General features: G+C 37.8%; 4 protein-coding genes, 1 long non-coding RNA gene and 1 pseudogene across 5 annotated transcripts; 1 reads left to right on the top strand and 5 right to left on the bottom strand.

Moving 5' to 3' along the window:
• Nucleotides 1-17,455: 17,455 nt before the first annotated feature.
• LOC127073655 (uncharacterized) lies at nucleotides 17,456-43,972 on the bottom strand. Its single transcript, XR_007785833.1, has 2 exons — nucleotides 43,747-43,972; nucleotides 17,456-17,732 (listed from the first exon to the last, which is right to left on the bottom strand). It is a non-coding gene; the product is annotated as an uncharacterized LOC127073655 (long non-coding RNA).
• On the bottom strand, nucleotides 38,196-39,602 carry LOC127073653 (sugar transporter ERD6-like 7). Its single transcript, XM_051014826.1, has 8 exons — nucleotides 39,516-39,602; nucleotides 39,379-39,443; nucleotides 39,210-39,302; nucleotides 39,010-39,090; nucleotides 38,787-38,871; nucleotides 38,582-38,625; nucleotides 38,424-38,486; nucleotides 38,196-38,327 (listed from the first exon to the last, which is right to left on the bottom strand). Exons 1-8 carry the CDS (start codon nucleotides 39,586-39,588, stop codon nucleotides 38,253-38,255), a joined length of 579 nt encoding a protein of 192 aa, XP_050870783.1. The 5' UTR covers nucleotides 39,589-39,602; the 3' UTR covers nucleotides 38,196-38,252.
• Nucleotides 41,208-42,100, bottom strand: LOC127073654 (uncharacterized; annotated as a pseudogene).
• A 14,142-nt stretch (nucleotides 43,973-58,114) lies between the features above and the next one.
• Nucleotides 58,115-58,787, top strand: LOC127073651 (uncharacterized). The gene is made up of 2 exons (XM_051014825.1): nucleotides 58,115-58,252; nucleotides 58,413-58,787. Exons 1-2 carry the CDS (start codon nucleotides 58,136-58,138, stop codon nucleotides 58,716-58,718), a joined length of 423 nt encoding a protein of 140 aa, XP_050870782.1. The 5' UTR covers nucleotides 58,115-58,135; the 3' UTR covers nucleotides 58,719-58,787.
• Nucleotides 58,788-58,808: 21 nt separating this feature from the next.
• Nucleotides 58,809-60,749, bottom strand: LOC127073650 (argininosuccinate synthase, chloroplastic; the record flags this gene model as incomplete). Its single annotated transcript, XM_051014824.1, has 5 exons — nucleotides 58,809-59,563; nucleotides 59,704-59,792; nucleotides 60,035-60,220; nucleotides 60,298-60,372; nucleotides 60,588-60,749. Coding segments are annotated over 5 exons (1,065 nt in total), but the record flags the coding sequence as incomplete, so codon positions are not given.
• Nucleotides 60,750-64,059: 3,310 nt separating this feature from the next.
• On the bottom strand, nucleotides 64,060-64,947 carry LOC127073649 (uncharacterized). The gene has a single exon (XM_051014823.1). The coding sequence runs from the start codon at nucleotides 64,881-64,883 to the stop codon at nucleotides 64,431-64,433; it is 453 nt and encodes a 150-aa protein (XP_050870780.1). The 5' UTR covers nucleotides 64,884-64,947; the 3' UTR covers nucleotides 64,060-64,430.
• Nucleotides 64,948-72,089: the final 7,142 nt, after the last annotated feature.

Below are 72,089 nucleotides of genomic sequence, written 5' to 3'. Positions count from 1 at the left end.
AGATTGCGTTGGATCATTATGTTCAATGGGTTTTAAGATCAACCTGCATAATGATTTTGGTTAATGAAAACTTTAGAATCTAAACAAGCAAATCATTATGCAGATGAAAAATATTGCTTTTATTCTTGTTTTTATGGGTTTTTTGTGATCACTGATTTCATGCAAAAAGCGAAAAATGAAAACAAAGGAAAAACAAATGTTTAACAATGCATTAGTTGAATGAAAACATCATTGTATATATGCTGCCAACAATGTCATCACTTCTCCTTTTGGCATGGGAGAAGGGTTTTAAACAAAGTGAACAATTACTCTGATCTATGGATGACTGTAGGAACATCTACAGCGACCCAATTGTGGCAGACACCACCAGGTATGATGAAATTGTTCAGATCTTCTGCATCCTCTTCCAAGATAGCAGCATCTTCTTATTCCTCAGATTGATCATCATGGATGAAACCTCCACTTGTGAACAGACCTTGCTCATTAAATGCCCCAGAACAGTAGCCAATGCCAGCCCGGGATCTGTTGTCTTCCAGCTCGATCACCTTCCCTAAACCAACAACTGCACCACATTCAATGGCCAGCTTTGCATCACGGTAGGAAGCAAATGAAGGAGACTTCTTCTCAATCGGTTCATCAATAGATAAAGCTTGGAACGGAGTTCCAACTTCATCCTCTGCGTCAATGTATGAGAAAGAAGACAAGTGGCTAACCAGGAGAGCCTTTTCTCCCCCTACCACAACCAGTTTTTTGTTCTTGACAAATTTTAGCTTCTGGTGTAGGGTGGATGTCACGGCGCCAGCCTCGTGAATCCATGGTCTGCCTAAGAGACAGCTATAAGATGGGTGGATATCCATTACCTGGAAGGTAACTTGGAAATCACTTGGTCCTATTTTGATAGGGAGATCAACTTCCCCAATCACAGTTTTGCGCGACCCATCGAATGCCTTCACAATAACACCACTCTGCCTCATAGGAGGACCCTGATATGACAATCTAGAGAGTGTGGATTTTGGCAATACATTTAATGATGATCCAGTGTCCACCAGCACGTTGGACATAGCATCAGATTTGCAGTTTAGAGATATGTGTAAAGCCATGTTGTGGTCTCTTCCCTCCTCCGGGAGATCAGCGTCACTAAAACTCAAAGTGTTGCAAGCGGTAATGTTTGCAAATATACTGTCAAATTGCTCAATCGTGACGTCGTGATCAACATACGCCAGATCCAATACTTTTTGCAGAGCCTCCCTATGGGGTTCTGAATGCAACAGCAAGGATAGTATGGAGATTTTGGATGGCGTTTGTAGAAGCTGGTCTACAACATTATACTCGCTCTTCTTGATGAGCCTCAGCATCTCATCAGATTCTTCATTCGCAATGCCACTCGGGCCAACTGAAGAAGTGGGAGTCTTTTGTATGGAGGAGGGTCTGGCAACATCAAGTGCCGGATTCGGAATATTAACAGCGGTCCCCACCGGGCGCTCAGCAGATTCAGAAGCAACAGGGGCTTTAGCAGGTGCAGAGAAAACACAACCACTTCGGGTCAACCCGCTCACATCAGCGATGTTGGTTACAGCAGTTGAGGGTAAAGGCACTTCTACCCCATCTCGCACAGCAACAGGGTTATATCTGAACGGCACAGCTCGGTCAGAAGAATAAGGCACGGGACCTGCAGGTTTAATCACCAAGGAGGGAGAAGCCTTCGGCTTACTGCTATCATAGCGAATAACAACAGGCTCGGGTAACTTGAACACGGGGGATATAACATTAACCTCCGGTTCGTCCTCATCGACATTGCGATTCTGCAGAATCTCAATGGTTCCTTCGTCTAATAACTCTTGCAATTCTCTGCGGACCTGGTTGCAACCCAAGCGGTTCACCGAACAGATGCAGCATTTGTCGTGGTCATGCTCCATGTGGCTGTACTGACACAGCAAACGATGTAATTCCACCAACGACTGTCGAATATGACTTACATATTTGACATTATATTTCCCAGGGCATCCCTGGACCATGTTCACAGACTTCCCATGCGAAGGCAATGGGTTCTTAGTGACATTTGGGCCTGAATCTTCGAAGCTCAAAATCCCACATCTCATAAGGTCTTGAACCTTAGTCTTGAGTGGATAAAAGTTTTCAATATTATGGCCCGGAGCACCGGAGTGATACACACAATGCTGATCTGGTTTATACCACCATTGTGGGTTTGCAGGAATAGCAGGAGGATCCCTGGGAGAAACCAATTTCCTTTCCAACAAGGAAGGATATAGCTCTGCGTATGACATCGGAATCGGATCGAAGCTGATCTTCTTCCTATCATAATTCATGTTGGCCTGATTGGTTGTACTTCCACGAGGCTGGTAAGCCTGTTGCTGTGGGCGTTGTTGTTGCTGATATTGAGGCTGTTGATATTGTTGCTGATGTTGAGCCTGTTGATTATCTCTGAATACAGGTGCTATATGAGCCACCTGGTGCTGATGACCGGCACGGCGTGCGGGTTTCCTCTGAACAGGAGGTTTCCTTGATTTGCCATGGGATTGCACATCATGTGCTTCCCCATCCTTCTTCTTAGCAAATGCTCCATACCGCTTGCTAGAAGAGCCTTCATCTTTCGCCAAACGTCCTTCACGGACACCTTCTTCCAACCTCATCCCCATATTCACCATCTCGGTGAAATCATAGGGAGCACTAGCGACCATCCGCTCATAATAAAAAGAACTAAGAGTCTTCAAGAAGATCTTAGTCATCTCTTTCTCTTCCAGCGGAGGAGTAATTTGAGCAGCCAGCTCTCGCCACCTCTGGGCGTACTCCTTGAAAGTTTCCTTTTCCTTCTGCGACATAGAATGTTCCCCAAGGTGTGATGAATGTTGTCTTCTCCATATCTTCGGGTGCCATTTTGATTTGATTATAACCGGAAAATCCGTCCATAAAGGAAAAGACTTTGAATTTAGCTGTATTGTCTACCAACATATCAATGTGTGGTAGAGGAAAATCATCTTTCGGACTAGCCTTATTCAAATCTCTGTAATCAACGCACATACGGACTTTTCCGTCCTTCTTAGGAACAGGCACAATATTGGTCACCCATTGAGGATATGTAGAAGTCACCAGAAACCCCGCATCAATTTGCTTCTGAACTTCCTCTTTGATCTTCACTGCCATATCTGGATGAGTTCTTCTGAGCTTCTGCTTCACAGGCACGCACTCAGGCTTCAAAGGCAGGAAATGTTGCACAATATCTGTATCTAGACCCGGCATGTCTTCATATGACCAAGCGAAGATATCTGAATACTCTCGTAGCAAGCTAATCAAATTCTTCTTGACAGACTCTTCAAGAAGTGCCCCAATTTTCACCAGACGAACACAATCCTCAGACCCCAAGTTGACTGTTTCCAGATCTTCAAGGTGCGGCTGAATGATCTTCTTCTCGTGCTCAAGGAGACGGGTAATCTCATCAGGAATTCCTTCAACATCATCTTCCTCTGCCTCGAATACAGGAAATTCAAAATTGGGAGATTGCGTTGGATCATTATGTTCAATGGGTTTTAAGATCAACCTGCATAATGATTTTGGTTAATGAAAACTTTAGAATCTAAACAAGCAAATCATTATGCAGATGAAAAATATTGCTTTTATTCTTGTTTTTATGGGTTTTTTGTGATCACTGATTTCATGCAAAAAGCGAAAAATGAAAACAAAGGAAAAACAAATGTTTAACAATGCATTAGTTGAATGAAAACATCATTGTATATATGCTGCCAACAATGTCATCACTTCTCCTTTTGGCATGGGAGAAGGGTTTTAAACAAAGTGAACAATTACTCTGATCTATGGATGACTGTAGGAACATCTACAGCGACCCAATTGTGGCAGACACCACCAGGTATGATGAAATTGTTCAGATCTTCTGCATCCTCTTCCAAGATAGCAGCATCTTCTTATTCCTCAGATTGATCATCATGGATGAAACCTCCACTTGTGAACAAACCTTGCTCATTAAATGCCCCAGAACAGTAGCCAATGCCAGCCCGGGATCTGTTGTCTTCCAGCTCGATCACCTTCCCTAAACCAACAACTGCACCACATTCAATGGCCAGCTTTGCATCACGGTAGGAAGCAAATGAAGGAGACTTCTTCTCAATCGGTTCATCAATAGATAAAGCTTGGAACGGAGTTCCAACTTCATCCTCTGCGTCAATGTATGAGAAAGAAGACAAGTGGCTAACCAGGAGAGCCTTTTCTCCCCCTACCACAACCAGTTTTTTGTTCTTGACAAATTTTAGCTTCTGGTGTAGGGTGGATGTCACGGCGCCAGCCTCGTGAATCCATGGTCTGCCTAAGAGACAGCTATAAGATGGGTGGATATCCATTACCTGGAAGGTAACTTGGAAATCACTTGGTCCTATTTTGATAGGGAGATCAACTTCCCCAATCACAGTTTTGCGCGACCCATCGAATGCCTTCACAATAACACCACTCTGCCTCATAGGAGGACCCTGATATGACAATCTAGAGAGTGTGGATTTTGGCAATACATTTAATGATGATCCAGTGTCCACCAGCACGTTGGACATAGCATCAGATTTGCAGTTTAGAGATATGTGTAAAGCCATGTTGTGGTCTCTTCCCTCCTCCGGGAGATCAGCGTCACTAAAACTCAAAGTGTTGCAAGCGGTAATGTTTGCAAATATACTGTCAAATTGCTCAATCGTGACGTCGTGATCAACATACGCCAGATCCAATACTTTTTGCAGAGCCTCCCTATGGGGTTCTGAATGCAACAGCAAGGATAGTATGGAGATTTTGGATGGCGTTTGTAGAAGCTGGTCTACAACATTATACTCGCTCTTCTTGATGAGCCTCAGCATCTCATCAGATTCTTCATTCGCAATGCCACTCGGGCCACCTGAAGAAGTGGGAGTCTTTTGTATGGAGGAGGGTCTGGCAACATCAAGTGCCGGATTCGGAATATTAACAGCGGTCCCCACCGGGCGCTCAGCAGATTCAGAAGCAACAGGGGCTTTAGCAGGTGCAGAGAAAACACAACCACTTCGGGTCAACCCGCTCACATCAGCGATGTTGGTTACAGCAGTTGAGGGCAAAGGCACTTCTACCCCATCTCGCACAGCAACAGGGTTATATCTGAACGGCACAGCTCGGTCAGAAGAATAAGGCACGGGACCTGCAGGTTTAATCACCAAGGAGGGAGAAGCCTTCGGCTTACTGCTATCATAGCGAATAACAACAGGCTCGGGTAACTTGAACACGGGGGATATAACATTAACCTCCGGTTCGTCCTCATCGACATTGCGATTCTGCAGAATCTCAATGGTTCCTTCGTCTAATAACTCTTGCAATTCTCTGCGGACCTGGTTGCAACCCAAGCGGTTCACCGAACAGATGCAGCATTTGTCGTGGTCATGCTCCATGTGGCTGTACTGACACAGCAAACGATGTAATTCCACCAACGACTGTCGAATATGACTTACATATTTGACATTATATTTCCCAGGGCATCCCTGGACCATGTTCACAGACTTCCCATGCGAAGGCAATGGGTTCTTAGTGACATTTGGGCCTGAATCTTCGAAGCTCAAAATCCCACATCTCATAAGGTCTTGAACCTTAGTCTTGAGTGGATAACAGTTTTCAATATTATGGCCCGGAGCACCGGAGTGATACACACAATGCTGATCTGGTTTATACCACCATTGTGGGTTTGCAGGAATAGCAGGAGGATCCCTGGGAGAAACCAATTTCCTTTCCAACAAGGAAGGATATAGCTCTGCGTATGACATCGAAATCGGATCGAAGCTGATCTTCTTCCTATCATAATTCATGTTGGCCTGATTGGTTGTACTTCCACGAGGCTGGTAAGCCTGTTGCTGTGGGCGTTGTTGTTGCTGATATTGAGGCTGTTGATATTGTTGCTGATGTTGAGCCTGTTGATTATCTCTGAATACAGGTGCTATATGAGCCACCTGGTGCTGATGACCGGCACGGCGTGCGGGTTTCCTCTGAACAGGAGGTTTCCTTGATTTGCCATGGGATTGCACAGCATGTGCTTCCCCATCCTTCTTCTTAGCAAATGCTCCATACCGCTTGCTAGAAGAGCCTTCATCTTTCGCCAAACGTCCTTCACGGACACCTTCTTCCAACCTCATCCCCATATTCACCATCTCGGTGAAATCATAGGGAGCACTAGCGACCATCCGCTCATAATAAAAAGAACTAAGAGTCTTCAAGAAGATCTTAGTCATCTCTTTCTCTTCCAGCGGAGGAGTAATTTGAGCAGCCAGCTCTCGCCACCTCTGGGCGTACTCCTTGAAATTTTCCTTTTCCTTCTGCGACATAGACCTGAGTTGATCCCGGTCAGGCGCCATATCGACGTTATATTTGTATTGCTTGACGAAAGCTTCGCCAAGGTCGTTGAAGGAACGAATATTGGCACTATCCAAGCTCATATACCATCTGAGCGCAGCACCCGATAAACTGTCTTGAAAATAATGAATCAACAGCTGATCATTATCGGTCTGGGTTGACATCTTCCTGGCGTACATGACCAGGTGAGCAAGTGGACAGGTGTTCCCCTTGTATTTTTCAAAGTCAGGCATTTTGAATTTGATCGGTATTTTGACACCGGGAACAAGACATAATTCGGCAGCAGACTTGCCGAAAAGATCTTTACCTCTGAGGGTCTTCAATTCCTTCCTCAGCTCAAGGAATTGGTCGTTCATGGCATCCATCTTTTCATTAACGTCCGGGCCCTCAGACGGCTCGGAATGATAGATGGTATCTTCAACCCTCGGCATAGTATGCACGACCGGAGGAGCAGCAATAGGGACCGGGCTAGATGCCGGCATATGAGCAAAGGTTGGAGCAGGGATGTCCGGCATGAAACCTGGAGGCATACCCCAAGGGAACCCGACTGGCATAGTATGAGACCCAAAATGAGCGCTGGCGGCTGGCACAGACGGAGCTACAATTTCAGAGACAACAGTCCTCTGAACAGGAGTGGCAGGCGGTTGAGCATGCTGATTCTGAGCAGCAAGAAGTTGCTCCATCAAAGCGCCAAGTCTGGCGACCTCTTCTTTCAGTTCTCTGTTCTCTTGCTCTAGCTGATCCATAACTCTGGCAGAATTTGCTCTGGTATAGTACCGGTGAGTCAGCTTGTCTTCAAAATAAATGAAGAACACAGAGTCAGCACAAGAAGACCAGAAACAAGGTACCTGCTTATGCAAAATGATGCATGAAATGCTTGTGCAAATGCTTTGTTTTATTTTCAAGGAACCCTTAAGGTATTATTTGCAATTTTTGAATTTTTAAGCATTTATTATCATTATGGAAAACATCTCATTCAATATATTGAGACAAAGAAGTACAACATTTTTGATTCAATTACAAGGAGAAAAGGAAAAATAACATCCTATGGATCCCTATTAGCTCGGGATGCTGGAAGACGAGAAACACACAGCTTCTTGATCTCTCTCTCATAGGCAGCTTCCATATCTGCTTTCTCCTTAGCAAGTCGATCGTACTTCCTCTTCCAGAATTTGGAAGACTGAGGAAGCAGAGAAGTCCAAGTGTCGTTCGGATCGTCGATCACTCGATGCTCGAGAAACTCAATCAGAGCATCCTTCTCCTTAAGCTGCTGAAGCAATTCCTCTCTTTCACGGATCCAAGCACGTGAAAGGTCTTCTTCTCTCAACTCCTCTACACGTTGGGTAGGGAGGGTTGAAGGCCCAGCCACATCCAACGGTGTAGGTCTTGGATGGTCATATGGCATCAAGTACACGGCAGCTCTCTGTCTGACCCAGGAAGTATAGGGCTCCAAAGCAATGCAATTCTTCGGACCCAATTCATTCCTACTCTTCTTGCAGATCTTGCGCCAGGCGCAGACAAATCTGGCTTTCAGGCCTTGGGGATCTTTACCCTCCTGAAAGAATACACCTTCTAACAAAATGTTATGAGGTTTATCCTTTAGGGGGAACCCAAGCTGACGTCGTGTGAGAATGGGATTGTAGCTTATCCCACCACATGTACCGAGAAGAGGCATATTAGGGAATTCACCACAATAGTCAATGATCTGAACGGTATCATACACGCGATCATACCAAGAGATATCATCATTAGTGAGAGACATGAATCTCTGAGACCACCGTAGACATCCCTTGTTCTCCTTAAAAGCAAGAGTCTGCGGCAAGTGCGAAATAAACCACTTGTACAACAGAGGTAGACAGCAGACAATAACTCCTCCACCCTTTGCATTCCTCAGATGCAAAGAGACATAAGCGTCACCCAACAAAGGCGGAACGGGATTAAGAACCGAGAAGATCCTAATGGCGTTCATGTCCACGAATTTGTCGAAGTTGGGGAATAAGACCAACCCATAGATGAGCAACACAAACAAAGCCTCAAAGGCATCCTCACTCATGGCCTTCCCATAGATGGTAGCTTGAGCGACGAGGAACTCGGACGGAAGACCCTGAATTCCACCTTTGGTAGTCAGATTAGCTTTAATCAACGCTTCATCTATATGCAACAAATCCGCAATCTCTCGAGCGGTCGGAATACTCTCTAGGCCACTGAACGACACCTGATCCAGAATAGGAATCCCAATAATATGAGAATACTCCTCCAAGGTAGGCAGCAACTGGAAGTCCGGGAATGAGAAGCAGTGATATAGGGGATCGTAAAACTGAGCTAGAGTACTCATCAACCCTTCGTCAACCTGAGTAGTCAACAGAGGCAGAAGCTTCCCATAGCGAGCTTTGAAACCCAAGGGATCTAATACATAAGATGTCAGATTCCTTAACTCTTTCATGTCAGGCTGTTTAAAGCTGTACTTCTTCGTATGCCTTTTTGGTCTTTCCATGTCTGAAAATTTTGCAAATAAACCCTTTAAGTTCCTTAAAAATTTCCTTTTTCTGATGACATGAGATGCAGATGAATGCATGAATGCATGAATGCAACAATCACACTCAAGGATCAAGCAAAGCACACCAAACAAAGGTCGTGGGAAAGCTCATTGTATCCCTAATATCAATCATCCATTTTGGTGGATTTAGGTTTTCACCTTATCGACACCCAAGTTCCATTGATATTAACGGTACATGAACCGGCTCTAACATCCTTAATATCAATCATCCATTTTGGTAGATTTAGGTTTTACACCTTATCGACGCCCAAGTTCCATTGATATTAAGGATATCTGAACGACTCAACCACGAATCACGGGTTTGCTGAGAGTCACGAGCATGGAGTCTTGGTTAAGAACCACCCAAAGGGAGTGTACTAGGGTTTAAACCTGCCAGACATGTTCTACCAGAGGTTCCCATAATCATCGTCCCATCTCTCGGATATTATCGGAGGAACGAATACTCGTATTCCAAAAATATTCTCGAGAGAGACTCTTATGAGTGTAGTATCGCGTAACAATCGCATCAGAACTTACATCTGAACGACCTCCGCACTACGTCCTAAAAATAGGCCAAGATGGGTTTGGTAAACTAAGGTCCTTGGCTTCTAAGGCACATGATTGAACGAATAATGCCTAACCACAAATGACTTGTGTGACATTATTAATCCAACATGACCTCCACCAAGTGAATGGACTCGCAAGTCAACTGGCTAAGGAATACTCCACACCAGTCAACAAGACTATGCCATTCTCCTATCCTAGAGTGCACTCGAGTTCGGGTATAGAACTCATCTCACAGAGATCACCAAAGCAAACAGTAATTGTATATCAAGCAATTCAAACATTACAATCAATACAGTTATCCCAAATTGTACAAAAATATGTCAAATAACACATAAACAAATATCATACAACAAGGGTGAAAAGTAGGCAATACCACCAGGGAAGGTCTAATTTTGAGTCCCCAGCAGAGTCGCCACTTTTCTGTAGCGGTGTATTCGTCGCTATATGATTTATTGATTAAACCATAAGCAATTCATACAATGAATCGAGTCGCCACCGCACTTTTATCTATCCTAAGGACTGGTTAAAAAGCGAACAAAAACCTAAGAAGTTTTACACGTAGAAAACCAATGAAAAAGATCAGAGAATCTGGGTAAGGGGTAAATTACGCAATGGGAAGGTGTTAGGCACCCATCACGTCCTAGGTACTCCTAGGGAGCCCTTTTCACACTTGTTGTATAAGAAAATGTTTATTTGTTTTGACATATTGTGCAAACACGAATGGGATGATGAGAAAAGAATATACAAGTTAGTTATTTTTGTGTTCGAACGGATGAACCCGTTGCCTACGTACCTTCCATCAAAGGTAAGGATCAAAACGCCGTAGTTCGGCTAAAAGATTTCCAAAAATTAGTGAGTTCATTTTTAAAACACAAGCACTAAGGCTTTTCATTACCAATGGGAGAAAACTCAACCAACATCAACAATCCACCATGCGAGGACGGCTTCAACATACTAGTGAGGGGTTAACCCTATAATAAGTATGGAAGACTTACTATCAACTCACTAAGGATAAGGTAAGGTTTACATCAACCTCTATGGTAATTAAAACCCACGGCTAATGTATGAAAATATATTAACAATGGACAAAGCCAAAACAATTGAGTGGGTGAAGTTAATTGATTACGATTATTCACAAAATATGGTCAAGGTATGATTAAGATTGATTCAAAGAAGTGTCATGAAAAGTGAAGTTTGAAAAATCAAGGACTTAGGGTCCAAGTTTCTAATTTGAAAAGAGGTGAAAATGTTTGCACAACAAGTCAAAGTTTTTGAAAGCAAAGTGTGAAAAGGTTTAGGACAAAGAGGGTATGGATGATGGAATGTAAAACTTCTTAGAGAGGTTCACCTCTTGAAATCATATAGAATATGATTCAAGTGTGTCCTTAGGAATGGGCAACAAAGCAAATAAGCAAAGCAAGGTGATACCGGATGCCATCAATGGTCTTATACCAATCTCACAAAAGCAAAAGCGGATATCGGATACCAGTAAATGGGTTTACACCAATCTCCTAAAACAAAACAATGATACCGGATGCCATCAATGGTCCTATACCAATCTCACAAACAAAAGCGGATGTCGGATACCAATAAATGGGTTTACACCAACCTCCTAAAGTAAAACAAAACTTGGATGTCGGATGCCAATCTATCTGGGCTTATACCAACCTCCAAAGGATGATCATAGGAATACAAGAGCCAACAACATGGTCTTACACTTGCATCCTCACATACAACAAACAATCAATGCACTTAAGCAATGGACATGAGTGACAAAGTGAAATGGTCTTACTCTCTATCCCTTCCACATCATAGGAACAATGGCCAAAGAATATGGTCTTACAATTGTCCTCAATGGGTAAACCAAACATGGATCACAAAGATATGCAATGATGATCATGCAATAATGAACAATCAATGATGATAAGTGCACAAAGGCAAGCATGCAAACATGTACAAATGCAACAAGCAATCAATCAACAAAGTCATTTAGCACCCACTATAACCAAACAATTAGGCTCAATCAAAGGGTTGGACTTAAAAGTCCACTGGAATAGGGTAGATAGCGCTCTTAACCTTGACATTGAGAGCCAAGGTGAAGTAGATGAAAGGATATGAGGGGTGTGCCTCATCACTCTTATCCCTGGTCAGGGAGAGCATTGAATATCAGAAGGTGGGGGAGTTCAGAAAGATGGAACTCTCTCCCCAAAGTTAGACTCGATAGATCTTGGGTTTTACTCAACATGCCTCAAACAAAAGTAGTGTGAGCAATGTGGGTGACTCACAGAATAGTAGGAGATAGGCTACATATCTCTTTTGTCTACCAATTGCCTCACATGAGGTCTTCACCTGCTTGGGGACAAAAATAAACAATCACAAACATTGCCTCTTAAGGAGGACTTCAGACAGTTGCCTGGCTAAATAACAAGCCAGGTCTTCCAGACTACATGGAGACAAGAGAATCTACCTCAATGCTTAAGCAAAGCAAAGCAATAGCAAGTTCTCAAAAGAACTAAAGCGACTATGATACCTGAAATCAATCAAATATAATCAGTATCCCAATCACAAAGTCAAAACAAACAAGGTAATGAACCAACAGATAACACAATTATTCACATGTGCAAAGCACAAAGCTCAAAGCATATGAGCTAAGCATCCTACAAAATAAACCAAGTTAGTCTATAACATCAAATGAAACAACATCAATCAACTTGAATTAAATTCCTTAAAGCATTTGCTTCTTTAACCTGAAAAAACAACTCAAATGTGAGAAGTAAGACCACTAGGACAAGCCTAGGGTCAAAAGGAGGTGAAAAATTCAAAACAGCAAGTGAAAATTGATCACAACCAAGATTAATCAATTAAGAGTAAATTCCAGTTGGTCCCATATCCAAAACATTCACCAATTGCATTTTACACACATAACATGTCAAACTATGCATTTTGGAACCACATTGGAGCTAACAGAATGATCACACTCAAACCAATATCAAAACAGCTCAATAAATTGCACAAAAATTCCAGCTCAAACAGGACATATTGAATGAGTCACATATCAAATTTCATGTTATTTGGACAAGTGGAAGTAGGGGAATTAAAATCAGGAAGTCATGGTATGCAAATACAACTTCAAATAAGACCACAAATCATATGCCAACTTCAAATGAATGCCAAACAGTGAAAACAAATGATAAATGAATGGGACCAAAGCCAAGATGAAGTTAAACATGTTAAGAACCACTCCACCAAATTTCATCCTCATATGATAAGGTATGAGAATTTCACAAGCTATGTAAGTTGATCACTCAAGAAAAGTTCACAAAATGGTAAACAGAAAACAAAAATACCAATCAAATAGGAAATGTATCAACAAATCCTACAAAAAATCATGGTTAAACTAGACATATAGATGTAATCACATGCAAAAATCCAGAGCAAAATACCTAGCATAGGCATGGAAAAATAATTCATGAAGTTGGCATAACATAGTGTGACACACATTGTCACACTCAAAAAGATCACATCATATCTCTCTAACCAGAAACTCAAAAATAGCAAACTATACATCAAAATCACCAGGAAAGAATCAAGAACATGCCTATAAAATTTCATTCATTTTGGATAATGCGTCAAGATTTTATGAATGAAATGGCAAAACATACACACATAGCATACATGTCCAAAGTCTCTAGGCAAAACCAAAAATCAACCGGGCACAACATTGATTATCATGACTAAAAAAAACTAGAGAAAATTTGGAGATCAACACAAAAATCCCCATTCAATTTGGATCAAAAATGGATTAATTATGTATTTTAGAAGATTGATTAAGAAATGAAATAAATATTTAAGTATAAAAATGAATTAATTATAACGAGTGGCAAACTTGTAAATCTCCTATGCCAGGGGAAAAATGCCCCGTTTTACTAAATGAAGTGGCGCGGCGTGATTGGCTGGCCAGGGCGGGAAACAGGTTTTCAAATGCAAACGCAGGAATCACGGATCAAAACGCGGAATTGGACGGAAATTTCGAACACAACTTCGTGTTCTTCACGTTCATCATCATCATCACTTTTTTGCCACGAAAACCAGCAAATGATATACCAATCGAAACGTCATGTCATGTAGATCATTATTCTAACAAGCGATTAACCTAAATCTACTCATGCTTTACGGATCGAGCCAAGAAAGTTTCACACTCAAAGGTTCAAATCAAGATATCTCATGCGATACTTAACGAAAAATCATGATTCGAGTTGCAGCATAACCTATGTCGCAAGATCTATCTAAACCACATGTGGATTTCAAGAATCGAAGCTTTCGAAATTTTACCTTGTGATTGTGCAGCTGTGGAAATCGTGTGAGTTTGGTCCCAATTAGCAAAAACAGATCGTGTATGATGTTGTAGGAGGTGGATGCAAGGTGCAGCTCAGCTCAACAGTGCTTGGATCAATGGAATTTTGCAACTGCCATGGAAGCTCAAGCTTTGCAACAGTGAGTATTTGCACGATTCTACAATCAATCACCAAAAATAGCTCCTCTAAATCACCTGCAAATGATGATCACAGCAAAAAATAGCACACAGAACAATGGATTCTTGATGAATTGGTGAAAAAAAGTGTATGTGAAAATGAAGAAAATTGAGAGAATTTTGAGATTTTGTGAATTTGATCTGAAATGTGATTGTGGATCCTGAGCATTCTGTTATGATTAGGGTTTTATAGTATCACTTAATCCATGCCTTAATCATGCTTAACCAAATTGGAGTGATTAGTGAATTGAGCTTGTTATGGAAATTGGCCAATTTGCCCTTTTGAACTTAGAACCAATGGAACAGTAATTTTTCTTTTGCAGCACATCACAAATCATGTTTAGAAGCAATCCCAATTGGCTTGGTGTAAAAATTCCATGTATTTTTAAAAATGACTATTTTTCCCACCAAAAATTAAATGGTTCACTTCAAAAATGACCTTTTTATGTGAAGGCTTTTGATGAAATGTGATGATGGATTTGGATAGTACACATCAAATGTGGTTTGCTCAAAAAAGAATCAACCAATTTGGCCTAATGGTTTGAAAGATATGCCACTTTGAAATTCCAAAATTCTTGAAAATGATTTGATCATAACTTGCCAACCATAAATGAGAAATGAGTGTTCTTGGACTTTTTGGAAAGGCAAGAACAAGATCTTCAACTTTCATGTTGGACAAATTTTGATTTGAAGCTTGGTTCATGATGTAATTTTGAGGAGAATGACTTTCCATTTTTGGCAGGTGAAAATTACAGGTCATTTCCATTTTGGGAAACTTTTTGTCTGACCTCAAATCCTTCACTGTGGATGTTTGAAATGTCAATTGGAGCTTGTATGGACATGAATGAGACCTTTCCAACCATCTCACACCTTCCAATTCCTGATTAAATGCACAGTTAACCACAGTTGACCTTGCTAGGGTTTTGGTTGACTGAGCCATGATCTGATGAATTCCAAGCCTCTACCACATGAGATCTTGATCCAAAATGATATCACAACTCATATGAATCCTTGATGAATGATCATGGTGCCCAAATTCTTCAAGAATGGTCACCATCCATTGCTCAATGACTTGCCTGACTGATTGACTGATGATTGCTTCAGCTGCAAGTAACATGGTTAGATGACAATATTTTTGTACTTTTGGTTAGTAAACAAATGAAAAGCAATGACATACAAATGCAATACATGCTTGGTGATCAAGAACCACACTCACAAGGTACCCACCCACTAGGAGGCAAGCAAAGGTGCACCAAGATCCTTGAGGCAATGAATGATATGACATGATGCCTTGAGGCCATGAGGGATCTTAGAGAAAAAATTGGGGTCTTACACATCCCTAAATGATCCCCCAGCTGATTTCCCAGACAAAAGTAATGAGAGTGAACTCACTCAAGCTGAACCTGAAGTTGGCAAAACTAATAAATGACCCTCTATCAGAATTCAGAAGGATCATCCTAAAGATCTCACTATAGGAGACCCAAATAAAGGGGTCATAACTAGATCAAGGGAAGTGATATCACATGGTTGTTTTGTGTCCAAGATTGAGCCTAGGAATGTCAAGGAAGCCTTGACTAATGAATTCTAGATTAATGCCATGCAGGAAGAGTTAGGCCAATTCAAGAGAAATGAAGTATGGGAACTGGTTCCAAGACCTGAAGGAATAAATGTCATTGGAACAAAGTGGGTTTAAAAGAATAAATCTGATGAACAAGGGGTGGTGTTGCACCTCGAAAAATGGGGATACGACTTTAAAGCGAAGCGCAATCGCACGCTCGCAATGATGGACTGAATAGAGTCGTCACCGAACTTTATTTATTCCCAAAAATGGGAAAGGGAAAATATCGATAAAACCCCTAAAAGAAAGGATAAGATATGGCCATCGCAACCAATACCAGGGTTCGGGAGTCGATTACGCAAGGGGAAGGTATTAGCACCCCTCACGTCCGTTGTACTCAACGGGAACCATTAGGTTTGTTGTGTACGTTAGTGTTAGTTGAAATGCTAGGCTTTTCGAATTATTAGGTGGGAAAGAAAGAAAGGATGAGAAGAGAATGTTTTCGGATTTTTGACGAAGGACTAAACCTAAGTTTTTTTTATTAGTGGGCCTGACAAGATTTAAAAATCCTGCTCCTACGTATCTCAAAAGAAAAATCAAGGCTTACGTAGTTCTGGGTAGAAGAATGTTTGTTTGTTAGTCGATTTTAGCGGAAGCTATACTGTATTAGTCGACAAAAACATTGTTTTACCCAAAACAGATGAGGAGTGGACGCATACCACACATTGAACGGATTTATAAATCTACATTCGGAAAAGCCTCACTTATCTCGGATCAACAATCATGGTCGGAACATTGTTTTGCATCACCTTAAGACAATATATCTTTCATTTATGAAAAAGGTTTTTTGATTAATCGCACGGCAGCGAGAAAGAGTTTGATTAGTTGGATGTATTTTGAGTGATGGCGAGAACTTGAATGAGCGAGATATCCATCTCGAATCCTAGTCTCAGGAGTGCACGGTATACACCATGTTTCATTTCCATCTTTATTGAAAAAATGTTTGATAAAAATTAAGTGTTTTGAGGTTTGATTGAAAAAGGGGTTTGAAGAAACCGCATTGACAATTTTAGACGATGGCGAGAGCTAAGATGGGCAAGGTATCCACCTTGAATCTCAATCTCAGGAGTGCACGGTATACACCATGTTCCATTTCCATCTTTATTGAAAAAGTATTAAGGTAGGAATTACGTATTTTAAAGTTTGAAAGACGAGTACTTACGACCGGCAAGCTCTTACAGCTTGGGTCTAATACTCGGGACTACGTCTGGACATTCCACCCAGGCAGTCTGTTTCTTTCCAATATTGCTGAGAAAATGATTCGGATATTTACGAATATTTTGGAGGGAAGACGAATATTTATGGCTTGCAAGCTCTTACAGCTTGAGCCTAATATTCGAGATTATAACTGGATATTCCATCCAGGATAATCTTTTTCTTCAAATTTAATTAAGAAAAGACAATTGAATATTACACTTGGTTTAAGAGAGGTCAATTGGTACCTGGTCAAGGTTTAATTCAAATAAATTGAGACAAGATTTAAACTGAAATTGGAATGGTTTAAAATGAATTGAATTTAGACATGATTTAGATTGAGATTGAAATGGTTTTAAAATGAATTGAATTTAGACATGATTTAAATTGAAATTGAAATGGTTTTTAAAATGAATTGAATTTTAAATAAATTAAAATTGAAAAAATGATTTAATTTATGATCAAAATGAAACAATGACCTTAATTACTTATCTTGGCGATTAGTAATTAGTTATATGAATTGAATAACCTAATTGAAACTTTTTATAAATTGAAATTTGGAATGGTTTAAAAGGTTGGATTTTTTTAGAAATTAAAAGAATGATTTGATTCATCAAACTGTGAAAACTCAAGCAAAACTAGATTTCGATTTGAATAATCAAACAGAAACAACATAAAGACTTGACATCCAAACCAAGACACAAAACAGACTTAATAAAATTTAATATATCAAAATAGGACAGATTCAAAAGGCTGCTTTGCCAATTAGCAGCACCCTTAGGGAACCGCAGAGCAATTTCCTTGTTAGCACTTTCAACAGCATCACTTCCATGAATAACATTTCTGCCAATTTCAAAGGCGAAGCCACGATCCAAACGCTCCAATGTGCACGCCGGCGCCGATACCTGTAACACCCCGATAATAATATGATAATTATTTAAATTAAGTTAATAATATATTTATTAATTTAATTAGATAATTGGATTATTATTATTATTATTATTTCGGAATTAGTGAATTATTATTATTTTGGAAATAATAATTATTGGAAAATATATAAGTTGGAATAAGGAAAAGAGTTTTCATTTTTGTAAAAGGGTTTTACGTGAAAACTGAGAAGAGGCAGAGAAGAGGAGAACGGGGCAAAGAGGAAGAACCAGAGAGCAAAGGTTGGAGAAGAGCTTGGAGCTTAGAGATTTTGCCGGATTAACTCAGGTAAGGGGGGTTTATCGTTGGTTAATGGGTATTATAGATTAACATGTAATGGGTAGTGATAAACCGTTGAGTTGACCCTAATTGGGATTTAGGATGCTGAGAAAATTGTGATGAATAAGTTGTAGGAAAACTGAAATTGAATCGATAATTGTATGTGTCGTGATTTTCCGATAATGTAGCTTTTTACGGAGGTTGAATCGGAGGTCCGGAAGTCCTCCAACGGCGGAAAATGCGGAGAACTCTGCATTCTGCCTTGTGTTAGCGCAGGAACTGCTGTTTTGTCTGCGTTAACCGGTTAACCCAGGGCGTTAACCGGTTAACACTGTTATATTTTGTGAAAATATGTATTTTGCCTGCGTTAACCGGTTAACCCAGGGCGTTAACCGGTTAACACTGTTGCGTTTTGCCAGAAAATGTATTTTTGCCTGCGTTAACCGGTTAACCTAGGGCGTTAACCGGTTAACACTATTGGAAATTGAAAAAAATTGATATTTTAATGTTGTAAACATAATTGGTGTTTGGCCTATTATCGTTGATTTCGATGAGTAAAATTGTTGAGTTTATGTTATGAAGTGTTGATACAAATATGTTGATAAGTTGTGTTAAAGTTGTTGAAAATACTAAGTTGCAGGCTTGATGAGCCAAAGTTGATTATAAGTTGATTATGTTGAAAACCTTGTTGTGTTGCTGTTATTATCATGTTGTCGAAGTTTTTAAGTCGTATATGCCATGTACATTCATATGCATTAAGTCGGAGCTTTGCTCACACCACGTTGGCCTGGATTGGCAAATTTTAAGTTGAAAGTTGAAGGCTTATGCCTTGATGCCCACTAAAATGGCAATGATTTTAAGTTGGGAGTTTTACTCCGATTGGTACCACATGCATGACGAGTCGAGTCTCATTTGAGTTGCATTTTATGTTGTTATTGAGTTGCATTTTATGTCGTCATTGAGTTGCATTTTATGTTGTTATTGAGTATGACATTTGAGTTGATGTGCCGTTACTGAATGCATGATATGATTAGGGTGATTAACGTGTAAATTTACTTAACATAACATGATAATTTATAATGTTTGTTATATCGATTGAGGAACTCACCCTTACAACTATTTTTCAGGTAACGAGCAATGAGTTGAGTAGAAGCTAGTGCGTGGAGTCTAGTGTAGTCTACTTAGTGGGTCGTGCTCTGATAGATGTAACATCGGGACGGGATGTTTTTAATTGTTGAATAATTTTTACATGTAATGTATTACTTATGTTTTGGAATGGTTGGTTTGATTTCTATCCGCTGCGAAGAATTTTGCAAACAAAAATGTTTATTTTGATTAAATAAAGAGCATGACAGTTTTTATGGTGTGAAATGTTGTGTGACACCCTTGGTGCATGGTTACTCTGATATATATATTTGTTGTTGTTATTAAATAATTGGGGTATTTTAGAAGGGTGTTACATTAGTGGTATCAGAGCAGGTCGGTCTGTCCGGCCAGTTGTCGTGTCGTTACTGTCTAACAATTGTGTATTGTTACTAATCTAACTTTTAAGTTGTGTTGTATTGATAAGTTGGAATGGCTGGAAGGAATGATGCTGCAATGGCTGCCGCAATGCAAGCAATGGCACAAGCTGTGCAGAACTTGCCAAACGCTGGTGGAGATGCTGGATCACGTAGCTTGGCGACTTTTCAAAGAGAGAATCCGCCGGTGTTTAAAGGGAAGCATGATCCAGATGCAGCCTTGGGATGGTTGAAAGAGATTGAGAGAATCTTCCGTGTTATGGATTGCACTCCAGCTCAGAAGGTTCGGTATGGTACTCACATGCTAGCAGTCGAAGCTGATGACTGGTGGCTAGAGACTCACGAGAGGTTGACCGTGGCAGGTGAAGTCATTACTTGGGATGTATTCCATAGGGAATTCATGAGAAAGTATTATCCGGAAGATGTCCGGGGTAAGAAGGAAATTGAGTTCCTTGAGCTGAAGCAAGGAAACATGTCTGTCACTGATTATGCTGCAAAATTTGTGCATCAAGTGCATCAAGTTTGAAAATGGACTGCGCTCTGAAGCAAGGAAACATGTCTGTCACTCATTACACTGGTGCTGGTGCTGAGTTTTCAAAGTGCATCAAGTTTGAAAATGGACTGCGCTCTGAAATTAAGAAGGCTGTTGGGTATCAGAAGATACGCATTTTTACTGAATTGGTTGATAGCTGCAGGATATTTGAAGAAGACAATAATGCTCATTACAAGGTTGTCAGTGATCGCAGAGGCAAGCAACATCAAAACCGTGGCAAGCCGTATGATGCTCCAGCTGGGAAGCAAAGAGCTGCTCCGGCTCAGAGAGCTAGTGGGGGAGGTGCTCCTGCTGGTATAGTTTGCTTCAAATATGGTCAGGCTGGTCATAAGAGTAATGTATGCACTGCTGAAGTAAAGAGATGTTTTCGTTGTGGTAAGACTGGTCATGCAATAGTTGATTGCAAGCACAAGGAAATGATTTGTTTTAATTGTGGTGAAGAAGGGCATATTGGGAGTCAGTGTCAGAAGCCAAAGAAATCTCAAACGGGGAAGGTGTTCGCATTGACCGGAACTCAAACCTCCAGTGAGGACAGACTTATCCGAGGTACGTGTTATATTAATGGCTTTCCTCTTGTAGCTATTATTGACACAGGTGCGACTCATTCCTTTATATCTTTGGATTGTGCTGTGAAACTTAAGTTAGAGATATCTGAGATGTTTGGTAGTATGGTAATTGATACTCCTGCGAAGGGTTCAGTGACTACTACTTCGGTTTGTTTAAATTGTCCTTTGAGTATTTTTGGTAGAGACTTTGGGATGGACCTAGTGTGTCTTCCACTAGTGCAGATTGATGTTATTCTGGGTATGAACTGGTTGGTGTTTAACCGAGTTTCTATCAATTGTTTTGATAAGACGGTGGTCTTTCCTGAGATTGAGGAGGGAAAGAGTTTGTTTCTATCAGCAAGGCAAGTGAATGAGGAAGTAGCTGATGGGGCAGAGTTGTTTATGCTGTTAGCGACTTTGGAGGCTAAAGATAAACTGGTAATTGGCGATCTAGCCGTGGTGTGTGATTTTCCTGATGTGTTTCCGGAAGAGGTGAATGAATTACCGCCAGAGCGTGAAGTGGAGTTCTCGATTGATTTGGTACCTGGTACTAGGCCGATATCGATGGCTCCGTACCGTATGTCTGCTGTTGAGTTAACTGAATTGAAGAGTCAGTTGGAAGATCTGTTGGATAAGAAATTTATTCGTCCGAGTGTGTCACCGTGGGGTGCACCAGTGCTATTGGTTAAGAAGAAAGAAGGTACTATGAGGTTGTGTGTGGACTACAGGCAACTGAATAAAGTGACGATCAAGAATCGGTATCCTTTGCCGAGGATTGATGATTTGATGGATCAGTTGGTTGGTGCAAGTGTGTTCAGCAAAATAGATTTGAGATCTGGGTATCATCAGATCCGTGTGAAAACCGAGGATATTCAGAAGACTGCTTTCAGAACAAGGTATGGACATTATGAGTATTCTGTAATGCCTTTTGGTGTGACTAATGCGCCTGAAGTATTTATGGAGTATATGAATAGGATTTTCCATCCGTACCTAGACAAGTTTGTTGTGGTGTTTATTGATGATATTTTGGTGTATTCGAAATCGGAAGAAGAGCATGCTGAACATTTGAGAGTGGTTTTGGGAGTTCTCCGAGAAAAGAAGTTATTTGCTAAACTATCCAAGTGTGAATTTTGGTTAGAAGAGGTAAGTTTTCTTGGTCATGTGATTTTAAGAGGTGGTGTTGCTGTTGATCCTTCTAAGATAGAAGCGGTATCTAAGTGGGAAGCTCCGAAGTCTGTTGCTGAAATTCGAAGTTTCCTTGGTTTGGCTGGTTATTATAGGAAGTTCATTGAGGGATTTTCTAAGTTGGCGTTACCGTTGACGATGTTGACTAGAAAGGGGCAAGCATTTGTTTGGGACTCAAAATGTGAAGAAGGTTTCCAAGAGTTAAAGAGAAGGTTAACTACTGCTCCTATTCTGATATTACCGAGTTCGTCGGAATCATTTGAAGTTTACTGTGACGCGTCATTGTTGGGTTTGGGTGGCATGTTGATGCAGAATAAGCAGGTTATAGCTTATGCTTCAAGACAGCTGAGGGTTCATGAGAGGAACTATCCGACGCACGATTTAGAGTTGGCGGCTGTGGTGTTTGTTCTGAAGTTATGGAGGCATTACTTGTACGGGTCAAGATTTGAAGTTTTTAGTGACCATAAAAGTTTAAAGTATTTGTTTGATCAGAAAGAGCTGAATATGAGACAGAGAAGATGGTTAGAGTTTCTGAAGGATTATGACTTTGGTTTGAATTACCATCCGGGTAAAGCAAACGTAGTGGCTGATGCATTGAGTCGGAAATCATTACACATGTCTATGCTAATGGTTAAGGAATTGGATTTAATTGAGCAGTTTAGAGACTTGAGTTTGGTGTGTGAGAGTACTCACAATAGTGTTAAATTGGGAATGTTGAAGTTAACAAGTGGTATTCTGGATGAGATCAGAGAGGGTCAGAAATCCGATGTGCTTTTGGTTGATAAGTTGACTCTAGTGAATCGAGGTCAAGGTGGCGAATTCAGAGTTGATGAGAATGGTGTTTTGAAATTTGGTAGTCGGGTGTGTATTCCGGATGTTACCGAACTTAAGAAGAGTATTCTTGAAGAAGGACATCGTAGTGGGTTGAGTATTCATCCTGGAGCTACGAAGATGTATCATGATTTGAAAAAGTTATTTTGGTGGCCGGGAATGAAAAGAGAAATTGCGAGTTTTGTTTATTCCTGTTTGACTTGTCAGAAGTCAAAGATTGAGCATCAGAAGCCGTCTGGGCTAATGCAACCGTTGGCTATTCCAGAGTGGAAGTGGGATAGTATCAGTATGGATTTTGTTTCTGGTTTACCGAGAACAATTAAGAATTTTGAAGCTATTTGGGTAATTGTTGACAGATTGACAAAGTCGCCTCATTTCATTCCGATTAGAATGGATTATCCGTTAGAGAGATTAGCTGAGTTGTATATTGAGAAGATTGTAAGTTTGCATGGTATTCCGTCGAGTATTGTTTCGGACAGAGATCCTAGATTTACATCGAAATTCTGGGAAGGTTTGCAGAAGGCTTTGGGAACTAAGCTGAGATTGAGTTCTGCATATCACCCGCAGACTGATGGTCAGACTGAGAGGACGATTCAGTCATTAGAAGATCTTTTGAGAGCTTGTGTTTTGGAAAAGGGAGGTGCTTGGGATTGTTATTTACCTTTGATTGAGTTTGTAACACCCTTCTAAAATACCCCAAATATTTAATTAAAATAATAAACATATATCAGAGTAATTATGCAGTTAAGGGTGTCACACAATCATTCACACCATATTCCAAATAATTGTCATGCTCTTTATTTAATCAATTAAACATTTGCATAAATCGCAGCGGATATAAATCAAATTAATCAAAACATGTAACATACTACATGTAAACTGGTTCAATAATCTTTAACAACATAATTAAAAGGTTCCCTCCCGATGTTACATCTATCAGAGCATGACCCACTAAGGAGACTACACTAGACTCCAAGCATTCGCTTCTACTAAACTCATTTCTCGTTACCTGAAAAATAGTTGTAAGGGTGAGTTCCTCAATCGATATAATAAGCATTATAAAATATCATGCAATGTTAAGTAATTTAACACATTAATCACCCTAATCACAACATACAATCAGTAACAGCACATCAGCTCACATCATACTCAACATTCCATAACACACAAGTATAACCTCAAATCATACTCTACAACAACACAAACACACGTATAATATTGGAATACATCCATTCATATTATACGCCATACATACATTATGCAATGAGACTCAACACATGCGGTACCGACTATTCTTGAACATATAGTTCAAGCTCACCGATCCCTCCAGATACAGCTACTAAGCTCACTAGTCCCACTCATTGAGATCTAATGACTCACTCACTAATTCCTCACCATGGGAATTAGCTACAGCCCCGAAGGCTAGACTATGCACACTAATCATCTAGCATGCAACCATCAACAACAAATCCACACTGATTCACTCACTAATTCCTCACCATGGGAATTAGCTACAGCCCCTAAGGCTATGCTATGCACGCTAATCATCTAGCAATGCAGCATCAACAACAATTCACAATGAACATATGCTTACACTCTAAGTCATACAACAGTCCATTCACCAATACATGCATAATATATACATTCACAACATTATGCATATCATCATACATCATCAACATCACATCATGTCAAATAATTAAATACAGTATTAGCACACTCTACTAATACCTATACTGCTCAAAACAGCGGGATATAATCCCTATTACATCACATGCCAACATAGGCCAACTCTCAATTAGGCACACAACATTTAAAACACCAATTTTCCACTCTGCAACAGTGTTAACCGGTTAACGCCCTGGGTTAACCGGTTAACGCAGGCAAAAATACATTTTCTGGCAAAACGCAACAGTGTTAACCGGTTAACGCCCTGGGTTAACCGGTTAACGCAGGCAAAACACGCTTACTGTCCCAAAACTTAACAGTGTTAACCGGTTAACGCCCTGGGTTAACCGGTTAACGCAAGCAAAACAGCACATTTTCACAATTCAAAACAGTGTTAACCGGTTAACGCCCTGGGTTAACCGGTTAACGCAGACAAAACAGCAGTTCCTGCGCTAACACAAGGCAGAATGCAGAATTCTCCGCATTTCCCGCCGTTGGAGGACTTCCGGACCTCCGATTCCGATTCCGTAAAAAGCTATACGTTCGGAATTTCACAACTAACCCAAACACAGATTCAATTTCAGTCTAAATACAATTTCTCCAACATAATTCTTCAGCATCAACAATCCCAATTAGGGTCAAATTAACGGCTTATCACTACCCATCACATATTATCCCATAATACCCATTAATCGACGATAAACCCCCCTTACCTGATTAATCCGGCAAATCTTTGAGCTCCAAGCTTTTCTCTCTTCAACCTTCAGCCCTTGCTCTGTCTCTTTGCCCTTTTCCTCTTTCACGATCGTCTCTCTGTTTTCACGTGAAACTTTCTTTTTACCAAAAAATGGGATTCTTTCTCTTATTTCCAACATATATATATTTTCCGAATAATAATAATAATCCAAAAAAAATAATAATAAAATTTCCAATTATTTAACTAAATTAATAAATAAATTATTAACTCATTTAAATAATTATTTTATTATTATCGGGGTGTTACAACTCTCCCCCACTAAAAGAGTTTTCGTCCTCGAAAACATACCTCAAGCGAACAACTCTGGGTAAGACTCCTTCATCTTACTCTCCAGTTCCCAAGTCACGTTGCCACCTGCTGGTCCTCCCCAAGCTACCTTCACCAAGGCAATCTCTTTACCCCGCAACTGCTTCAACTCTCGATCCTCGATCCTCATAGGTGATGTCTCGACAGTCAGGTTATCTCTCACCTGTACATCATCTATTTGGACTACATGCGACGGATCATGAATGTACCTCCTCAACTGAGACACATGAAAAACCTCATGCAAATTCGCAAGCGACGGCGGTAAAGCGATACGATAGGCTACTTCCCCTATCCTCTCCAAAATCTGATAAGGACCAATAAATCGAGGTGTCAACTTCTTCGACTTCAAAGCTCGACCAACACCAGTTATCGGAGTAACACGAAGAAACACATGATCTCCCTCTTGGAACTCAAGTGACTTCCTCCTCTTATCATGATAACTCCTCTGACGACTCTGAGCAATTCTCATCAACTCTGAATTCACCACCTTGGCCTTGATTCACTAAGGTCAACTTATCAACCAAAAACACATCGGATTTCTGACCCTCTCTGATCTCATCCAGAATACCACTTGTTAACTTCAACATTCCCAATTTAACACTATTGTGAGTACTCTCACACACCAAACTCAAGTCTCTAAACTGCTCAATTAAATCCAATTCTCTAACCATTAACATAGACATATGTAATGATTTCCGACTCAGTGCATCAGCCACTACATTTGCTTTACCCGGATGGTAATTCAAACCAAAGTCATAATCCTTCAGAAATTCTAACCATCTCCTCTGTCTCATATTCAGCTCTTTCTGATCAAACAAATACTTTAAACTTTTATGGTCACTGAAAACCTCAAATCTCGACCCATACAAGTAATGCCTCCATAATTTCAGAACAAATACCACAGCTGCCAACTCTAAATCATGTGTCGGATAGTTCCTCTCATGAACCCTCAGCTGTCTCGAAGCATAAGCTATGACCTGCTTATTCTGCATCAACACACCACCCAAACCCAACAATGAAGCATCACAGTAAACCTCAAATGGTTCCGACGAACTCGGTAATATCAGAATAGGAGCAGTAGTCAACCTTCTCTTTAACTCTTGGAAACCTCCTTCACATTTTGAGTCCCAAACAAATGCTTGCCCCTTTCTAGTCAACATCGTCAACGGTAACGCCAACTTAGAAAATCCCTCAATAAACTTCCTATAATAACCAGCCAAACCAAGGAAACTTCGAATCTCAGCAACAGACTTCGGAGCTTCCCACTTAGACACCGCTTCTATCTTAGAAGGATCAACAGCAACACCACCTCTTGAAATCACATGACCAAGAAAACTAACCTCTTCTAACCAAAATTCACATTTAGAGAGTTTAGCAAATAACTTCTTTTCTCGTAGGACTTCTAAAACCACTCTCAAATGCTCAGCATGCTCTTCTTCAGATTTCGAATACACCAAAATGTCATCAATAAACACCACAACAAACTTATCTAGGTACGAATGGAAAATCCTATTCATATACTCCATAAATACTCCAGGCGCATTAGTCACACCAAAAGGCATTACAGAATACTCATAATGTCCATACCTTGTTCTGAAAGCAGTCTTCTGAATATCCTCAGTTTTCACACGTATCTGATGATACCCAGATCTCAAATCTATCTTGCTGAACACACTCGCACCAACCAACTGATCCATCAAATCATCAATCCTCGGCAAAGGGTACCGATTCTTGATCGTCACTTTATTCAGTTGCCTGTAGTCCACACACAACCTCATAGTACCTTCTTTCTTTTTAACCAACAACACTGGTGCACCCCACGGTGACACACTCGGACGAATAAATTTCTTATCCAACAGATCCTCCAGCTGACTCTTCAATTCAGCCAACTCAACAGCAGACATACGATACGGAGCCATCGATATCGGTCTAGTACCAGGCACCAAATCAATCGAGAACTCAACTTCACGCTCTGGCGGCAATTCATTTACTTCTTCAGGAAACACATCAGGAAAATCACACACCACAGCTAGATCGCCAATCACCAGTTTATCTTTAGCCTCTAAAGTCGCTAACAGCATAAACAACTCTGCCCCACCTGCTACTTCCTCATTCACCTGCCTTGCTGATAGAAACAAATCCTTACCTTCCTCAATCTCAGGAAATACCACAGTCTTATCAAAACAGTTGATATAAACTCGGTTACACACCAACCAGTTCATACCCAGAATAACATCAATCTGCACTAGTGGAAGACACACAAGGTCTATCCCAAAGTCTCTACCAAAAATACTCAAGGGACAATTCAAACAAACTGAAGTAGTAGTCACTGAACCCTTTGCAGGAGTATCAATCACCATACTTCCAATCATCTCAGATATCTCTAACTTAAGTTTCACAGCACAATCCAAAGATATAAAGGAATGAGTAGCACCTGTGTCAATAATAGCTACAAGAGGAAAGCCATTAATATAACACGTACCTCGGATCAAACGATCATCTGCAGAAGTCTCAGAACCCGATAAAGCAAAGACCTTGCCTCCTGACTGATTCTCCTTCTTCGGCTTAGGACACTGTGGACTGATATGACCCAACTTTCCACAGTTGAAACAAGTTACAGTCTTCAACCTACACTCTGCAGCCAAATGACCACCTTTGCCACACTTGAAACACTTCATCTCAGCACTGGTACACTCATGGACACGATGTCCAGCCCAACCACACCTATAACACTTAGCAGGAGCACTAGAGTCTCCCCCACTAGGCCTCTTCATCCCACTCTGCTTCTGGAAACCTTTGCCAACTGCATACGGTTTTCCACGATCATTCTGATTCTTGCCTTTCCTATCAACTCTCTGTTGATAGCTCTCTGCTCTGGCTTTGGAATCCTGTTCGAAAATCCTGCAACAGTCAACCAAGTCAGAAAACACTCTGATCCGCTGATATCCAATAGCCTGCTTGATCTCGGGACGCAACCCGTTCTCAAACTTCACACATTTCGAAAATTCTCCAGCAGCCTCATTATAGGGAGTGTAATACTTAGACAGCTCTGTGAACTTCGCAGCATACTCAGTCACAGACCGATTGCCCTGCTTCAATTCCAAGAATTCTATCTCTTTCTTTCCTCTGACATCCTCTGGAAAATACTTCCTTAGGAATCTCTCTCTGAACACAGCCCAAGTGATCTCAGCATTCCCAGCAGATTCCAACTCAGTGCGGGTAGCAACCCACCAATCATCAGCTTCCTCTGACAGCATATGCGTACCGAACCTGACCTTCTGGTTATCGGCACACTCAGTCACTCGGAAGATTCTCTCTATCTCCTTCAACCACTTCTGAGCACCATCTGGATCGTATGCTCCCTTGAACATTGGAGGATTGTTCTTCTGGAACTCACTCAGTTGACGAGCAGCTCCCATTCCCACAACATTCGGATTTCCTCCAAGTACTCCAGCTAGCATACCCAGAGCCTCAGCAATCGCAGCATCATCTCTACCTCTTCCAGCCATCTCTATTCTGAAAATCCAAACAACTAAAACAATGAGTACTGATAGGGTTACACAACACCTATACCGTACAGGGAAACAGAATAATTATGACTCGACTCGACTGACTATGCTCTGATACCACTAATGTAACACCCTTCTAAAATACCCCAAATATTTAATTAAAATAATAAACATATATCAGAGTAATTATGCAGTTAAGGGTGTCACACAATCATTCACACCATATTCCAAATAATTGTCATGCTCTTTATTTAATCAATTAAACATTTGCATAAATCGCAGCGGATATAAATCAAATTAATCAAAACATGTAACATACTACATGTAAACTGGTTCAATAATCTTTAACAACATAATTAAAAGGTTCCCTCCCGATGTTACATCTATCAGAGCATGACCCACTAAGGAGACTACACTAGACTCCAAGCATTCGCTTCTACTCAACTCATTTCTCGTTACCTGAAAAATAGTTGTAAGGGTGAGTTCCTCAATCGATATAATAAGCATTATAAAATATCATGCAATGTTAAGTAATTTAACACATTAATCACCCTAATCACAACATACAATCAGTAACAGCACATCAGCTCACATCATACTCAACATTCCATAACACACAAGTATAACCTCAAATCATACTCTACAACAACACAAACACACGTATAATATTGGAATACATCCATTCATATTATACGCCATACATACATTATGCAATGAGACTCAACACATGCGGTACCGACTATTCTTGAACATATAGTTCAAGCTCACCGATCCCTCCAGATACGGCTACTAAGCTCACTAGTCCCACTCATTGAGATCTAATGACTCACTCACTAATTCCTCACCATGGGAATTAGCTACAGCCCCGAAGGCTAGACTATGCACACTAATCATCTAGCATGCAACCATCAACAACAAATCCACACTGATTCACTCACTAATTCCTCACCATGGGAATTAGCTACAGCCCCTAAGGCTATGCTATGCACGCTAATCATCTAGCAATGCAGCATCAACAACAATTCACAATGAACATATGCTTACACTCTAAGTCATACAACAGTCCATTCACCAATACATGCATAATATATACATTCACAACATTATGCATATCATCATACATCATCAACATCACATCATGTCAAATAATTAAATACAGTATTAGCACACTCTACTAATACCTATACTGCTCAAAACAGCGGGATATAATCCCTATTACATCACATGCCAACATAGGCCAACTCTCAATTAGGCACACAACATTTAAAACACCAATTTTCCACTCTGCAACAGTGTTAACCGGTTAACGCCCTGGGTTAACCGGTTAACGCAGGCAAAAATACATTTTCTGGCAAAACGCAACAGTGTTAACCGGTTAACGCCCTGGGTTAACCGGTTAACGCAGGCAAGCAAAACACGCTTACTGTCCCAAAACTTAACAGTGTTAACCGGTTAACGCCCTGGGTTAACCGGTTAACGCAAGCAAAACAACACATTTTCACAATTCAAAACAGTGTTAACCGGTTAACGCCCTGGGTTAACCGGTTAACGCAGACAAAACAGCAGTTCCTGCGCTAACACAAGGCAGAATGCAGAATTCTCCGCATTTCCCGCCGTTGGAGGACTTCCGGACCTCCGATTCCGATTCCGTAAAAAGCTATACGTTCGGAATTTCATAACTAACCCAAACACAGATTCAATTTCAGTCTAAATACAATTTCTCCAACATAATTCTTCAGCATCAACAATCCCAATTAGGGTCAAATTAACGGCTTATCACTACCCATCACATATTATCCCATAATACCCATTAATCAACGATAAACCCCCCTTACCTGATTAATCCGGCAAATCTTTGAGCTCCAAGCTTTTCTCTCTTCAACCTTCAGCCCTTGCTCTGTCTCTTTGCCCTTTTCCTCTTTCACGATCGTCTCTCTGTTTTCACGTGAAACTTTCTTTTTACCAAAAAATGGGATTCTTTCTCTTATTTCCAACATATATATATTTTCCGAATAATAATAATAATCCAAAAAAAATAATAATAAAATTTCCAATTATTTAACTAAATTAATAAATAAATTATTAACTCAATTTAAATAATTATTTTATTATTATCGGGGTGTTACAACTCTCCCCCACTAAAAGAGTTTTCGTCCTCGAAAACATACCTCAAGCGAACAACTCTGGGTAAGACTCCTTCATCTTACTCTCCAGTTCCCAAGTCACGTTGCCACCTGCTGGTCCTCCCCAAGCTACCTTCACCAAGGCAATCTCTTTACCCCGCAACTGCTTCAACTCTCGATCCTCGATCCTCATAGGTGATGTCTCGACAGTCAGGTTATCTCTCACCTGTACATCATCTATTTGGACTACATGCGACGGATCATGAATGTACCTCCTCAACTGAGACACATGAAAAACCTCATGCAAATTCGCAAGCGACGGCGGTAAAGCGATACGATAGGCTACTTCCCCTATCCTCTCCAAAATCTGATAAGGACCAATAAATCGAGGTGTCAATTTCTTCGACTTCAAAGCTCGACCAACACCAGTTATCGGAGTAACACGAAGAAACACATGATCTCCCTCTTGGAACTCAAGTGACTTCCTCCTCTTATCATGATAACTCCTCTGACGACTCTGAGCAATTCTCATCAACTCTGAATTCACCACCTTGGCCTTGATTCACTAAGGTCAACTTATCAACCAAAAACACATCGGATTTCTGACCCTCTCTGATCTCATCCAGAATACCACTTGTTAACTTCAACATTCCCAATTTAACACTATTGTGAGTACTCTCACACACCAAACTCAAGTCTCTAAACTGCTCAATTAAATCCAATTCTCTAACCATTAACATAGACATATGTAATGATTTCCGACTCAATGCATCAGCCACTACATTTGCTTTACCCGGAAATGGTAATTCAAACCAAAGTCATAATCCTTCAGAAATTCTAACCATCTCCTCTGTCTCATATTCAGCTCTTTCTGATCAAACAAATACTTTAAACTTTTATGGTCACTGAAAACCTCAAATCTCGACCCATACAAGTAATGCCTCCATAATTTCAGAACAAATACCACAGCTGCCAACTCTAAATCATGTGTCGGATAGTTCCTCTCATGAACCCTCAGCTGTCTCGAAGCATAAGCTATGACCTGCTTATTCTGCATCAACACACCACCCAAACCCAACAATGAAGCATCACAGTAAACCTCAAATGGTTCCGACGAACTCGGTAATATCAGAATAGGAGCAGTAGTCAACCTTCTCTTTAACTCTTGGAAACCTCCTTCACATTTTGAGTCCCAAACAAATGCTTGCCCCTTTCTAGTCAACATCGTCAACGGTAACGCCAACTTAGAAAATCCCTCAATAAACTTCCTATAATAACCAGCCAAACCAAGGAAACTTCGAATCTCAGCAACAGACTTCGGAGCTTCCCACTTAGACACCGCTTCTATCTTAGAAGGATCAACAGCAACACCACCTCTTGAAATCACATGACCAAGAAAACTAACCTCTTCTAACCAAAATTCACATTTAGAGAGTTTAGCAAATAACTTCTTTTCTCGTAGGACTTCTAAAACCACTCTCAAATGCTCAGCATGCTCTTCTTCAGATTTCGAATACACCAAAATGTCATCAATAAACACCACAACAAACTTATCTAGGTACGGATGGAAAATCCTATTCATATACTCCATAAATACTCCAGGCGCATTAGTCACACCAAAAGGCATTACAGAATACTCATAATGTCCATACCTTGTTCTGAAAGCAGTCTTCTGAATATCCTCAGTTTTCACACGTATCTGATGATACCCAGATCTCAAATCTATCTTGCTGAACACACTCGCACCAACCAACTGATCCATCAAATCATCAATCCTCGGCAAAGGGTACCGATTCTTGATCGTCACTTTATTCAGTTGCCTGTAGTCCACACACAACCTCATAGTACCTTCTTTCTTTTTAACCAACAACACTGGTGCACCCCACGGTGACACACTCGGACGAATAAATTTCTTATCCAACAGATCCTCCAGCTGACTCTTCAATTCAGCCAACTCAACAGCAGACATACGATACGGAGCCATCGATATCGGTCTAGTACCAGGCACCAAATCAATCGAGAACTCAACTTCACGCTCTGGCGGCAATTCATTTACTTCTTCAGGAAACACATCAGGAAAATCACACACCACAGCTAGATCGCCAATCACCAGTTTATCTTTAGCCTCTAAAGTCGCTAACAGCATAAACAACTCTGCCCCACCTGCTACTTCCTCATTCACCTGCCTTGCTGATAGAAACAAATCCTTACCTTCCTCAATCTCAGGAAATACCACAGTCTTATCAAAACAGTTGATATAAACTCGGTTACACACCAACCAGTTCATACCCAGAATAACATCAATCTGCACTAGTGGAAGACACACAAGGTCTATCCCAAAGTCTCTACCAAAAATACTCAAGGGACAATTCAAACAAACTGAAGTAGTAGTCACTGAACCCTTCGCAGGAGTATCAATCACCATACTTCCAATCATCTCAGATATCTCTAACTTAAGTTTCACAGCACAATCCAAAGATATAAAGGAATGAGTAGCACCTGTGTCAATAATAGCTACAAGAGGAAAGCCATTAATATAACACGTACCTCGGATCAAACGATCATCTGCAGAAGTCTCAGAACCCGATAAAGCAAAGACCTTGCCTCCTGACTGATTCTCCTTCTTCGGCTTAGGACACTGTGGACTGATATGACCCAACTCTCCACAGTTGAAACAAGTTACAGTCTTCAACCTACACTCTGCAGCCAAATGACCACCTTTGCCACACTTGAAACACTTCATCTCAGCACTGGTACACTCATGGACACGATGTCCAGCCCAACCACACCTATAACACTTAGCAGGAGCACTAGAGTCTCCCCCACTAGGCCTCTTCATCCCACTCTGCTTCTGGAAACCTTTGCCAGCTGCATACGGTTTTCCACGATCATTCTGATTCTTGCCTTTCCTATCAACTCTCTGTTGATAGCTCTCTGCTCTGGCTTTGGAATCCTGTTCGAAAATCCTGCAACAGTCAACCAAGTCAGAAAACACTCTGATCCGCTGATATCCAATAGCCTGCTTGATCTCGGGACGCAACCCGTTCTCAAACTTCACACATTTCGAAAATTCTCCAGCAGCCTCATTATAGGGAGTGTAATACTTAGACAGCTCTGTGAACTTCGCAGCATACTCAGTCACAGACCGATTGCCCTGCTTCAATTCCAAGAATTCTATCTCTTTCTTTCCTCTGACATCCTCTGGAAAATACTTCCTCAGGAATCTCTCTCTGAACACAGCCCAAGTGATCTCAGCATTCCCAGCAGATTCCAACTCAGTGCGGGTAGCAACCCACCAATCATCAGCTTCCTCTGACAGCATATGCGTACCGAACCTGACCTTCTGGTTATCGGCACACTCAGTCACTCGGAAGATTCTCTCTATCTCCTTCAACCACTTCTGAGCACCATCTGGATCGTATGCTCCCTTGAACATTGGAGGATTGTTCTTCTGGAACTCACTCAGTTGACGAGCAGCTCCCATTCCCACAACATTCGGATTTCCTCCAAGTACTCCAGCTAGCATACCCAGAGCCTCAGCAATCGCAGCATCATCTCTACCTCTTCCAGCCATCTCTATTCTGAAAATCCAAACAACTAAAACAATGAGTACTGATAGGGTTACACAACACCTATACCGTACAGGGAAACAGAATAATTATGACTCGACTCGACTGACTATGCTCTGATACCACTAATGTAACACCCTTCTAAAATACCCCAAATATTTAATTAAAATAATAAACATATATCAGAGTAATTATGCAGTTAAGGGTGTCACACAATCATTCACACCATATTCCAAATAATTGTCATGCTCTTTATTTAATCAATTAAACATTTGCATAAATCGCAGCGGATATAAATCAAATTAATCAAAACATGTAACATACTACATGTAAACTGGTTCAATAATCTTTAACAACATAATTAAAAGGTTCCCTCCCGATGTTACATCTATCAGAGCATGACCCACTAAGGAGACTACACTAGACTCCAAGCATTCGCTTCTACTCAACTCATTTCTCGTTACCTGAAAAATAGTTGTAAGGGTGAGTTCCTCAATCGATATAATAAGCATTATAAAATATCATGCAATGTTAAGTAATTTAACACATTAATCACCCTAATCATAACATACAATCAGTAACAGCACATCAGCTCACATCATACTCAACATTCCATAACACACAAGTATAACCTCAAATCATACTCTACAACAACACAAACACACGTATAATATTGGAATACATCCATTCATATTATACGCCATACATACATTATGCAATGAGACTCAACACATGCGGTACCGAATATTCTTGAACATATAGTTCAAGCTCACCGATCCCTCCAGATACGGCTACTAAGCTCACTAGTCCCACTCATTGAGATCTAATGACTCACTCACTAATTCCTCACCATGGGAATTAGCTACAGCCCCGAAGGCTAGACTATGCACACTAATCATCTAGCATGCAACCATCAACAACAAATCCACACTGATTCACTCACTAATTCCTCACCATGGGAATTAGCTACAGCCACTAAGGCTATGCTATGCACACTAATCATCTAGCAATGCAGCATCAACAACAATTCACAATGAACATATGCTTACACTCTAAGTCATACAACAGTCCATTCACCAATACATGCATAATATATACATTCACAACATTATGCATATCATCATACATCATCAACATCACATCATGTCAAATAATTAAATACAGTATTAGCACACTCTACTAATACCTATACTGCTCAAAACAGCGGGATATAATCCCTATTACATCACATGCCAACATAGGCCAACTCTCAATTAGGCACACAACATTTAAAACACCAATTTTCCACTCTGCAACAGTGTTAACCGGTTAACGCCCTGGGTTAACCGGTTAACGCAGGCAAAAATACATTTTCTGGCAAAACGCAACAGTGTTAACCGGTTAACGCCCTGGGTTAACCGGTTAACGCAAGCAAAACACGCTTACTGTCCCAAAACTTAACAGTGTTAACCGGTTAACGCCCTGGGTTAACCGGTTAACGCAAGCAAAACAGCACATTTTCACAATTCAAAACAGTGTTAACCGGTTAACGCCCTGGGTTAACCGGTTAACGCAGACAAAACAGCAGTTCCTGCGCTAACACAAGGCAGAATGCAGAATTCTCCGCATTTCCCGCCGTTGGAGGACTTCCGGACCTCCGATTCCGATTCCGTAAAAAGCTATACGTTCGGAATTTCACAACTAACCCAAACACAGATTCAATTTCAGTCTAAATACAATTTCTCCAACATAATTCTTCAGCATCAACAATCCCAATTAGGGTCAATTAACGGCTTATCACTACCCATCACATATTATCCCATAATACCCATTAATCGACGATAAACCCCCCTTACCTGATTAATCCGGCAAATCTTTGAGCTCCAAGCTTTTCTCTCTTCAACCTTCAGCCCTTGCTCTGTCTCTTTGCCCTTTTCCTCTTTCACGATCGTCTCTCTGTTTTCACGTGAAACTTTCTTTTTACCAAAAAATGGGATTCTTTCTCTTATTTCCAACATATATATATTTTCCGAATAATAATAATAATCCAAAAATAATAATAATAAAATTTCCAATTATTTAACTAAATTAATAAATAAATTATTAACTCAATTTAAATAATTATTTTATTATTATCGGGGTGTTACAGAGTTTACCTACAACAATAGTTTTCATTCGAGCATTGGTATGGCGCCGTTTGAAGCTTTGTATGGTAGGAGATGTCGGACACCTTTATGTTGGTATGAGTCCGGTGAGAGTGCTGTAGTTGGACCGGAGATTGTTCAACAGACTACGGAAAAAATTAAGATGATTCAGGAGAAGATGAAAATTGCTCAGAGTCGTCAGAAGAGTTATCATGACAAGAGGAGGAAATCACTTGAGTTCCGAGAGGGAGATCACGTGTTTCTTCGTGTTACTCCGATAACTGGGGTTGGTCGAGCTTTGAAGTCAAAGAAGTTGACACCTCGATTTATTGGCCCTTATCAGATTTTGGAGAGGATAGGAGAGGTAGCCTATCGTATCGCTTTACCGCCGTCACTTGCGAATTTGCATGAGGTTTTTCATGTGTCTCAGTTGAGGAGGTACATTCATGATCCGTCGCATGTGATCCAAGTAGATGCTGTACAGGTAAGAGATAACCTGACTGTTGAAATATCGCCTATGAGGATTGAGGATCGAGAGTTGAAGCAGTTGCGGGGTAAAGAGATTGCCTTAGTGAAGGTAGCTTGGGGAGGACCAGCAGGTGGCAATGTGACTTGGGAACTGGAGAGTCAGATGAAAGAGTCTTATCCAGAGTTATTTGCTTGAGGTATGTTTTCGAGGACGAAAACTCTTTTAGTGGGGGAGAGTTGTAACACCCCGATAATAATATGATAATTATTTAAATTAAGTTAATAATATATTTATTAATTTAATTAGATAATTGGATTATTATTATTATTATTATTTCGGAATTAGTGAATTATTATTATTTTGGGAATAATAATTATTGGAAAATATATAAGTTGGAATAAGGAAAAGAGTTTTCATTTTTGTAAAAGGGTTTTACGTGAAAACTGAGAAGAGGCAGAGAAGAGGAGAACGGGGCAAAGAGGAAGAACCAGAGAGAAAAGGTTGGAGAAGAGCTTGGAGCTTAGAGATTTTGCCGGATTAACTCAGGTAAGGGGGGTTTATCGTTGGTTAATGGGTATTATAGATTAACATGTAATGGGTAGTGATAAACCGTTGAGTTGACCCTAATTGCACTACAACAAACAAGACCTTAGACAGCGCTTTTTTTAGCCTTAGACAGCGCTTTAAAGCGCTGTCTAAACCTCCGCTGCTAAAGGTTTAGACAGCGCTTTTTTAAATCTTAAAAGCGCTGTCTAAGCCCCCCCCCCCCCCTTAGACAGCGCTTTGGCCAAAAGCGCTTTATAAGACCCTCTTATTTTAAATTTTTTAGGTATACCTTAGACAGCGCTTTTGAAAAACGCTGTCTAAGGTATACCTAAAAAAATTAAAATAGGAGGGTCTTAGAAAGCGCTTTTGGCCAAAGCGCTTTCTAAGACCCTCCTATTTTAATTTTTTTAGGTATACCTTAGACAGCGCTTTTCAAAAAGCGCTGTCTAAGCCCCCCCCTTAGACAGCGCTTTTGCCTAAAGCGCTTTCTAATCCCCCCCTTAGACAGCGCGCTTTTAGTCGAGATGTACCTTTAGATAGAATGCAACTGCGGTAAATATACTTCCTGTAACCAGTCCTGATCCAGATACCTAATTGAAACAAAGAAATAACAATAACAATATCATACATGAAGAGGATAAGCAAACGGAAGGTTGAAGATAAGTTATTTCGCGCGTTAAAATTACCAATAGTAGCGGCTTCCTGCCTGCTTTATCTATGAGGGCTGCTCCAACACCTGTGATCACAATCTGCAAAATCAAAAAACATAATTGAGTTGGTTTCAATTTGAAGGGTGAAAAAAATAGACTTTTCATGAATTATTGGATAAGTTAGAAATAAGAACCTGAAGGATAGCAAAAAGTATAGTACCGGTCGCGGAAGGAAATCCTACAGCGAAATTAAAGTACACAAATACACCGAAACAAAATAAAAATCTGACTTCTTCATGAAGTTAAGTTTTAAAACATGATTTCATTGGGAGTTATAGGTTGTATGCAAATGTCAGACTTTGAATGAAGAGTTGCGATTAGAGAAGTAAGTATTAGAACCTGCTAGGTCAAAAATACTGCTAGCATAAAAACCAACTCCATTGATTCCACCAAATTGCTGGCAGACCATAAGCCCTACTCCAATCTGGTCATACATCAAAATTAGTTATCTATACGCCTTAATACAACAATAACATGGGAAGGTGAAAAGTAAACTATCATTTTCCACACACACCCTTAGAGAAACTGAACTGATATCAATAGTGGAACTATAGTTACCTACCGTGAGTGAGCGTAAATATCTTTTTTGAAACAAATCCAGCACTTTCGGTTTTGCGAGTTTTTCTAAACTAGTTATATAATCCTGTGTGGCAGTGACAGATGCACCAGCTTAAAATTGCATTATACTTGGAATGCTTTGTCTTTAATATTGTGCATGACAGGAAAGTCACAGAAATATATCCAACACCAACACACAGTAACCTGAATTTCCTTTGCTTCTTGAGATATATCAGCATCTTTTCCGCGAAGTATTTGCAATGCCGCCACAAAATCTTTTGTGAGTCCTCTCTTTGCCTGCAGTCATTAATTGGTCGGTACTTGGCACTCCTCATGATGTGCTAATCACTTTATATGGAAATTTGTTACTTACCAGCCATCTAGGGGACTCTGGAATGAAGAATAGACCCAAAAGCAACACAGCAGTGGGAATAAGGCCTGCAATTGCAAACACTTGTTTAGTATTGAAAAGTTTCAATTAATGTATAATGTTCTAAGTTTATTACTGACCGATTATAGATAAAGCCCTCCATGAAAGTATTGTTCCAAATATGAATGTCGTGGATCCCCCAATAACAATCATGAACTACAAAAGAAGATGAAAAACAAACTTATACGTCAGTGCTACCTTCATTGCAAATACTTGACCATGAAGTTACAATATGTAGCAAAACTATGCCTGATTTAAGGTAGTCAAGACTCCTCGGCGTTCTTTTGGCGCAATTTCTGCTATTTTCAGTCTATTTCCTATGTTTTCATTAATCTAAGGATAATGAAGTAAAATCAAATTTTGAATAATTTCTGGCTAACCTCTGCCAAAGACAGACTAAGATCCTTCCTGATAGCATCTTGAGTTGGAGATGAATATCCAACCTGGAAAATAAAATTAGTTGGAGATGAATATATATATTCTAAATACATCATTTATTCTATAAATCTAAAAAATAAAATTTACTTAAAAGAGAGGGGAGAACACATTTATAAATTTAAAAGACTGATTTGTTATCGAAACAAATTTAGAAATTAGTTTCACTCATCTAAGTTAAAGGACCGCAAAATTTGTTTAGTCAAACATGTTTGATAACAAACTATCTTAACAGTTCTAAACACATTCCATTCAAAATTGCCGAAAATGTTTTAATATGATCCACTCATATTTTAGTGAAGAATGTTATAGTATGGTTTATAATAATATGTTTAACTTATACTATACATAACTAGAAATAGAAAATAAATGAAACTTCTTTCTAATTTCTTCATTACTAAATTTGGGTATATAATATAATTAGTGACATGTTTCATATTTTTTTTCTTTCTACTATCTTTAACAATCACAATAGTGTTGAGAAGGCTCTATACCCAAAATTTTCCACTTGAGAGTTGTTAAGTATATCTTTTAACAAGTTGAATCTTCTTTTATTAAGCAAAAGTTATATTTTAAAATAGATTATAACTTATAAGTGTACTTGTCTATAACACCCGTTACATCAAAATTTTCATTATAGACAGCCCAAGAAACAAGTACCACACATAATAAAGATTTGAACTTGGAAAAAATAGAAAAAGAAATTTGATATACAACGAACAATGATTGATCCAATTGAAAAAAAAATGTACATAATAAAATTCAGAAAACTCAAGAGTTAGTTAAAAGAGATTAGGGTTTGTGAACCTGCTACATTGCTGACAAAACCTTTGATGCATCTCTGCAATGTGTACGGCAGGTGCCTTAGCATGATACTCACATACCTTATGTCTCCGATGATACTGTTTAGCTTCACTTAGATCAGCATCACAATTCTCCACTTGACAACATGGTGTAGTATTCGACCCTCCAGCTTTGGACCTTGGTCTACTATACAGATCTGTTACAGTTACTACCCTCTTCTTTCTACCTTCCTCCTCCTCTTCAAAATCCATTTCATCTTCATCTTCATGTTCCAGCTCTTCAGCTTTGGATGTTTGATAATAAATTACATTCATCTACTAAAACATTTTCGGCAACAGGCAAGAAGACCATATCGCTCCATCTTCCCCAACAAAAATCCACACAAATTAAAAGGCATCAGCAAAATTTCATAACAATATTCCACGAGCAACATCCAAAGTGTCAAAACAAAACAAATCCGGATTGTAACAACATTTTGCCCATCATGACCCATACACCTGTAGTTGGTAATCTTCAACAGCACTGCACTTGCTCCTAAGCCAAGCATTTCATCTTCCAACAATAAGCGAATTCTTGTTCTTGTATATGTAATAGCTCATGCACAATTTCTCTAAAGTCGCAACTGAATGCTGCATAGAATTTAGCTTTATATCCATCATCATTCTCTGCCATAACAAGATCGAAACATCAAACATCCTCCTAAAAACTAGAAAAACAGACTAATAATATGAAATTGTAATTTGATTTTAACCTCGATTGCAACCTTATCACTTTACAATCTTCAATCGAAATGAACATTGAAAACAGAAAATAAAGAACATTTAACCAAACCAAAAGGTCCTCCTAGAAAAGCAAAAATGAAAATCAAACCTGAAAATCAGCTCCATATTTTTCAACTAGCCGACTAATATAAAGACGCTAAATTGAAGTCAAAGGTTGAGGAAATGCACTTTTACCATCTCTTCTCCTCTTTCCCAGTGCCGATTTCAAATCTACAAACCCAAAATTCACAAAATTTACACTCATTTCAACAAAATATAAACAATTTCTGACACAAAAACACACTAATTGTTGAAGCAAGAGAAGATAATGAATTGAGGAGAATATACCGTCTTCTTCGAGATCACTGCCGGAATCGTTGGGGTCATCGGAAACAGAAGGAGCTTGAAGAGAATCAGTGAGAGAGTTAGGGTCATTGACGACACCGAAGGAGTTGTAGTTTTGTGTTACGCTTCCTTTTTCATCCCATTTAGGGTCTTCCGCAAGGGATTGTAACAGTTTGGGAGGAATGGTGAAAGTGGGTTTCAAAACTTTAGGGTTCTTCTTTGGAAGACCCACACGAACCTTAGGTCGAGAATTCTTGTATTTTCTTCGTGAACCTCCCATTCTCGTTTGTTATCTCTCTGAATCTACAAATTAGGGTTTTAATTTTTTTTTTAATTTAAAGACTTTAGACAGCGCTTTATCAAAAGCGCTGACTAAGGGCTATATTTAAAAGGGTTTTCTAAAAGCGCTGTCTAAGGGGGGGTCTTAGACAGCGCTTTTAGAAAGCGCTGTCTAAGACCCCCCCTTAGACAGCGCTTTCATTATTTTTTTGGAACATTTTCCGTGTTTTATTTTAATTTTAACCTTAGACAGCGCTTTCTTTTAAAAGCGCTGTCTAAGATGCGCTGTTAAAAGTCATTTTTGGCGTAGTGTTGGGATTTAGGATGCTGAGAAAATTGTGATGAATAAGTTGTAGGAAAACTGAAATTGAATCGATAATTGTATGTGTCGTGATTTTCCGATAATGTAGCTTTTTACGGAGGTTGAATCGGAGGTCCGGAAGTCCTCCAACGGCGGAAAATGCGGAGAACTCCGCATTCTGCCTTGTGTTAGCGCAGGAACTGCTGTTTTGTCTGCGTTAACCGGTTAACCCAGGGCGTTAACCGGTTAACACTGTTATATTTTGTGAAAATATGTATTTTGCCTGCGTTAACCGGTTAACCCAGGGCGTTAACCGGTTAACACTGTTGCGTTTTGCCAGAAAATGTATTTTTGCCTGCGTTAACCGGTTATCCCAGGGCGTTAACCGGTTAACACTGTTGGAAATTGAAAAAAATTGATATTTTAATGTTGTAAACATAATTGGTGTTTGGCCTATTATCGTTGATTTCGATGAGTAAAATTGTTGAGTTTATGTTATGAAGTGTTGATACAAATATGTTGATAAGTTGTGTTAAAGTTGTTGAAAATACTAAGTTGCAGGCTTGATGAGCCAAAGTTGATTATAAGTTGATTATGTTGAAAACCTTGTTGTGTTGCTGTTATTATCATGTTGTCGAAGTTTTTAAGTCGTGTATGCCATGTACATTCATATGCATTAAGTCGGAGCTTTGCTCACACCACGTTGGCCTGGATTGGCAAATTTTAAGTTGAAAGTTGAAGGCTTATGCCTTGATGCCCACTAAAATGGCAATGATTTTAAGTTGGGAGTTTTACTCCGATTGGTACCACATGCATGACGAGTCGAGTCTCATTTGAGTTGCATTTTATGTTGTTATTGAGTTGCATTTTATGTCGTCATTGAGTTGCATTTTATGTTGTTATTGAGTATGATATTTGAGTTGATGTGCCGTTACTGAATGCATGATATGATTAGGGTGATTAACGTGTAAATTTACTTAACATAACATGATAATTTATAATGTTTGTTATATCGATTGAGGAACTCACCCTTACAACTATTTTTCAGGTAACGAGCAATGAGTTGAGTAGAAGCTAGTGCGTGGAGTCTAGTGTAGTCTACTTAGTGGGTCGTGCTCTGATAGATGTAACATCGGGACGGGATGTTTTTAATTGTTGAATAATTTTTACATGTAATGTATTACTTATGTTTTGGAATGGTTGGTTTGATTTCTATCCGCTGCGAAGAATTTTGCAAACAAAAATGTTTATTTTGATTAAATAAAGAGCATGACAGTTTTTATGGTGTGAAATGTTGTGTGACACCCTTGGTGCATGGTTACTCTGATATATATATTTGTTGTTGTTATTAAATAATTGGGGTATTTTAGAAGGGTGTTACAATACCGATCCTAACCTGCAACAACCCTGCATAACTAATCTGCATAGCAAGCAACATTCCCAAAACATACATACAATTATAAGCAACATAAAGTCTCAAAGAGTATCTCCCAGTTAACAACACCAACACATAAAGCGGAACCAAATTGATAATAAACACATAACCACCCCAAGCCGAAACCATATAGAAATAACCAAATGCAGATGCCAAAGACCACGACAATGGTCCAGTATTCACCGCTTTCACAAACAAATAAAAAAGTCAACAACAACGCGAAAATTGCAACTCCTTCATTATCATAAGATCCAACAACAGATCTCGAAATGTAGCCCGGAGAAATCGCAATCAAAGCCGCCACAACAATTCCAGCACCAAAATCAGGCACAGGACCCTGAAACAAGTTATTAGTCAAGTTCACAACTTTAAGCGACTTCAGGCTAACCAATGAAACTGGGAACAACACTAGTGAAAAAGTTATCCCTTAAACTCAAAACCTCTAAATCCTTTAACCCTTCAAAACCAGGTAAAGGACCGTTAACAACATTAGAATACAACCAAACCTCAGTCAAAGAAGTCATATTCTGCAAAACCTCAACCGACCCAGTAAGCTTACCATCCCTCTTCTGACCATTCAACCACAAAGACTCAACCTTTAAACCAGAAGAGCTCTTCGGCAACGCACCCTCAAGATTACTGAAGGCTAAATGCAAAAGGGGTTGTCAACGGCGGAGAGGTCGACGAAAACGACGGCGATTCCACGAGTGCAGTGCCTTTGAAGCTTGGCTTTAAAACTCAACCATGATGGTGTCGATGCGAACGCGAGTGGATCCAGGGCGTAGCGCTCCCGTTTCTCTATCGATTTGGTGGCGCCACTGTTGATGAGTTTCTAGTAGCGGTCGGTTGAGATGAGCGTCGTTTGGTTGATGATGGAGGTTTGGTGGTTGTGTTGGTGAGGCGGAAAAGGAAAAGGTGGTTTAGGGTTTTCACTGTGAATGGTTGGGTGGTTATTGACGGATTTGTGGTGGAGATGGAGGATTTATGAGGGTTACATGTGGATGGCGGAGGAAGACGAAGGGTTTGCGGCGGCTTTAGGGTTAGAGTGAGGAAGATGATGAAGTGAGGAAGATGAATGGTGGCGGCGGACTTAGGGTTTCGTGAGGGAGTGAAGGCTGATGATTTGGGAGCAGAAGGGAGACGATGTTAATGAGTGAGGAGAGAGTAAGGATTAGGTCTGCCGCTAGGCAACTGTTGGTTTTTTTTCCTCATGAGCCAATGACATTAGTTTAAATAGTAAGGATTTCTAGGGTTCTCTTGACACACAAAGACCAAAATGTCCCTTTTAATCATTTTAACTGATACAATTAGTTTAAAAATCGAATAAACAACAATAAATATACGTTTTTTTTAAACAAACAAAACAAACAAAAAAAACAAATAAATATTTTAATCATTTTTATTTAATATTTTTTAATTAGATAATCAAAATAAAATTGAAATGAAAATATGAATAATCCTATTTATTTCTTGTGAATGTGTTAAAAAATATATAAATAAACGGACTCAAAAATGAATAAAAGATGTGCGCAAAAATGCTCGAAAAATTAAAATAAATGCACCAAAATGATCAATGTGAAATAAACTTATTGGAAAAATACAGCGTTTCTTTTTAATTTTGAAATAAATTTTGACCGATTAAACAGGCTTGAGCTGATCAAAAAGGTGGCTGAAAAAATTAGCTGAAAAATAAATCGAGCATACCGGATTAAACTACGTGAAACGTAGATTAATAAAATTGATGTCTAGAAGCTTGATTTTAAAATTTTTCGTTCACTGATTTGACGCACATCCGTTGATTAATTCAACCGATTTTCCTGTAGATCCGAAAAAGTTATTTCGACTGATATTTTAGGCACTATGCGGTATGGAATGCATGGTATGCTATGTAGACATGCAATAGCTATGATGAATGTATTGAATCGGCGATTCAGGGTCAAAATTGGGGTATGACAGGTGGTTACTAAAAATAAAGCAAGATTAGTAGCACAAGGATACACTCAAGTTGAAGGAGTTAACTTTGATGAGAGATTTGCCCCTGTAGCTCGCCTTGAGTCCATTAGACTATTGCTTTGAGTGACATGTTCTGAAGTTTAAACTGTTCCAAATGGATGTAAAAAGTGCCTTCTTGAATGGCTACTTAAATGAGGAAGTGTATGTTGAACAACCTAAAGGGTTTATAGATCCAAATCTTCCAAAGCATGTGTATAAGTTGAGGAAAGCCCTCTATGGTTTGAAACAAGCTCCTAGGGCTTGGTATGATAGACTCACAGTGTTTCTCATTAACAATGGATACAAGAAGGGAGGCATTGACAAGACCCTATTTGTTAATAATGAAGGAGGAAAACTCATGGTGGCTGAAATATATGTGGATGATATTGTGTTTGGTGGGATGTCAGATCAGATGGTCGAACATTTTGTTAAACAAATGCAGTCTGAATTTGAAATGAGCCTTGTTGGAGAGCTGACTTATTTTCTTGGGCTACAAGTCAAGCAGATGGAAGATTCTATCTTTCTATCTCAAAGCAAATATGTCAAAAACATTGTTAAGAAGTTTGGCATGGAGAATGCAAGTCATAAAAGGATACCTGCTCCTACACATCTGAAAGTCTCCAAAGATGAAAATGTGTTAGTGTATATCAAAGTCTCTACAGAAGCATGATAGGAAGTCTGCTATATCTCACAGCAAGCAGACCTGACATTGCTTTTGCTGTAGGTGTTTGTACTAGATATCAAGCTGAACCAAAAGTCAGTCACATAAACCAAGTGAAAAGGGATGTTGTATACTCATGGATCTGGATCTATGCTGACTGGATACTGTGATGCTGACTGGGCTGGAAGTGTTGATGATAGGAAAATCACATCAGGAGGATGTTTCTTCTTGGGGAACAACTTAATATCATGGTTTAGTAAGAAACAAAATTGTGTGTCTCTGTCCACTGCTGAAGCTGAATACATAGCAGCTGGAAGTAGTTGTTCTCAACTGGTTTGGATGAAACAGATGCTGGCTGAATACAATGTCACGCAAGATGTCATGACATTGTACTGTGACAAACCGAGTGCTATAAATATTTCTAAGAATCCTATTCAGCACAGCAGGATAAAACATATTGATATTCGTCATCATTTTATTAGAGAACTAGTGGAAGAGAAAATCATAGCCCTGGAGCATGTTACTACTGAAATGCAATTAGCTAATATATTTACAAAGGCTTTGGAGGATAATCAATTTGAATGTCTAAGAGGGAAATTAGGGATTTGTATCTATGAGAATTTATAGCAATTAATTTGGAGTGGAAAAGGTAATAAAAATATTGTCTGCCCACTTAAAAGAAAGTGCCCCATTTATGGTAAATCATCACCTAGTAATGGAACTTCCATCTATAGCACTTTCACACGCAACCTCTTCTCAAACATTTCCACCTTCCTTCAACTTCATCAACCTTCTCTGCTAGGGCAACAAAAATATTTCCACAAGAACAACAAGATGTCACAACATCCTTCACCGTCTAGTTCCAAAAACACCAAACCTGCGCACAAAGCTAGAACGCCCTCTATGGACTTTCTTAATGAAGACATTTTGGAAGTGATTCCCTTATCAGTCATCCCGGGCGAAGCTCCTGGTTCATCCTCCACTACAGGCCATACTCAAGGTAACAGTTCTAATAACCCTAGCTCTAAGGATGACATGCATATTGATCGTGTCATTAGAAATCTTGTCACGAGGATCCTTAATGAAGGACACTCTGTAAAGGGAGTTTCTATTCCTCTATCGAGAAGGGACCCCTCTCCTGAGGTTGGACCTCACAATGAGAAAGATGATGAGTCATCTAGGTCTGAAAAATATATAGTTGTTGAAGGATTATGCTCTTTAGGGCTAACCTTGCCTAGTAAGAAATCTGTAGATGCTTCTCAGTCTAAGAAGCATGACTCTGCTAAGAAGGTGATTGACCTATAAGATGAGAGCTCATATGATGAAGATGATAGCTTGTTTCATCACTTGAAGCCAAGTGTTGCTAAGAGGATGAAGACCAGAAAGGGTAGGTCTGTGGCTGAGATGATGACATCCAAAACTGCTAAGAAGGCTACTGTTGTAGGCCCCTCAAAGTCTTGGAGTAAAGTGGAGGTAAAGAAGAGAAAAGTAAGAGAAAATTCTGATTCAGATGAAGATGTTGAAGACGATGTCCCTGACATCTCACCATTATGACAGGTGGACGCTCAACTTCTATAGGCATCTCTTGTTCGGCTACTTGGGGCACAAACTATTTCCCTTGATTTATCGTGTTTTCCTCCAAGACTACCCCTTCATTTCGAACTTGTCTAACGACATGCGGTTGTACAACGAGTCAAAGTTGCACTGGCAAAGCGCCAATCAGTCATTCGATTAGTTTGAGTTGCTGATGAATTCTCGAAAAGTATATTGATAGTGTCGTAGTAATAAAATGATCGAATCCACAGAGACTGCCTCAAAGCAAGACAAAACGTGTGCAATATATAAAAACTGGTAAAAAGGGGGGTCGAGTTTCAGTGTGAAATGTAAATAAACGAGTAAACAATGTAACAAAAGCGGCCATTATGTTATAAAATCCCTTATTCCTCTATTGTTGATGTTTGATGCCTTGTATGAATGATCTAATCACTATAATCCCACGGCGAATTAACAAAACCATTTTAGCTGATCCCTCTCAAAATAACTCACTAACCACTACTCATAGATTTCTATCCCTAGTCCGCCAACGTAAGCAGAGTTAGGCGATGTATATAACGTTAATTCTCAATGCCACTACTCAGGGTCTCATATCCCTATTCAATCAGCGTAAGTACAATAATTTCCCTAGGTCAAATACATAGACTAATGTTCAGTAATTCCTATGTGCCCAAAATCAGATTAAAAAAGTATCTCACATGAAAAATCATTACGAACAAGAAGCAATTAAATAAGATTATAGATCAATATGTTCATACAATGGTCAAATCAACATAGAATCCAACAATTTATAAATAGGTCTATAATAACAGAACCTAACCTATAAGAGTTTTTTAGCTACTCATAGTGCAATTAAAAATACCACAATTGATAGACGAAAATAACATAAGAAGTCCCTTGAAGAGATGACCTCCAATGACTTCAAATGCTATAAAAATCTCCACTTGTGCTCTCAAGTTTGTGCTTCAATCTCCAAAATTATAACCCTTTTGAAAGTGCATAAAATCTTCTTTTAAAGGCGTCAGAATGGACCATAATGCATTAGAAAAGTCCAAAAAAAGTACCTATCGCGCGCATGATGCCCTGCATCGTGCGCGCGATGCAACTTTAAAGACCATATCACGTGCACGATGTTGCATGGTGGTGCACGTGATTATTCTAGTGGTTGCACGCTTTTTCTCCCCTTTTCACTCAAATTATCACTAGATCCACAATTTTCACACTTAGCTATTTTTCCTCATTCTTTGGTCATTCTTCTTCATTTTAACTCCACTTTCACTTGTTTTTCTCCGTTTCTTCCTCTAAATATATGCAATGATGGATTGTCATCACAACCCCAAACTTGAATCGTTGCTCGTCCTCAACCAACTCGTCTGCAATTTCACATTTCAACAAACAACATGTCGCGCAATAACAAATTGACATCACCAAATTAAATTTTTCCTTTACCTGACCATTATTCTAGCTCCCAACTTCTATCCGACGAATTCGAAAAACATCCTCAACATTGACGAGTACTCAACATGTCTCTCAACTTACTATAATTCACTCAACGGATAGGGTGATCTCTCAATCAACATGCAAAATCAATTATACTTAGCTTGATCATGTTCTAATAGAGTTCATCATAGAAATCACAACACACGCATTAGAGGTCTTTTCAGGTTGTAACTTGACTTATGTTTGGGTAGGATATTTTGAGGAAAGTAGGTTTAAACCTTTGGATTTAGGTGCCTAGTTCTCCTTCTATCATCATACCTCTTTGTTCCTTTCTTACAGTACTAGAGAGTTTTGGTCCTTCTTATAATATCATTCTTTTCTTTTCTCATTTTTTTTGAAGAAATGTCTTTTTCCACTTCTTTTTTTCACAATAATTTTTGAAATTTTGGATCATATTCTCTAGTACCCCAAACTCAAACTTTAAAGTTTGCTCACTTCCAAGAGTAACCACAAACTTAATCTTTTACATATGACCAATGAACTAAACTTTCTACCTAACTCCAAAGAGAGGGTGGAAATATTTAATCTTTCAAGTCAATTGGCTAATAGATGTGGCTATGTCACCGAAAGAAAGGGCTTAGGCTAAAATTTGTTAGCAATGGATTACCTATTACTACATGGTGGTTTTAAAAAGGCTCAAAGTTATAAACAAAATACTGCCTCATTGTGTGTCGGTCAAACCAGATAACTTAATCGGAAATAGATCAAACCAGATAAAATTATAATACATGGATACACTCATAAATAAAGGAAAGTGAACAATGGAAATATTTGACTCAAATCTTACTAGATGAGGTATCTGTAGGTTGAGTACAAGCCCATCGATTTTTTTCTCATCCTTCGCCTTCAAGTTGCTAGTTCTTATTGTGATGATCAGGTTTCTTTTGGATCATTTGTTCAATGCTAAAGTGCTAACTTACAATCTGAAAGAAACATAATAGCTACAAATTTGTTTATTAAAGACAATATAGGTCGTCACGGAAGGATTCTACTTGAGTAGCTAATTCCTCTTTTGGATGGTCTTGAATAAAACTAAAGTAAATTCTGCAAAACAAAAATTGATTATAAATGATGGGTTACCTCCCACCCAACGCTTATTTTCTGTCATTAGCTTGACCTTTCAATTTTTGTGTTAGGGCGGCAAATATGACACGAAAAACACATCATCATTCTTCTTTCTTTTGTTTGGTAGAAATTCCATCACTTTCAGAAATTGAAGGTTTTTCTTCCATATTCTCTTCAGCTTGATAGTATCGAACAAGACATAAATCTCATCCAATACTTAATTTATTTCTCCTCTTTTATCAACCTTATTGCTAGGTGTAGGATTATTCTTTTGTTGAAGATCTTGTAGTTGGATATTTAAGTCTAAATGAATGATTGAAATTGAATCTTCATTCAAAATGATACAATCTTCATCTTGCATTCTGGCTCTTTTCCCACATATCTTTTTCAACTTTGTTGTTTATATTCTTGCTTCTATTTCTTTATCAAGTGTTATGCACTTTTCTTATTCTTTTTCTTTTTCAACTCATCCTTCATCGAATACCTCACATTCCTGTTTGACTTCTCTTTCAATTTCCTTAGTCTAACATATTTTCATAGAAATACCAACTAAAGGTCAGTTTTAAAGCTAATTGGCTAGATACTTGACCAAGTTGCATCTCTAAACTCTCAAAGGATATTTCCATGTTACTTCGCATAGTTTCTTGATGCCTATTGATTTTCTCGGAATTGAGTTGATTCATCTTTATAAACTGAGTCAAAGTTTCTTCAAGTTGAGATGATGAATCCTCCTCCCATGAATGATCAATGTAAGATTCTGGTTAAGAATAATTTCTAGCATTTTCCAGAATGAGCATTTTTGCTGCAAGTTCCTTTGCATAAGCTTCAAACTTTGCAAAGGTAGCATAGACGTCATCTTATATGATTGTCTTGATCTTGAATACAAATAAAAAGAAAAATACCTTAGTAGCGTTGCACTAGATAAAAAAAATTAAATAAAAATAAAACTAAAAACAAAAATAATAGGAAAGAAAATTTAAGAAGAAACAAAAATAACTAATTACAAAAACAATAATTTACAATTGAAAACAAAAATTAAAATAAACAAAAAATAAAACTAAACGTTGCACAAATGTTGCCTTGTTGAAATATCAACAGTCTTTGGCAACGACGTCAAAAACTTGGCGACTTCTCGACAAGTGTACTGATAATATCGCAGTAATAAAAAGATCGAATCCACAGAGTCTGCCTCCTAGCAAGACAAAATATGTGCAATATATAAAAACTAGTAAAAGAGGGGGGGGGGGGTCGAGTTTTAGTGCGAAAAGTAAATAACGAGTAAATAATGTCATGAAAGAAGTCAGGTTGTATTGTAGAATCCCTCACTCATCTATTGGTAATGTTTGATGCTCTGTATAAGTGATCTAATCACTATAATCCCACGGTGAATTAACAAAACCCCTAAGTTGATTCCTCACGAAATAACTCACTAAGCATTACTCATAGCTTTCTATCCCTAGTCCTCCAACGTAAGCAGGGTTAGGTGATGTATAAAATGTTAATTCTCAATGCCACCACTCGGGGTCTCCTATCCCAATTCAACTAGCATAAGTACAACAATTACCATAAGTCCAATACATTGACTAATGGTCAGTAATCCCTATGTGCCCAAAATCAAATTAAAAGAGTATATCATATAAAAAGAATTACGAACAAGAAGCAATTGAATAAGATTATAGATCAATAGGTTCATACAATGGTCAAATCAACATAGAATCCAACAATATAAAAATAGGTCCATCATAACATAATCTAACCTAGAAGAGTTTAGTTACTCATAGTGCAATTAAAAATACCACGATTGATAGATGAAAATAACATAAGAAGTCCCTTGAAGAGGTGACCTCCAATGGCTTCAAATTCTCTAAAAATCTCCACTTGTGCTCTCAAATTCGTGCTTCAATCTTCCAAACTCGCAACTCTTGTCAAAGTGCAAAAAATCCTTTTTTAAAGGCATCAAAATGGAACAGAACGCGTTAGAAAAGCCCAAAAAAGTACCTATCGCGCGTGATGCCTTACATCGCGCACGATGTAGCTTTAAAGACCATATCGCGTGCGCGATGTTGTACGATGGTGCGTGTGATTATTTCAGTGGCTCCACGCTTTTGCTCCTCTTTTCACTTAAATTTTCACTAAGTCTACAATTTTCACACTTAGCTATTTTTTCCTCATTCTTTGGTCATTCTTCTTCATTTTAGCTCAGCTTTGACTTGTTTTGTTCTGATTCTTCGACTAAATATTTGCAATGATGGAATATCAATAATTTCCAACTATTGGTAACTCTGATTCGTATTTTGAATCAATGGGTTAAATATAGTACCCATTTGTTGGGTAAGAGTATTGGCCATATCATGGTTACTCTCATCCATCTGATGTCTCATTGCCATTATAGAATTTGTCGTAAACGTCAGCATTGCTTCAGAACCAAATCCCATTTCCATCTGGGGTGTGATGGTTCGACCGTGGTTACATATGGCTGACCCAAATACCGATATCAGCGAATATGTATTTGCAGCATTATCAGCAAATGTCGAAGGATTAGTATGTTGGTTTTCCATTATTGATGTTGGCATCCCATAAGGTTGTTCACACCCTTACATGGGCATTGTAAAACCTGTGGTGAAAGGCCTAAACTATATCGCCATGATTGGTCTAGGAGTCACTGGGTGACTCTGGATTAATGAAGGGTAAAAAACCATCCCTTCTTGCATAGTTCATGGCGCAACCGTCGTTGGCGGTACAACCGTTGTGCTATCAGTCTAAGGGATTATCTCAGCCGACATCGTAGTGATCGTGTCTTCCTTAGTTCTATTAGAGGGTTGTTCTCCATTATTTTTTATGGGAGTAGCCATTCTCCTGACGTATTTTCTTGTAAGTTTCCTAACTTCTCTCTTAGTTATCTTACCACTCCTCAATCTCATGCACACTCACAAAATGAGAAGTAAATGAAATGAAGAACTTAAAAATGATATTTTTTCGAAATGAAAAATAGAAATTCACAAAAAAAAGGGTCCCACCAGGTGTGCCAATTTGTTTATTGGGAAATTTGGTAAACAAAACAAGTTTCTATTAATACTTAAGAGATTAAACTCGAAAATATCCCGGAACATATTTGTGTGAATCATAACCTTTGAACAACATATTGCTATCGAAATCAAAATGCAATGTTTGAGAGATAATAATTTTAACTTGACTAAAATTGAAACGTAAAGGCTTTGAAAGTAAATGACTGAAATCAAAATGTAAGGACTTTGAAAGTAAAGTGACTGGAATCGAAGTGTAAAGACTTTGAAAGTAACTTAAATGCAGGAATGACTTTAATGTAAAATACTTGAAATTTATAATTGTGGAACGCATGCGTTAATTTCCTCACTTGTTTCTCAATCACAGATACTTTGAGTTTCTAGAATTTTGAGTAGAATTGTGGACCCCCACAATAAAAGCGAGCTTCTACTTATATACTAGTCTAAAATAACTGCCTACGATGATCAACTAAACACAACGCGTCATGTTTTCACTTCCATGCAACCATTGTCTTCGACATACTTCCTTGTGTCTCTGAATAACCACATGATCTTATCCAATTCTGACTCATTCGACTAATCAGAATGACCAACCATAAATATTCGAAATTTCACTAACTCTAGACTCCACAAATACTCCTTGATCTTTGACTACATGATTCAACTGGAATTTGCCAAATAATCTTTCGACATGTCAAAGTCATTAAATCAACCTATGGTCTCGATTGACCATGTTCGACTTCACAACTCACCATAGCATACCCTTGTGTCTTACTTACCATTAATATCTATGTCGAAAATCCAAGGTAACACCTACACACCTTTGGGAAGAAGTTGTCTTTGCATATGAAAATCCCTTTTCCACACTAATTCCAACTGCTTTATAAAAGAAAGATAATAAATATTGGTAAAGCTTATAACATAGTGATAAAAACTACTCTCCCACTAAAAATAATATATATGTTCCTCCCTGAACCTAACCTGTTGGAAATGACAGTGATAAAAGATTCTTGGATTAACCATTACACGAGTTTTCCCTCACTAGTAGACTAAGGTATTTTAAGGAGTACGAACCTAATTTACAATTAGAAGTGTTACACAACCCTAAGAAAGTATTACCCACATTAACCCCATGACACAAATTTTAGAAAAAATGACGTGAAGCCCGGACACCTACTAGAAGTAAAGAAGAAATCTCATGAAAGTTCATAGATTCTCCACTATTGCTTCTCCCATGAAAATATTGTCATGAAAAACTTCTAGGTCAGAGTTCTCCACCTTTAACCTTGAATGGGGATTTAATATATTTTCTAGCTTTATCGACATACTCAACCGTTAATCACCAATAAGAATAAAAACATGGCCATGTGGTCATCTCGTTTAATCCCTTTCTAGATATTTATATCTTGCTTTGGGCATCCATAAACCATAAAAAAGAGACTATCAGCAAACACACATTTCCTAAATTCAAGCTCTCATTTATATCAAAACCCAAATCTCCTCAGAATGTAGTCTAAAAAATCCTATTTTAGGTTTATTAGCTAGGTTAATAATCTCATCCCCAATATACTGGTTAGGATTTCGAGGCACTTTTTTAGAAAAAGACCATGGTCAAACATAAGACTTTTTTGGCTTCCTTGGTCTGAGGTTTGTAATCCTAAGAAGGATGAAAGTTTGGTGGTCAGAGATACTTATCTTGTTAATTTAGAACTCCCATCTAGTTGGAGATGGCCTTTGGTTTGATTTTTTTCTAGATATGAGTTTTTGTGATTTGGTCCTCTAATTGAGGGAGGTTAGCTGGTTATAGATCTTTTCGACATGGTGGAAATAAATTTCCCTCCTTGGTACTGACACTTTAAACAACTCTACCTAGTTCACTGGGTCCTTTTAATGAATTTGGGAAATGTCCCATCCCCATCCTTTAGGGATGACATTTGGTGTGATAATACCCATCAAAATTTTTGTTTTTTGAGGCTTTATCGAGTCTCGACCCAGTGTAGTGAGATAATTTAATATACTATATATTTTGTGAATGAGGTTTGCTCTTGGAACCTTAAGTGTAAGACATAATTATTTGTTTGAGAATACGAGATGAATTCCAACTTGGTGGTTACCATTGAGGCTTTAGGTGGTTTGGCTGAGAATTCATTTTCCTAGGAGTTTAGGGTTTATTTTAGAGATTGTGAGATGTTTCGAGTCTTTGTCTAGAGTTAGGTCAAGCTTAGATTTGGTATGGAAATTGGTGATATATGCTATCTTGAAATTCTGAAACAAATTACTCCCTCCGTCTCACAATGAGTGATCAAGTGGACCATTTCATACAAATTAAGAAAAATAAATAAATGAAAGAGAGAGAATGATATTTTTACTAAAGTACCCTTATCATATATTGAAAATGATGAAAGTAATATTAATTAGAGGATAAAATTGAAAAATATGCATTGAAAATTGAAATAGATTATTCATTTTGGGACACTCTTTTATTCCAAATGGACGATTCATTATGGGAATGAAGGAGTGTTTTTTTAAGGATTGAACTGTCGGACATAGTATTTTTGGTCTTGGAAATGGTATATGGTTAAAACCTCTTATGCTATTTGGTTCATACATATGATGGATCTTTTTATGTGCATTCAAACCAAATCTTAGCCATTCTAACTACCATGCTTTGGCTCAATCTATAAGGAGATCTCTTGGAAGTAAATTTTTATTTTATTTTATTGATGGATCTATCGATATTCCTACCGAGTTTGATCAAAATTTCAAGGCATGGAATCTATGGAATATGGCAATCTGTTCTTGGATTATAAACTCAGTTGAATATTACATTTCTCAAAGCATTTTTTCTCGAAAACACCATTAATGTGTGGAATGAAATTACATGTAACTAACTAAGAAATTAATAAATTTCATTCTTTCATTAATCAAGTTTGTTATCTCTTCTCCATTTTCTTCGTTTTCTACTTCAGTTCTTCTTGCATATGAGAACTTCATGACTCATAACAAACTTTCACATGAATCTAGTTAATATTATTTGAATGACAAATATTAATAACTAGTGGTAACAAATCAATGGTGAGAGTTGAGACTGTAATCATCTTTATTAAATCATCTTACCACAATGTACACGAGTCTAATTACTTCAAGATACATAAATGGTTTGTGTGTAAGAGAAGCAATTTCTTATTAAGGAATGATAATTAGGGGTGTCAAAATGGATGTATTGGATGGATATGGATTGAATCGTTAATGGATGGATCAAAACAATCCATTATCCATTAACAATCCACTAAAAGTTTTTTAAAAATATCCAATCCAATCCATCCATTAAGAATAAAAATCCATCAAATCCATCAATTATCATATTTTTAGTGGATGGATATCCATCCATCCATTTTTTTTCTTTAACATTTTTCTTTGAAATTTATTATTTTTCATATCAGTTTTTTTTTTGAGAATTTTTTTTTTTTTTTTAAAAATATATATTTTTGTATTTTTGAAAAAATAATTAATTTTTTTTATATTCGTAAAAAAAACAAATTTAAAAATAATTTTTTTTATATTCGTAAAAAAACAATATCAGTTTTCTAATTTAAAAATAAGAATTTTTTATTTTTAAATTTTTGGAAAAAATCGATTTTTTGTATTTTCAAAAAAAAATGATTTTTTTTCGAAAAAAAAATATTTTTTTTATTTTTTATAAAAAAAATTTAATATTTGAAAAAAAATATTTTTTTAAAATTAGATAAAAAAATCTATTGGATCATTAAAATGTGTTGGATGGATTGGATCAATCCATGCTTATAAATGGATGGATTGGATCAATCCATTAACTTAATTTTTTATGTAGTGGATGGATTGGATGGATTTTTTGATGGATGAATTGGATGGATTTTCTCTTAATGGATCCAATTGCCACCCCTAATGATAATAACAACGAAATTCATAAGAACAGATTCTCCCTCTCTCTGTATGAGACTATAATCTAATGCCAATCAAATTCTATGATATTATAAACTAGTTTGAAAGTTCAGAATTAGGTTGTGTAAAAGAAAAGGTTCTAGATTAGGCACTGATGTAGACAAATAAAATAATTTTTTAATGTTTATGGCTTTGTCTTTATCGTACATGACTAGGTGAGGGAGACATGAAATCTTTGCATATTTGACTCCTTCCTTCATTGCTCAAACTAAAAGCATAGTTTGACAACAACAACAAAAAAATCAATAAAAAGGATAATTTCTGCATGTTGAATGAGTCCGACACACTTGTTCTTCGATATTGATTCAAGGTCTGTGTCAACTACACAGGATAGGTTGAAGTCAACTATCGACTTACATTTGACCAGAATCATTAACACCATGATAATGTATTTATTATTTAAGTCAAATGATTTTCAATGATTTATTTAGTGTTAGTCATGTTTATTAAAAAATTTGAGTAAAGAAAGAATAAAATAGGTTTTCTTCGTTCTCTTGATAATTGAACAATTAGATGAATTTTTTACTTTCGAATTTTCAGATTTATTGGTTAAGTCAACTTCCCATGTTGAATAATCTCAAGGATTTGGAGTTGGTGGCTTGTGGTGATGATAGCATAATACTTGGTGCTTGTGTTATTTTATTGAAAGCATCACCTTCACTATGTAGGTTCACAATCAAGGTGAATATATATATCCTTGTGCTTCTAGCTTTTTTCTGTCAAGCATTCAAGCATTCTCTGAAAACTTCTAGCATCATATTTTGTGCTTGCATCAAGCATTATTTATGCGCAAAAGCTAGGACAGTTGTGAATTTGAAACTGATTTTTATACATGTTGCAGATGCTAAATACAGAACCTACTTTTAGAACAGAACACAAATTTCCAAAGGAATGTCAATACAGTATTAAGGAGTTGGAATTGGTTGGATTTTGTGGTGCAGCATGTCAAGTTGAATTAGTTATGCACATTCTTGAGAATGCAGTTGAACTCATGAAAATAACTATTGATACAAGGTTACCAACTAAACCAAAAGTGCGGCTACTGGGCGAGGAGCAATTCAAAACTTGGAATTGCGAAGAAAACAGAAAGCATGCTTTGCGACTGAAGGACAAAATACCGCCTTCGATTGAATTTGTTTGTCTTTGACGATATAGGATTACCTCTTGTAGAATTGTAAATCTCGCCGAGTTGTGAGACTTAGAACATTATATAAAGCTCAACAATATTTATTGAATGTTACAACATTTAATTAACTGATAACATTCCAACATTCCGTGATCGGTCCACAAACAACTGAAACTACTCTATCATTACAATCCAGTTCCTAAACAACCAAATCGGAAATAACAGAGAAAAGACAATCATGTCTTCTAGCGAAACAAAGCATGTCGTCTTATTGCAATCAAATACATGCTTTGGAATGAGATCAATACTTAAATTAAATGCCCTGCTCAAGCATTGCTCTGACTCTCATTGGAAGGCCGTAAAGTCGGATAAAACCAGCAGCATCAGCTTGATCATATACATCGCTGCCCTCGAATGATGAGATATCTTGCCTATAAAGGCTGAAGGGACTCTTCCTACCTGTTACAGTAACAGACCCTTTGTACAATTTCAAAGTCACAGAGCCTGTTGTGGTCTCTGTAATCTTCTGCATAAAGGCGTCCATGGACTCACGGAGTGGATCAAACCATCTTCCAGCATACACCAACTCTGCATACTTAAGGGCTAATGAATCTTTGACCTGTATTGTTTCTCGGTCAAGTGTCAAAAACTCCAACTCCCGTGCGGCAGCGAAAAGGATAGTTCCACCAGGAGTTTCATAAACTCCGCGGCTCTTCATGCCTACAAGCCGATTCTCAACCATGTCAATACGGCCAATTCCATGCCTTCCACCTATCTCATTGAGCTCAGTGAGTAAAGTTGCTGGTGAAAGCGTCTTCCCATTGAGTGAAACAGGAAGTCCCGACTCTATACCAATTTCCAAATACCTGCAAGACATAGTGCATGATTTGAAAAATGTAAGGTTCAACTTCGAAAAAATAATTCCAGGGTGCAGCCTTTCTAGAAGGCATAACAGAAACTTGAAGCTGTTTATAGAGTGAATTAGTAAAACTACAAGAAAGCTTACTCGGGTTGATCTGGAGCATCCTCTGGGTCTACAGATATCATGTACATATCCTTTTGGGGCTCATTAGCCGTGTCTTCCAAAATATCACCCTTCAAGTCACAGATAGCATACATTAGAGAAACAGTAACATGTTACTCCCAAAGTATATTTTTGGGAGCTACACTTCATAATGCATAATCCTAGGTCAAACTAAAGATAAGCAAGTTCTGACAATGCAGCATAGAAATGATGCAGTGCATTCCCTTTAATGATTCATATGCTCTCTAGAGACTGGGAAAAAAATGATAGGCTTTCTTGAAATACTTATAAATATGGTTCACACAATGCATACCTCGTGGCTAAGATGCCATAGGTTCATATCCCTGCTATATATGGATTTCTTTGTCACTGGAACAGGAACATTGTGCTTTTTAGCATACTCAATGGCATCTTCTCTCCCTGTAATATCCCACTCCCTCCATGGAGCCACAATGTTTAGCTTCGGGTTCAGCGCAAAGAAAGTGAGCTCAAATCGAACCTAAAAGTTGATTTAAAAAATGTGAGATTAATATAATCTGCATGACATAGTAATGTACTTATAATGGTGAGACATGCCTGATCATTTCCTTTCCCTGTACACCCATGGGCAACAGCATCAGCTCCAACTTCTTTGGCAACATCCACCATGGCCTACCAGTCAGCACGCATTAATCAATAAGCAATGACACATACACACACACACACACGACACATACAATTATTTAAAGAATGCAAGTCCAACACTGATACATGTCGGACACTAGACACGTGCCTTTAATATGAAGTGTTGGTGCAGGATATTTGATATTTACAAGCGAAAAGGTTTTAACAATTGAAATGAAATATCAAACTTCAAGCAAAAGTACCTTTGCAATTACAGAACGGGCCATTGAGGTCCCAAGCAAATACTTCCTTTCATAAATGGCACCAGCACGCAGGCAAGGAAATACGTAATCTTTAACAAATTCCTCCTGCAAGTCCTTTACAACTAATTGAGAAGCCCCGCTGGCTTTGGCTTTGGCTTCTGTACAGCATGATACATTACATTAAACTATCAATGTAATACATTAATGTGTTTTTAAACAACAAAAATAAAACCATTTAACTTATCTAAGTTAATGAAGTGAAAATGAGCCAAAGTCAAGATATACCTAAAAGTGACAGTAACGTTGCATGTTAATTAAGTACTGTCACCCTCTTCTATCACTATTTTGGCTTCTTCTCAGGGCTTGAAGGGCTATTATCTGTTGCAGAAGCAGCTGCTATTTCCATCAACCTTTCATAATCTATCTCAGTCGAATTAAACTTAAACTTGACACCAACCTGAATCCATGACTTGATACAAAGAATAGCTTGTGTGCTATCATGCTGCATACAGAATCGCTGCTTGTCAATTTCATCACCCTTGCCACAGAAAAGTTCTTCAGGCACTATTGACGTTGCCTGCACTGCCAAAAAATCTCTAGCCATCAGAGAAAGTCGAGGGTAGCGTGTACTGTTTATCTTCCACCACTCTAGAACATCTGTTACTATAGGAGCTGGAGCTTCTGATAAGTACTGCGTAAGCTCATCAGTTGCAGAACTCAGGTTTGTCCTACGTTTTTTGCGAGCTATTTCCTCGGCAAAGGAAACAATTCCTCCATCTTCAATTTCTTGAGCATTGTAACCAGAACTCATGGAGGAGAAATGGTTAACAGAATAATTCCTGATAAAATGCGTTCTGGCTTCGTCCAGAAAACTTTGCGAGTTTAAACTATCAGGGATCAACTCTCCCTTTATTCGAGGATCTAGAATAGCTGTCATATATGTAAATATGTTGGAAACTTGACTAATATAACTTCTAGCCTTTTTAGCCATTTCTTCTGCAGCACTTTTTAGCCATTCTGGGCTCGGGCGTGATTCTCTGCAGGTAGCAATTGTTTCTGAGATGTGATCCATGAAGAAAAGGACAAGCCCAACCGTTAGCACCTTGCTCGTGCAGATGTCCTTTGTGGTTTTGTAGAATGGCTCGAGATATTGATGCATGATGTTAACGACGCTTTTGTCAGAAGAGCTCAGGAGTATCCTACTGCCTAGTGTATCTTCATGTTTACGAATAATCACATCCACGGATTTACCAGCCTGCATCATAAAAAAATATACATTAGTTTACACTATCCATTGCTTCTAATTTTGAATTTGAGTACATGTGTAATGATACCTTGTGAACAAGATCAAGCATTTGGTAGTTTCCACTCCACCTTGCTGAAACATCAAGAGGAAATTTCCATGTACCTCTTCTTGATAAGCAGTAGATATTTGAATAAAATCCTTAGAGATTACTGGTGAGGCATTCAACTCTATTACAAATTCCCTGATCTTCGAAATTACTTGTTTTCCAGATCTCAATCCATCATCTATTATCAAGTTCAAAGTTCGAGCAGCGCATGGAATATAACAGAACGGTCCAATTTTCTGACCATCCAAGTCCTCTTTCAAAGTATGGCAGGCATGCATGGCACTTGAGCTATTATCGTGAGTACACGAAAGGACTCTGCTTTCAATATTATAAAATTTAAGAACCTTCACAACGCAGTGATAGATTTCTGCACCACCACATGGATAGGGTATGCGACAGATGTCAAGAAGCAACTTCTGGAAACACCAGTTTTCGTCAATCCACTGACATGTTACACTCATAAAAAAAATCTGTTCAAAGGAAGTCCAGAAATCAAGTGTGACAGAGAATTTACACGAAACCTGTTCTAACAACGCTCTTACATCTTCCCTCATACTTCTGAAAACCTCATCAAGTACAGATCCGTACTTATCACTAGGCCAAATTTGTATAGACGGATTTAAAAACTTGTACGAATTCACAAGCCACTTCTCTTCTAGAGTTGAAGGAGGGAGAGAAGCCAAAACAAAACCAATTTAGATGATCATACTCAATCTGGTTCGCTTTTCCTTGAGGCTGGGACTTTTTGACCACGACAGCATTCAGAGGCTTTGTTACTAGCTTTCCAATCACCTCGAAAACATTATCTCCAAGTCAAACAGTAGACATAACAAATCCCTGAGATCTGTAAAATAACACAGATCCACAAAGAGTGTGCTTTAGGCAATCTCTATGGTGCCCAGGAAGTGAAATTCAACCATTGTTTGTAATCAACTAATTATCAACAGTCATGCACTGATTAGTGGCATGAAAGTAATAGCTTTTTTCATCATAAATTGGAACATGCATTCCACGTGAAGTGAGTAACATAAAATCTGATCCTAAGATATTTTATAATATTCTAACATCTCTCTCTACCTATACCCAACTCCATGCATACTTTCCCTTAACCCTTTGTTGCATAAGGCTTCTAACTTCAGATACTTCGTTCCATAAACCTTTTCTTGCATAGATATGTGCTAGAGTTAAATATGGAGCTGCATTACACGGTTCCATCTTAATGAGCTGATTAGCAGCCTCTCTTCCAAGCTCAACATCTCCATAAATCTTACAGGCACTCAAAATGGAACTCCATATTATACAACTAGGATCATAAGGCATTTCTTCCATTAAATCCCTCGCCTTCCTTAAATCTCCATTTCTAGCATAAAGATCAATCAAGCAAGTATATTGATCTATATCAGGAGACAACCCATAATCTGTTCTCATTTTGTTGAAATATTCAAGATATATTGATCAACAAAATGAGATTGTGTTGCAAAGACTATGGGATGAAACTGCATTATAAATCGGAGATTCTTGACATTCAAGTTAAGACAAATTTTTGTGAGATTCACTTCTTCAATGATGTGCGAATTCTTCCACAATCTCGAAAAAAATTACAAACCTTATTATCTATCTTATTTCAAGAATTTTGGTAAAAATCCACTGAAAATCCGTCGGGACCAAACAATTTTTACGGAGTCATATCAAATAACGTCAGATGAATCTCTTTAATTTAATAAACTCTAAAACTAATTATACATTATTATAATTAAGTAAAGACTATTAGACCATCTAATTTAACATTTTAAAAAATTAAACCAACCTTTATCATAAAAAAATCTCGAATGAAAAAATGATTGATGTAACATGTGCTAATAATATCATCAGTTTTTCTTAAAATGTTGATTAGTTAAAATTTATTGAAATTGGGATGTAAGTTTAATAAGTACTAGTATCATATTAACTCTATTCTAAATTTCTTCGCACTCTCAAAATCACAATCTTTTGAAATTGTGGGATCACAATTACGATTATTTATGTTTAAACTACTACTACGATTATTTATGTTTAAACTACTACGTAAAAATTAATGAAATTACAACAAAATTTTGTTTAACTTATGTTATACAATTGAGTAAAACAAAAAGCAAATGAGATATCGCTCAATAAAGGACACATTTACACTCAAACTTCCGCATTAAAATACAAGAAGTGAATTATTTTCACTAGAAAAGATCATCACAATCGCACAAGTTACCTACTTAGTTTTTCATCAACCAACAACAAACAAACACGCTATTAAATCTAAATTTTCAAATCTAATAACTAAAAATTAAATAATAGCAAAAAAATACAAAGAAGTTCTAAAAATAAGGGACACGTGCGATGGATCGCAGATCACGTGCATAACTACCTATCTGAAAATTCACATCCCTAACAAAACCTAGTTTGCAAATTAATGAGATTTATAATTTCGTGATGCATGCGATACAAAAGAAAATTGAATTCAACGGCGAGTGAGATAACCAGGCAAAGGACTAGCGCGTGGAGACCTGAGCGGAACTTCGCGCGTCTGTTTGCCGTTAATATCGTAGTAAATAACGCCGGAGAAATCTAACGGCTCACACTTTCCTCCCATCAATATCTCCTTCTGCCAAACGCCGCCGTTTCCCCAACCATCTACTTCTTCATCCCTTCCTTCTCCCTGTTTCTTCTTCATCCCGAACTGCAACATAGCTTTGTTGCTTATGCTGCTCAGCAGTTCCTTCGGTCGCGTCATCGGCGATTTCGGCGTCTTAAGATCGATTTTCCACTCCTCGTCTTTAATCGGAGATGCTTTCGCCTTTGCTCTTAAACGGCCTGCTTGCCTTGTGAGCAGAGTCAGAATCGACGATATGGTGACGAAGAAGCCGCCGTTTGATTGGCGCTTGGGAGACTCCGGCGAAGTAACTTTCACCATTTCTGTTTTGAGATGAGTTGGTTTCGTGGCTAAGTCTTCTCTTTGTGAAATTTGAAAAATTGGAGGTTAGGATATATATAGGTGTAAAAGTATGAGTCCACGTTATTTTGGTTGACTCAATCTTTTCTTCTTTTTCTTTTTGTATTAATACAATTGGTTAGGGAAGTTTGTTAATGGACGTCATTATTATTAATTCCTTTTTCAAAAAATAATTTATTGGGAAAATTCACAGAAAATGAAATCATTACTATCGTAATAGTTTAAAGGAGATATCTAACGGTATAAATTAATTAATCTTACAACGTGGTTCATTAAAAACAGTTATACTGTGTAAAATAAATTTATATTGATTTATAATAAGTGAAATATATATATATATTATATATATATATATATATAATATATATATATATATATATATATATATATATATATTATATTATATAATAATATATAATATATATATAATTTGAAGGATATGTCAAAGTGTTTTTATTTAAGAACATATTTAAAATCATATTAATTTTATAATAATTTTTTAAGAAAAAACTATCAAATGCATTATTTTAATCTAAAATTATATTACATTGTCAAGAATGTCTCTTTTTCTTTTTATACTTAGTAATATTATCATTTTAAGAAACTAAATTTTGGAATTATTTAATTTATTTAAATTGCCAATAAAAAATAATTTATACTATCATCAATGGTAGATATTAAGTATTTTTACTTTTATTATAATTTCAATTATTCAATAACATATAAACTTACTTTTTAAAAAGAAAAACAAACAATAAAAAATATCAATCTATATTCAGAATTAAAATTTTACAACTTTATGAATTCAATTATAGTTGAACAAGATGTTTTTTTACTAATATGAAAACAAATTTGATTTATATTTTATACAAAATTTTAAAAATCATTTGTATTTTGCATTAACTTTTTTATCACTATAAAGTTAGTTTTTTTATAATAGTAACTAGAACAGTTTCTAGAATAGATTGAAAAATATTATTAATATATATTAGTATTTATATTTTAAAATGTTTTTAAGAAACGAGTACAAATTAAAGTAATTTATTTTTTATGTTTTTATATAATTAAAAAAATTATTAAAAAAGGTATTCAAATTAAATAGTCAAAAATTGCTCAAATTAACCGAGTACGTTTTATATCTCAAACTAATTTTTTCATACTTAACTAAAATCCATATGATATAATTTATTTACAAGAGTATATATATTAAATGCTTTGTAAATATATTTAGGAACCAAATTGTTGTTTAGACTTAAAAAGCTCTATTATTTGCTCACATAACTTATGATTCAATTCTAACCATTGTTAATTAATTATAACACAAAAGAGATTAATTATGAAGTTTTGACCCACAATAATTTGATCCACAATAATTTGATCCATTTACGCTCTATATAAACTGCATTACAATCAGAGGAATAAATATTTTTTTTTCACAATATAATATTATATCTTTCAATAAACTATCACATCCATCATCTCTCAACTTTTTAAAATTAATATTTGTAGTGACGACTAACTGTATAACATTAAGAATGTATTTGGACGAGGTAATTGAGAATTTTAATGAAATTTAAAATTTTAAGCAGTTTAAATAATTCAATTGAAATTCATTTATTTTTAAATTTTTTTTGGAGTATTAAAATGATACATTGTTAAATTTTTGGGGTCATTTTCATAAATTTTAAAAAATTTAGACCAAATTTTAAATATGAAAATAGTGACCAATTTGCAAATTTTAAATATTTAAAGGAACTAGTTTGTAAAATTTAAAAATTACTAGGAATTTATTTTCAATTTTTTTAAAAATTTGAAGAAACTAATTTTTAAAGTTTAAAAATTATTAGAGACTTATTTCCAAATTTAAAAAAAAATTAGGGATGAATTTGAATTTTTGATAAAATATGAGGACTATGTTGCAGAATTTTAAAAATAAATAATAAATAATTTAACATTTGCATTATATAGAGTGAATGAGCAATTTCAAATTCTTTACTTTTTGGTGTCGTTTGAAATTTCTTAAATTTAACTTGAATAAAATACTTCATAAATTTACATCATTTTAATAATTCTCTAGATTTTTTTATCCAAATAATGGATTTTGGTCAAATCATTGTAAATTCTCTCAAAAAGTTATTTTACCTCATTAAGATACTTAATCCAAAATACACTCTAAGTATATCTTCACATAAGCTTTATCATGATATGTAAAATTAACGTGAACTCAAATGATTTCATAAACTTATAAGGAGTATCAACACCCTTACATGTAGCATAATTTCTCCAATTTTTTCTAATATCTTTGAGAACCACAAAAGATGGGTTATGCAAATATATCATACTACAAACAATATAAAAATGAGCTTTAACATGTATCTTCGGCTCGTTTCAAAGTGTCAATCTGATTTTATCATTTATCACTATAAAACTCACCAATCTCTAGACAATGTGAAATCTCCTCTAATATGTCATTTTAAATCTATCATGACGGTTACAAGAGGTATATACAACATTAACAATAAGAATCAAGTGTGAAAAGAAATCATGAACAAAGAAGACTTCTCTTGAAGTAGCATCCAAAGCAAGTTTTATTCTATATGCAAAACAATGTATGTAATAACCATACAGACAATTTTTGAGAATAATGTATGCAATTCATTTCACTCCCCTCTCTTGTTACTAGCACCATCATACCCATTCCCACAAATATATGTGTCATTAAGACCATGTTGGGAAAAAAAAACATCCCAAATTACATTTTTAAGAGTGATAGAGTGATAGATATAATATCGTTAACATGCACAAGTTCAAAAAAATATTTTTGAATACAACCATTTTAATCTATAAATATAAAGATAATATTCATTTGTTCCCTCAAAGATTCATCATGCGGTTCATCAACAATTATGAAAAAATCAGGATCCCTAATATCTTCTCAGATATAACTTTTGATTTTACTAAATATGATATGTAAAATTTACTTTTGAATTAAATGAGAGGTATACTTTGAATTATGTGGAGAAATTTTTAGTGCTACTTTTGTAAGTTCATCATTTTATGATGTTACCTCTATTTTTTTTATCCAAACACTACGCCAAAAATGACTTTTAACAGCGCATCTTAGACAGCGCTTTTAAAAGAAAGCGCTGTCTAAAGTTAAAATTAAAATAAAGCGCTGAAAATGTTCCAAGAAAATAAAGAAAGCGCTGTCTAAGGGGGGGTCTTAGACAGCGCTTTTTAAAAGCGCTGTCTAAGACCCCCCCTTAGACAGCGCTTTTAAAAAGCGCTTTTTAATATAGACCTTAGACAGCGCTTTTGATAAAGCGCTGTCTAAAGTCTTTAAATTAAAAAAAATTAAAAAACAAAAGCGCTGTCTAAGGTGGGGTTTAGAAAGCGCTTTTTGAAAGCGCTGTCTAAGGCATACCTTAGAAAGCGCTTTCCACAAAAGCGCTGTCTAAGGTCTAATAAAAATAAAATTTCAGACCTTAGCGCTTTCGTTTTCTGTTCATTTGTTTTCCCTCTTCTTCACTCACGCAGTCGTAACCTTCTTCTCCTCAGTCTCCAACAGCCATAACCTTCTTCTCCAAAACACGACATCACGCATATCACCCTATTTTCCTTCAACTTCCGAAAACCCTAGTTTCTGCCTTCAAGGGTCCCTCCGCCGTCACCCGCCGTCACCCGCCGCACTCGCCTCTCAACTTCCGAAAACCCTAGTTTCTGCCTTCAACGGTACGTTCTGCTCTAATGTACTTCCTCTTCTTCCATTGTCAATTACAATAAGAAAAATTAATGAACTCAGTGGGATTTCTGTCATAGAATGAAGTTAGAATGTTGGAGTGTTCTTGGATTTGTTACTGCAATAGTTTCTTTCTTTTATACTTCTTGCAGTTGTATGTTTTGCCTATGTTAATTGCTCTGCTTGAATGGACCCGTTGTTGTTTATTATAGCCTTGTATGTGTGCAATTAGATCCATGGCTGAACGTATTTTGCCTATGTTAATTGCTCTGCTTGAATGGCTGAACGTATGTGTATGGCTGCCCTGTTTCAAGATACTTCTTTTTCGTTTTTATTGTTTTTCTTGTGTTTGTGTGTTTTTTCTGAGCTAGGGTGATTCTATCAGTACCATGTTCAATTTCTAAATTGTTTGGAGCCTCCTTAGGTTTAAAGTTTTTGCAGGCAGTTTATTTATTTGCATGCGCACTTGTGAGACTTTTTAAAGAACTTATGGAAACAACTTATAAGTTATAACATGTCCATAAGTTGTTTTCAGCTTATTTATTTGCATAGAGTATAATAAGTGCTTATGCCTTAAGTACTTATTTATTGGATATAGAGTCTAAATCAAATATTTGAGAATTAAAGTGAGGATTATTACAGCATATAGGATGGTAGAAAGCTCTTCTATTGATTGACAATTGAAAATTGATAATTGAAAATGTTTAGGGTTTAAACTTTAGGTATTTCCCGGTGTATGATTATTGATAATTATACCTGAAAAACTATCCAACCGGCCCATGATAAACAATGTCCAAGCAAGAATATGCAACCCCATGTCCAATTTTGATTTTTTGTTGAAGAGGTGATGTTTTCTTGCATTTGAATAGGTAGTTTTTTTTCTTTTTAACTGTGAAAGTGTTGTTCATCTCACTTTCATTCTAAAGTAGGAAAACCATGGATAAAACATGGATCTGTGCCGATCGAATGACCAAAGAGTACGAGAGTGGGGTTTTGGAATTCGTTAAGTATGCTGTTCAACACGCTGAAAACCCCAGACGAATGCATTGTCCTTGCTTGCGTTGTTGTTATATTGGTAAGGTTGACGCACATGGATTGAAATCGCATTTGCTGAGGCATGGAATTGATCAAAGTTATCAGTGTTGGATATTTCATGGTGAGAAAATTAACGAGAATGTTGAATCGAGTGGAAAAAGTAGTACGACCTATGCTTCATACGACAAAGACACGGAAACATACGATTGTGATCGAGTTGAAGAGATTGTAGAAGCACTGGAAGAAGATCTTCATGATTGTCCTGAAATGTTTGAGAGGATGGTAAGCGATGCTGAGAAACCGTTGTACAAAGGTTGCACTAAATTCTCAAGACTTTCTGCGGTATTAAAGTTGTACAACTTAAAGGCGGGTAATGGATGGTCGGATAAAAGTTTCACAGAGTTGTTGGCCCTTATGAGAGAAATGCTACCGGATGATAATGTTCTTCCTAATCGAACCTATGAGGCAAAAAAAATGTTGTGCTCTATTGGCATGAGCTATGATAAGATACATGCTTGTCCTAACGATTGCATTTGTTTCGTAACGAATATGCAATGTTAACTGAGTGCCCTAAATGCGGTTTGTCTCGATATAAGAAAAGATTATCTCCCGCAAAAGTCTTATGGTATTTTCCGATAATTCTGAGATTTAGGCGCATGTTTCGTAGTGAAACCGATGCAAGACATCTTACTTGGCATGCAGATGAAAGAATTATTGATGGAATGTATCGGCATCCGGCTGATTCACCACAGTGGTCGAAGATTGATAATGATTATCCTGAGTTTGGATCAGAAGCAAGAAACCTTCGATTGGCATTATCTACTGATGGAATGAACCCACATGGTCTTCAAAGTATCTCACATACCACATGGCCTGTGATTCTTATGATTTATAACCTACCTCCGTGGCTATGTATGAAGCGTAAGTACATGATGTTATCTATGTTAATCTCTGGGCCTAAACAACCAGGGAATGACATTGACGTATACTTGACACCTCTGATCGAAGATTTAAAGATTTTGTGGGAGAACGGTGTGGAGGTTTATGATGGATATAGGAAAGAAAGTTTCAATTTGAGGGCGATGTTGTTTGGCACAATTAATGATTTTCCAGCATACGGGAATCTATCTGGGTATAGCATTAAAGGTCAACGTGCGTGTCCTGTTTGTGAAGACGGAACCGATACGATTCGATTGGAACTTTGCCAGAAGAATGTGTTTCTCGGTCATCGTAGATTCTTACATTCTAAACATCACTACCGTGGGTGGAGAAAAGCATTCAATGGAGACACCGAACATCGTAGAGCTCCACCCGCATTGTCAGGTGAACAAGTTTTTGAAAAGGTGAAAGATGTGCGTACTGAGTTTGGCAAGCCTTTTGCACATAAGATTGTGAAAGGTGGGTGGAAGAAAAGGTCGATATTTTTTGAATTGCCATATTGGAAGTCTTTGTACGTGAGACATTTTCTCGATGTTATGCATATTGAAAAAAACGTATTTGAAAGTGTTATCGGTACATTACTCAATATAAAAGGCAAGTCTAAGGATGGCCTTAAAGCAAGGGAGGACATGTTAAAAATGGGAATGAGAACTGAATTAGCACCCGTGAAGAAAGGAAGACGAACATATCTACCACCTGCTGCTTTTACTTTATCTAGAAAGGAGAAAAAATTTTGTGTAAGTCTCTGAGTGAAGTTAAGGTTCCAGAAGGATACTCATCTGATATCAGAAGACTTGTTTCTATGAAAGACCTCAAGTTGAAGAATTTGAAGACACATGATTGCCATGTTATAATGGAACATTTTCTACCGATAGGTATACGTTCTATTTTGCCAGAAAAAGTAAGAAGTGCCATAACTAAATTGTGTTTTTTCTTTAGGTCAATTTGTAGTAAGGTGATCGATCCCGAGATCTTACCAACACTACAAAAAGAGATTGTAATTACCTTGTGTGAGCTTGAAATGTATTTTCCTCCGTCTTTTTTTGACATAATGGTTCATTTAGTTGTTCATCTTGTGAAAGAGACACAGTTGTGTGGACCAGCATATATGAGATGGATGTACCCTGCTGAACGGTACATGAAAATATTAAAAGGGTACGTGAAATCCCGAAGTCGACCAGAGGGTTGTATTGTTGAACGATACATTGTTGAAGAAGCTGTTGAGTTTTGTACTGAATATTTGTCTAACGTTCAATCGATTGGACTCCCCAGAGCTCAGATTTTCGACAAAATGGAAGGTAAAAAATTAATTGGGAATAAAATTGTGACAATATCAAGGGATGAACGGGATCAAGTTCATTTGTATGTTCTGCACAATAATAATGAGGTTGAGCCATATGTTGAAATGCACAAGGATGTACTCCGAAGGTTAAATCCGAACAGAAATGAAAATT

This window comes from Lathyrus oleraceus, chromosome 4 (assembly GCF_024323335.1).
Source record: "Lathyrus oleraceus cultivar Zhongwan6 chromosome 4, CAAS_Psat_ZW6_1.0, whole genome shotgun sequence".
NCBI lineage: Eukaryota > Viridiplantae > Streptophyta > Magnoliopsida > Fabales > Fabaceae > Lathyrus > Lathyrus oleraceus.
The sequence above is the reverse complement of the archived record's forward strand: the minus strand, read 5'-3'. Positions and strand labels throughout refer to the sequence as shown.

Bases quoted from the DNA above. Each gene is read 5' to 3' on its own strand.
- LOC127073653 (XM_051014826.1), bottom strand. From the start codon at position 39,588: ATGATTGTTATTGGGGGATCCACGACATTCATATTTGGAACAATACTT. The intron at 39,303-39,378 runs GTAAGTAACAAA...TAATGACTGCAG, and splicing joins CAGAGTCCCCTAGATGGCTG to GCAAAGAGAGGACTCACAAA. The intron at 39,091-39,209 runs GTTACTGTGTGT...ACTGCCACACAG, and splicing joins AAGAAGCAAAGGAAATTCAG to GATTATATAACTAGTTTAGA.
- LOC127073651 (XM_051014825.1), top strand. From the start codon at position 58,136: ATGTTGAATAATCTCAAGGATTTGGAGTTGGTGGCTTGTGGTGATGAT. The intron at 58,253-58,412 runs GTGAATATATAT...TACATGTTGCAG, and splicing joins TATGTAGGTTCACAATCAAG to ATGCTAAATACAGAACCTAC.
- LOC127073649 (XM_051014823.1), bottom strand. From the start codon at position 64,883: ATGGTGAAAGTTACTTCGCCGGAGTCTCCCAAGCGCCAATCAAACGGC.